The sequence below is a fragment of the Amblyraja radiata genome, chromosome 5, assembly GCF_010909765.2.
Source record: "Amblyraja radiata isolate CabotCenter1 chromosome 5, sAmbRad1.1.pri, whole genome shotgun sequence".
In the NCBI taxonomy this organism is placed as follows: Eukaryota; Metazoa; Chordata; class Chondrichthyes; order Rajiformes; family Rajidae; genus Amblyraja; species Amblyraja radiata.
This window is the reverse complement of record NC_045960.1, coordinates 94,222,647-94,283,594: the sequence shown is the minus strand read 5'-3', so window position 1 is coordinate 94,283,594 and position 60,948 is coordinate 94,222,647. Positions and strand designations below refer to the sequence as shown.

Sequence of the window (60,948 nt, the reverse complement as noted above, 5' to 3'; positions counted from 1 at the left end):
TACTTGGTAGTATTGAGGAATGAAGGGACTTTGCTGTGCAAGTACAAGGATCCATGACGGTGGAAGTAGAATTAGACAAAGTGATAAAAGCATGGAGTATATAGGTCCTCATTTGCCAGCATGCAGAATATAAGAGCAAGGAGATCATTGTACTAATTCATAAAACATTGGCTAGGTTACAGCTGAAGCACTGCATAGAGTTCCTGGTCAATATGATTATCATATACTAGACCTTGTCAACTGGTAGAATAACAGTATACAGATATCCTTTGTTATAATGGGCCGCTTTTGGGGGGGGGGGGCTGGATATTGCCGTTGCCATAATCGAGTAAAGGGAGCTTAGTTCATATATTTTAAATGTTATATCTCAGGTGGTATATTAAAGATAAAATAGATATTGAAAGCATGATAATTAAACACATATCCTGCAGTACTTCACATATTCCATCATGGATTACATTGTATTTGGAAAGAGGTTCATATAAACAGTGGAAGCAGACATAATTCTTTATAATTTAGTGGTGTTGTCCACTGTAACTGACATCCATTATGAAGAGGCCCATAATAAGGATAGACCATATATGTTAGGATACAGATAGGAGTTAGAGAAACGAGACAGAATCTGTGCTTGACAGACAACTTGCTTGTCTGCAACTCATTGGTATATTTTTTCTAGTATTGTAAATATTGCACTTGTTTATTAGAAATCCTTTATAAATTATAACCTCTGTAGAAATGATTCCTCAGAATTAAACACGTGTCATTTAAAAATATAACTGTGTGAACTGCTTCGTTACCTGGAAGTATCTCCTCCTTGGTTAGCAAGGGGAGCCCACCACTCGAAATAGAGAATATTGACTGCTAAACCCATTCAGAAAAGAGACAAGGAGAGTGAAGAAAATATGTTTTTACAGGTTGATACAGTATAATCTCTCTAAAGTGAGGGTACTACTAGATACATAATAGATAGGGTTTAATGTTTTAATTTAAGTTGTGATTCCAGAAGGGGTACACTCAATATTATCACAGTTGGGGAACGATATAGGAATAAATAAAAATGATTAATTAACAGTTGTCCAATTGAGAGCACATTTGACAAATGCCACGGCATTCTACCTCGTACTATAAATAGCTGACATCCTAGTTACAGCAAATGCGGGTAGGTATTATGAATGTGGTGATAATATAACATAAATATGGGAAAATACACACAATGAACCTCATATTGAGCATGATGAAAATGTTACTCTGAGTCAGAGACTTGGATGATGATGGTGTAGAATTAAGGGTACAATGTAGTTTATATAGACCCAATTGTGGTCAAATACCTGCTGGATGCAGACCATCACAATTCTTACCAAATCCCACTAATATAGTAATAATCTGTGCCTGGAGCACAGACAATTGGGTTATTTTTTTATTGCAGTCATGTCCCTGTGTGGGAACCACACAACAATATTGTAGAACAAGACGATCCTATATTTTTTCAGTTCCCTTTCCCTCGCATGGTACATTGTGAGACGTTTTACAAAACATGTCAGCAACCTTAGCGTATGATCTCATATGAAATTGCAGAATGATGAAACCCAGAAGCAATTATGAATTGTAATAGCCAGATTTATTCAATTAAACAAGTACACCAGACATTTTGGCACATCACAATTTATAAACATACACCAATTACAGAACAAATATTCACTGTGTTTATGCAATACCTGGTTTGAGTGCACTGAGTAGACAAAAGTAACAGAATGTTAAGTATAAAACGCAAACTATCCAGTATGCATAAAAAGGTTTTGTGCTAATGTAATACCAACCAGTTACAACAAAAGAATCAGCGGACCAGCCGCTTAAGCTCCTGATGACAGAATTAACATTTAAGAGTTTTTTTAAAAATACAATGAAACCCTAAGTGGACAAAGCACATCCATTTCTAGCGTCAGTGGCCCAGACCATCCCCAAGTCAATGCTGGTAAAGTACAAACTGCACAGTACTAAATTGTACTTTCAATATAAAAAGCATTGTGCTCTCTAAAAGTTTTAGAAACATGTGGGGAGGGGGAATCCATGAGCATTTTAGTTATCTTAGACAATCAGGCAAATGTTTTCTGCTCGCAATGAGAGCAAATAATTCTGCAGTGCCAACTGCCCAAGTTTCTAAGATATTGACTTCACATTTAACGTAGTACAAAGCCACATATCTTTTAAAAAGTTAATTACTGTTTGAAAAATGAAAAGCCACATTTTCTTTCTCGAAATAGTGAAGATGTTAACTTACTGAGTAATTGAGAATATAATGAGAGTAGCTTATTCACATCCTAGCTGAAAGATAAATTCCATGTTGGTAGGTGTGACCTGATATTTTATCAGTCCCATTGTACGAGGACAAAGAATAAAGTTATGCTCTAAGCTGAGTTGCACCAAACCAAATGTTATTCTGAGAAGTAGATAGCAGAAATGTGCCCACTGAAAAAGGCACATGTTTATCAACATCAAAAGAAACCTGTGATTCAAATGTGTGATCCAACGTCACGCTCCATTAATAGGGAGCAAGTAGATTTTGATAAATCATGGTCAGCGTTTTTTAATTGTCAAAAAGGGCCATTTCCTATCATATTCTACTCGCGTTACTTCAATAGGGAAACTGGGATTTCCTCAAAAGGTTTGAACCCACCGTCCCTGGAGCATATGGTTGGACTTCCAGCTAAAATAATGTGCATGGGAAACACCTGTATGGGGATGGCAGGAATGGAACAACACTGGAGGATTTCTGATCAATATTACTAATTTAAAGATAAGCACAGTGTCATGTAGTTTTAATAGTCGCTGAGGCAGATTCACTTGATCAATAATAACAAGGTAATCAAATTCCTGGAATTTTTAATCACACCCGAAACCTGGTGTAGTGACAAGTATGCCAACAAATGGATACTTTTGCATTAAAATGCTGCAGTTGCTGACTAACTTAGGATCATTTTTTAATCATTAACTGATCACAAAAACTTTTCATACATGTAACTAGACAATATTTTCTAATATTTATGAGGAATTAAAACTATTGGCTAAATAAATATATTAAATTTGTTCCCTATAAAATGTAATACAGATTTAAAAAAATACACAATGCAAGGTACACATTGTAAGAAATCAAAAAGTTACATAACACAGGTGATGCAAATTCTACATGAAACTATTCACAGTTACAAACCCTTTACTCCAAAGGCAGTGCATTACAATAATATTCAATTATTTTCCAGATATATTTGTGCCATACTCTGAAATGGGTAAGACACACCATAACAACACTAACAAAAAATACTTAAGAAATGAAGATTCCAGATCTGTTTACTCTTGGTTCATTACATTAGATTGGTGTGTTTATATAAATCATTTGCATTATAATCTTTATAATTTATATTTAATAACTCATTTAGCAAACATTGCTATATAGGAAATTTGTCTACAAGACTATGTTTTATTCACCATTATAACGGGTGGCAGTGTTTTAGCTGGCAAACCACATCCAATCTATCTGTTAATATTGTCTGTCTTTGTGACATAGTGTGCCTTATTTAAGACTGATTACAAAGAGTTTCTAAATGTGTTAAATGGTCCATTCATAACAGTTTAGAACCATGCATTCAAAAGAGATTCAGTATAAAACACCTTGTGATATTACAAACTTGACAATGTTATCCTTTTATGAGAACAAGATTTAATCTTAATTACTTGTCTTTAAGGAATTAAACAATTTTGCTTTAAGGAATTTGCATTTAGAAAAAATGAGTTTACAGAAATCACACCATGGAGAATGTGGTTTAAAAATCTTGTGATTTTAGCATTAACCTGCATTTGTAGAGTGTCATAAAGGCTTCTTCTAAGGGATGCTATCAATTGCTGCTCCATCACAGCAATTTTGAATCAGAGCATTCATTAGCACCCAACATGACTGTGCAAACATTTAATCATATCACCTTGCATATTCCTTTAAAAGCTTGTATGTATTCTGTACCCATTATTTCTGGTCAGACATTGCTCAGTTTAACTACCCCTGTTTATAGACATTTTTCATAATGTTTCCCTTTCTTCTGCTAATAACCAGGGGCTGGCATAGCTATGGGCTAAAAATGGAATTCATAGCATTTGCTCAATTCTTGTTTTTTTTTTAACTTCATAGTCCCAATTATTAAAATACTTTAATCTTGATTTTCACATTTATCTTGGTCAACATTTAGCCTTCGTACCATATCACCTATTGCAAATGAGTCAACTAAATGCAAAAGAAAACTGCAGATCCTAAAAAGCCAAAATATGAACATAAATTGCTGAAGATATGCAGCATGCAGGCAGCATCAATGAGAGAGAAGCAGAGTTAATATTTTGGGATGGTGACCTATCATCAGATCAAAGACTGTTGGAAGAGTGGGCTGAAAGATGGCAGATGGAGTTTAATGCTGATAAGTGTGAGGTGCTACATCTTAGCAGGACAAATCAAAATAGGACATACATGGTAGGGAATTGAGGGATGCAGTTGAACAGAGGGATCTAGGAATAACTGTGCACAGTTCCCTGAAGGTGGAATCTCATGTAGATAGGGTGGTAAAGAAAGCTTTTGGTGTGCTGGCCTTTATAAATCAGAGCATTGAGTATAGAAGTTGGGATGTAATGTTAAAACTGTACAAGGCATTGGTGAGGCCAATTCTGGAGTATGGTGTACAATTTTGGTCGCCTAATTATAGGAAGGATGTCAACAAAATAGAGAGTACAGAGGAGATTTACTAGAATGTTGCCTGGGTTTCAGCAACTAAGTTACAGAGAAAGGTTGAACAAGTTAGGTCTTTATTCTTTGGAGGGCAGAAGGTTAAGGGGGGACTTGATAGAGGTCTTTAAAATGATGAGAGGGATAGACAGAGTTGACGTGGACAAGCTTTTCCCATTGAGTAGGGAAGATTCAAACAAGAGGACATGACGAGAATTAAGGGACAGAAGTTTAGGGGTAACATGAGGGGGAACTTCTTTACTCAGAGAGTGGTAGCTGTGTGGAATGAGCTTCCAGTGAAGGTGGTGGAGGCAGGTTCGATTTTATCATTTAAAAATAAATTGGATAGTTATATGGACGGGAAAGGAATGGAGGGTTATGGTCTGAGTGCAGGTAGATGGGACTAGGGGAGAATACGTGTTCGGCACGGACTAGAAGGGCCGAGATGGCCTGTTTCCATGCTGTAATTGTTATATGTTTATATGGTAAGACAACGGTCTAAGTGGAATTTTAATGCAGAGATAGGTAGATTCTTGATTAGTACATGTGTCAGGGGTTATGGGGAGAAGGCAGGAGAATGGGGTTATGAGAGAGATATAGATCAATGATCGAATGGCAGAGTATAGATAGGCTGAATGGCCTAACTCTGCTCCTATCACATGACATGAATTGAGAAGGAGAATTAAAGTAACAGACAACTGGAAATTTGGGGTCACCTCTGCAGACTGAGTGGAGACCTTCTGCAAAACAGTTCAGTTACTGTTGCCCCCTCCATTCTCTCCAGATGCTGCCTGACCTGCTGAATTCCTCCAGCACTTGGTGTTTTGTTCAAGATTCCAACATTTGCAGTTCCTTGTGTCACCCTTTCTTTTTACCTTATCGTCACATTTCTGAAAAATGAAATACCTGTACATATCACTGAAATGTGCAGATATGTTTCCTCTTTTACAGAGCAGTGGTGGAGAATTTTTTTAAATTTAAAACACCATAATATTATGAACATGATTTAATTGCAGGTCCTCCCCTGGTTACGAATGCCTGATTTACGTACCGATGAATGAGCATTTGGGAGACCAATGGGTTGGGTTTGCCGGTTGCTCTGGGGCTGCCGGCATCTTTTCCCAAGCAGGAATTCTATTTGCAATTAGGTTCCCAATTTGCAAACTATCCTGGTTACAAACAGTTCTCAAGAACAGAACTATGCCATAATCTGGGATGGATTTGCAGACCACTCACAAACTTCAAAGTATGCCGTGATCATACAGCATGAGAAATTCAGGTCATTTAGAGCTCTGGTTTGAGAATGCTCTTTCATTCAATGCAGATTGTGCAAGGTCAATTTTAATTCCATTCAATATCCACATACTGCTGGAGACAGACAAAGTATGGATTATTTTGGCAAAGGGAAGTGATCTGACTAGCTGATGCGATGGAACTATCAGAGCATGCATTGTTCCTCTTTGGGATCAACGTTTCTTGTAAACAAAGATAACTTTGTATTTATATCACATTTTATCACAATTCAAAGCACTTTGTAAATGACAATTTTTTCAGATAGTAAGTAGCAGCCAAACTACAGAGCAAGATCTCAAACATAACAATGAACATAACAATAAAATCGATCACCAGTCAGTCCTTTTTTTTAGCAGTGTCGGTTTGAATGGAGATTGTTGAACAGGCTATCTCCCTGGTCTGGATTTAATATCATCCATTGTATGGCATCTCCAACAGTATTGAACTAGAACGTGAGTCTGGATTATCCATTTAACCCCTTTGGCATGTGGTTTGAACTCACAGCTATTATTCACAGATAAGAGAAATGCACTGATACACTGTGTGTAGGAGAGAACTGCAGATGCTGGTCTAAATCGAAGGTAGACACAAAATGCTGGAGTAACTCAGCTGGACAGGCAGCATCTCTGGAGAGAAGGTATGGGTGACGTTTTGGGTCGAGATCCTTCTTCAGTCTGAGTCTGAAGAGGGGTCTCGACCCAAAATGTCACCCATTCCTTCTCTCCAGAGATGCTGCCTGTCCCGCTGAGTTACTCCAGCTTTTTGTGTCTGTGCTGATACACTGATTAACTTATTCTTCCTCATTAATATAAACAGAACTGCTGTGATATAGGGAATATAGTTAAGATTTTAACAAGACGATTATGCATAATATGATTTACAAGGTGCAGTCTTTTGACAGTAAGAAGAAATTTAAGTGCAATGACAATTTATTTTGATCATCTCCAAATGACTGGCTCAAAAGTAGTCAATCAACTCGTGTCTGCAGAATTCTGAAGATTAATTTCACCAGAATTAATGTGGTCATCTAAAAGCAAGTTTCACATGAAAGGTTAATTGAAATCACATCCCCTGTTATAGGGTCTGCACAGAACACAAATTTAATTCTGGTCAGCTCAATAGCTGCAGTTCTGAGGATTCACATTTCCCATGCTTGTAAGTCTGTAGGTTTTAGTTGCAGTACTTGACAAAGCAAGGACCTGTTTGGGTGAAAAGGGCCCTTTTTGGTAGAAAGTTAGCCACAGGAAAGAATATTCTTACATTTCATCCAATCTCCTGCGTAGACCGTTGTGTTGGATAATCTTTTGCCAGAGTTTCTGCTAACCACTTCCAAAAGTTTAGCAGAAGATCATCTGCTTTTTTGAACCTCAAATATGCATATTAAAGCCGGCAGTGCTAGTTCCGTGATTGACTGATATCATCAATATCATTATTTAAACAGCAAACAACAAACTCTGCAGCTTGACCAGCTGAATTCCCCCAGCAGTTTGTTTTTGCTCCTGATTCCAGCATCTGTAGTCTCTTGTGTCTTTATTTAAACAAAGGTTAGATCATCCAGGTGAATATTGAAAATTTTAAAAGTTTATATTTAAAGTCATCCTATCTAAATCGTTTCTAAATTTTGCACATCACTAAATTAAGTAGCATCACCAAAGTGCATAATCAGGTAAATAGTATCCACAACATCAGCAAATTCTGTTCAACTGTCCATGCAAAGCAACGTTCATCTGCAATATTTTACACATTTCTGGTGTCTGCCACAAACACCACTTTACCTTTGAAACCATTACAAAGTGACAAACATTAGCAAAACGTACACTTGTAATAACAATCACAAACACCTCTATTATATTTATACAAACTTTCAGTATTTAGCTTATTTCTGTCCTGTTTCCTTCCACATTGCTTACAGGAAACTATAGTCTCATAGTGTTAATACTTTATGGATAATGTAGGGAAGTAAATGGAAACAAATGCATTGATTTTGCTTCTGAAATATGTCAGCATGTGTTTCTAATTTAACATTGGTCCTTTAGATCTGTCCAAAGTCTCCAGTCAGCCACTAGATGATGCTCAGGAGCAGAAGTAGTAGGTTTGGCATTTCACATACCTTTCGCTCTCTGGAGAATCTCAACCAAGTTCAAGATCGAGAGGAACGTGGTCAAGGATATCTCCCATTACTGAGAGTATATATAGCCAGCAAATATTAAGGGTAAACTTGATGACGAGACCTCAGCAATCAGAAAAATGAATCAATGGCACAATGTCAATAAAACCGTAATAATTGGTTTCACATTTATCTTGGTGAATGCTGAAACAGCAATTTCACAGTTTACATTGTAAAAGTGCAGGCCAGTTATCTAATGCAGTCATTCTGGCAATTCAAATTGAATCTTTTTTACGTAAATACTTACTTACTATCTAAGAGAACATTATTAAAGACACTAATCAGGAAAATCAGCAGGGGTGCTTGGTGGAATTGGATTTTAACCCCTATATACCTGTAATAAATAACTTCCTCATATTTTATATTAAGAAACTCTACAGAGTTCCCCCAAATAAAAGTTAACTGCTACCTATGCTTGATGTTAAGGACTCAACAGTACCATCAAGCCCTCCAGGGGTCAGATTTTAGGAGAAAGTAATACAATTCCCCCCAGGAGAGCTCACCCCTTTGTTTCTAGGCCAATGGTTTCCTTGACTCGGAGATACAATTCTGTGGGACTTCTCTTTATCTGTTGCTCCATTCTAAAGAGACACAGAAATGGTTTCCCTGTCTGACTTGGAGTGAAAAGCAAGTAGCAGAGAGAAGGCAAGCTGATTATCGCTGCTGAGAAAACACCACTCGACCTGTCACCTGGATTCCTAGGTTGCTGATGGGAACATCCCCAGCATTGCCCAATCAGGAGTGCACTGAAGCATTCAGCAAGTAACAGAAGTACTGGCTGCTCAAGCAAGCTAGTTAGTTGTTTTCTTTCTTTATTGACACCCATCTGCGTGCCAGATGACGTGGGCAAACAAATTGCCCAATCATTTCAAGATTGCAATTTTACAGAATGCTGGGATTTGCTGAAAGATTCTCTTCACTGTTTCTAATCAATTTAAACGTTATAGTGTCATACCTTCCTCCCATCTAAATACACTTCCTTTAATTGGTTAATATTTGTCAGTGTTGGCTTTGTGGAAGTAAAAGATTTTACCTTGGTATATATGAAGGTCCCCATTATAATTGTTTCATGTTGATCAAAAGGAGGGTACTTGCTTTTGAAAGAAAAAAAATCAAAACGTGTTAAAACTGTTTTTATGATCTTTACCGAAATTATTTTTTGAAACCTATAATCTGAGGTACTTTCTTTTACAAATAAAGTAACAGAATGCTAGGCATAAGTCTGTATGCTATGGAACAACAGATCTCAATTTAAGAGAGAGTTAGATAGAGCTCTAGGGGCTAGTGGAGTCAAGGGATATGGGGAGAAGGCAGGCACGGGTTATTGATTGGGGACGATCAGCCATGATCACAATGAATGGCGGTGCTGGCTCGAAGGGCCGAATGGCCTCCTCCTGCACCTATTTTCTATGTTTCTAATTGTCTTATGTTTTCTAACACAACAGGTTGTAACTAAAACTTGTTACGAGTGAGAACTGATCCCAATGCTATATGACTGCCAGTAATTCTTGAGTGCCAATTCCTACCAGCGAGGCACCACCGAGGTTTACTGAGAATGACAGGAGCTACGGTTTTAATAATTTTTCAGGTGTATTTTCTGTATTTGGTATTGGGAATTTTGAAACGTTTTATACCTGAACTGACTAATTTTGCTGGTTGCTGAAGTGTCAGTACTTGGTCTTGCTTTTGGGGCTGTAGGATAATGAGGATTTGGCTTGTTTGATATGATTCGGAACTTCCAGTCCTGTATAAAGAGTCACCTGTTGAGAGTAAAACACAAAAGTTTGACAGGAGTATGATAAAATGACAATGTTCATTACTTTAAGTACAGCAGCATTGTGTTATGATCTGCTTTGAAAACAACAGTCAGATGTACAATTGCAAAAACAAATTGCCCCAATCATTTCAAGATTCAAAGTGTATGAAATGCAGCTGCAATACTGATAATTTCCAAAAATAAATCTTGGAGTGGGAAATGGGTGAAGCAACAGAGGGACGGTGCATGAGGAGTGAACGTGCACGAGCAAGAAAGAATGAGAGCTTGAGCGAAGTAGTAGGTTTGAACCAGGGCAATGCTGCAAAGGGGTATTTCAAAAGGCAAACCAGTTTACTTGAAAAAGCCTCATGTGCCACAATTAAAAGAACCATTCATGAAACCCTCATGGAGACTTTGGGATACACATTGCTAATAATGAATAATGTGCATTAAGTTTGGAGTCGAGGCTTAAGTGAGCTGTAAAGCAAGCCACCGTACTTTCATAAGACATTGAGGGGAGACAATTTCAAGGTCAGTCTTCCTAACGCAGGTCTGATCTGCTTACATCTTTGTATTTCTGCATAGTACCAAAGGAAATAGATTTCGTATTTTCACACTGAATGAAGAGATGTATACATTAGGTACATTCTCTGTCAATTATCCTACAGATTGGTCCAGTTACAAGGATGTACTGTCAGTAAGGTTAAAGTAAATCATTGTTTTACATAATCCAATACTTTCCTTCTTTAACAGAGGAAAGAAAAAACACACTTACAATAAGTATGCATGCATGCATGCATTTGCTAAAATGAATCGTGTCTTTAACTTTAACCTGTCCTCAACATTTATTATAGCCTTTTGTGATTCCAGCCATTCATGCTACAGTGATCCTAAGAGAGCCCTCTATACAGTAGGTCAAATATTCCTTTCTTAATCTTGTAATTGAAATAAACAGGGAACAATCAATAGACAGCTTTCAAAAAGAAATTCTCAAACAAAATCCCAAATTCTCTGCTAATACGAACATTTTAAAACACTATTTGTTGGTTAGATAAGCAGTTGGAGTGAATTAGAAATTATGTAAAGCTAATGGGAACTTCAGTGTGATATTAGTGGAGACTGTCTAACACCTCTCATCCTAGCTCATAAAATTAAGGGTTTAGTGCGATTGGGTTATATGGGGTCCACAGTCTCCCATCAGAATGAATTGGAGATCTAAGGGATCTGCAAAGGTTTAGACACTGTCACTGAATGAAATCTCTTTGTTGCAAATTTATTTTCTTTAGAATGTTAAAGAAAAGGTTCAGTGTCATATTTTAGAACTATTAAGCATGATTACCTTCTATCCATATCTTGCTCTTTATTTCCAATGTGCATAAACAAATTACATGCAATATTACATTTCTAGTAACCACACTGCCATTTGAAAGAAGCCGATCATTACCAAATCTCAGAAGATATCGCAAAGAAAAAATGACTCACTAATCTCTTACGTTGTACAAACTATCTAATTGTCAGCTTTATATTCCACTCTGCAGCCATACAAGTCTGAATAGAAATGCTTGAATGGCTCCAATGCATGCTGATGCCTGATATGTTCCCTGTTGTAACACAGTTGGTGTGTTGTAATGCAGGTGGGAAGCCTCTGTCTTCATAAAAGGCGACATGCAACTACACCGGGCTAATTGGGATGAGAAAATGGTTTAATCGGAGGACTTTTACCAAGAGCAAATATAGCAGCTGGGTGGTGGGGAATAGGAAGCCTTGTGTAAGTTTACTCATTCCTCTGAGTAGCCCCATTCTTGCTGCAGAACCACTCTTGATTTATGACCCAGGGTCTTCCTTTATTAAAGAGATCAGGTTAAGGGTGATCCCCAAAGTACAGTACTTTCGAACAATGAGAAACATTTTCTGACAGACCAGAGGCCACCTTTACAATACTCAAAGTACCCTCACCCACCCCAACCTTCCAGCTACAATTCTTTGGCGCTCCTCCAGAAACATGTATCTGCTGCTGAATATGTCACTATACCTCTCATCGTCCATTTTGGGGCAGTCCAGCAAGCTGTGGGCATAAGGAATGCACAATTCATGGTGTTTCTACCAACAGTCCCAGACATCGCTTTTACCTGTACATTCCTATTAATGCTGACAGCAGGAACAAAGATGCCTTCCAAATTTTCAAAGGCTACCGGGCCTTGCTGCACATTGTTGATATAAAACGAGAGGTTGCGCTTGTTTAGGTCCAACAGGACACCTATTGTTGTACCTTTACAAATCCCACCTTCAGTCCTGTAATCAGAAAAACAAAACCCTAGTCCAAACTCACACAACCATTTTGATTCATTTATACAAAGTTTAACATTTCTAATGTAATATTCTGGTAATATTTTCTAAAACTTGCTATAACCAAAAATATTAATTATGCACAGGATATGGTTCTTCTATTCTTCAAATGACATTGTTTTGCATTACAAATTACTACAACAGTTCAGTGTCTTGTATATCCAATGTGAAAATGGGATTTAACAGAAGTGACTTAGTTGCTAGAGGTTTTTGAAAAGTCAGTAATAAAATGAATGGATTACCTATTTGTATGGGAATTGCTATGCATAAACCAACTGCGATTGTTGTCAACGTACATGGCCCAGGCTTTATCATCCTTGCCCAACATTATATCCTTCAGTAAATTAACTCTTGCCACTCCAAAGGCAGGATCGGGGTGGTTGTCATAACGATCAATAGATAATTCCCAGTAGTGGATTCCTTTGGAGAGTGCAACAGATCCCAGCACAACCCGGTCATCGTAGCTATTACATGTAATGGTCAGATTATCGTTGGATAGAAGAATATCTGGATGAGCAGAATTCGGATCAAAGGTAAACCAAGCCACTGCAAATGGAAGAAGAGCACAGTCATTTCAAATGAGAAACATTTCTGACAGACCTAGATCTAGCTTAAAAAAAGGCATCCTATCAGGATGCATCATGGCTTGATTTGCCAATTCTCTGGATGCTTTCAAGAGAGTTAGATCGAGCTCTTAAAGTTATGGTCGGGGGATATGGTGAGAAGGCAGGAACGGGGTACTGATTGGGGATGATCAGCCATGATCACAGTGAATGGCGGTGCAGGCTCGAAGGACCGAATGGCCTACTCCTGCACCTATTGTCTATTGCCTTACACCAACCCCTCATAAACTAAGCTTCTAGTCTGATCTCCCAATCTGCCCGTTACAGCTCTTGCACTTTTTTAATTTTCACTTTCTCGGTTGTTAAAGGTGTTATACTTTATTCTACACTGTTTCCTTTTCAATTTTTGTTTCCCTTTCTCTTTTTGCACTATGTATTGACCTTATGTATAGTTCAATTTGCCTGGATATCATGCAGAACAGCGTTTTTCACCATATTTCAGTACATGTGACAATAATAATAAAACAATACCGATAACAACCGTCATCTCTTAAAGTCCTCTCTTGTGCAGGGTGTGAAAGCTCTTCATCAACAAGCAGGTCGTCTCCTTGGGAACCTAGCTGGTGAATGTTAGTAGCTTAATCTATTGGGACTTTGGGGGCAAGAGAGAATTTTGCAATGGTCACCATATCCAACCTGAATGAATTTGGGATATGGATACAGACTTCCCAATAAGGGATCTCTTCTCTGACTGACTGATGACAAGTGCAACATCAAATGTCTTCCCAGCTTACATTAGCAGGTATTTAAAAAATGACCCTAAGCATAGCATATAATAGCAGAAGAAAGGCCAATTGAATAAAGGAGAAAATGTTAGAACCAGACATGTCAGGAACAACTAAGAAAGATTACAGGAAAGCAAAGACCTACAGAAAGTGTTTGAGTGAAGCATGATGAATATTGGTGAGCAATTGACATAAATATCAGCACAGGAATATGTTGTAGTGTGATGTAACTCAACTAAAGCTCACGCAAAGTTTGAGCTGTGGTTGAGTTACGTCACACTAAACCTAATGTGTGTTGTGCCCTTAATTTTCCTGGATATTAGGTATTCAGAAAAGACAGAAAAAATAATAGAAGATGGAATGGCAAATCTAAAGAAGATATTTAGTTCTGGAGAGAGAGGATTCGAGTACAAAATCATTTGGTTAAAGAAGCCACCAAATGGTAAATGCCCCCCTAACCCCTCTCTCTTTTCTGTGCCCCCACCCATGCGCAAACATTTCTCCCACTTTCTCACCCCAGTCACTCTGCTCCTTCCCCCTCCTTCATATACTTATCTCCCATCCCCGAATCCTTCATTTCCCTTTTATCCCCAATCTTTCCTGCAGCCCCCATCCTCTTCCACCTATAATTCTTCCCTCTAGCATTACATGGCTCTCCTCTTCTCTCCTTGTCTGACACCCTTGGTCCTTTTCATCTCTCGCCTTTGCCACTTACTCCTTCCATCTGCCAATCAAACGCCACTCCCCTGTACTCACTTTTCACATGCTAGGCTTTGTACCACCTGCATCTCTTTTTCAATTCTACTACCCCCCCCCCCCCCCCCCCCCCCCCCCACTCCCAACAGTCTGAAGGGTTCCTACATCTATCCATTCCCTCCACAGATGCTGCCTGACTAGAAATGTCTCAAGACTCAGCAACTGCAGTTCCTTGTATCTCCATCTAATGTAGAGTATATTATTTGGAGCATGAGAGTGAATGATGCATGTCACATGAATATTTCAAGTGAGAACTAAGCTGAGAGTAGAGGGGGGAAAATAAAGTAAACACAGAGAGAATCTAAGACTGGAGTTACAATTAATGAAGTCATTCATAGACATGTAAATAGTTAGTAGTAAGAGAGGGCGAGGATGATTAAGGCAGAGAGGTAGTGGACAAAGCTAAAATATACTATACATCAGCTCGAGATTCATGGAACTGCAGATGCTGGAGTCTTGAGAAAAACACACCCGTGCATAAGTATTTCTCGGGTCAGGCAGCATCAGTGGAGGGAATGGATAGATGTAGGAACTCTTCTTCAGACTGTTGCAGCAAATATGTGTAAAAACTAAAATTATATTGATTTTGTAATATTGAGTTTGTTTTATTCATCACTCACCCTCAGATGTCTGCAAAACAACAGTTTTACTGTAAGGTCCAACACCCGCTGAATTAAAGGCTTTTACTCTTGCATTGTAAGCACTGTTGAATTGAAGTCCATCCACTGTGCACACAGTTTCTTTTCCAACATACACCTCCTGAAAGTATACCAGAAGTTAAAATGTGAATGCATGATCCGATCTAAAATAATTCTAATGTTTAGGTTTTTGCATAAGTGATTCAGCACCAAGAATCACACTCACCAACTTGACAAAGAAATGGGTGCAAATCCATAGGGAAGAAATGAGAAAAAAAATAAGAGGGGTATGGTTTTTAGGTTACCTAAAATTAGATCATTTTATGTTTATGCCATTAGGTCGTAAGGTACCCAACTAGAATATAAGGTGCCGTTCCTCCAGCTTGCGTGTGGCCTCACTCTGGCAATGGAGGAGGCCCAGGACAGAAAGGTCAGTGTGGAAAGAGGAGTTAAAATGATTTGCAACAAGGAGATCCGCCAGGCCTTGGTGGACCGAGTACAAGTGTTTGGCTGAACAGTTGCCTAGTCTACACTTGGTCTTACTGACGTAAAGGAGGCCATATCAGTAGATCAGGTTGGAGGTGTTTGTGAACCTCTGTCTCACCTGGAAGGACTGCTGGGATCCCTGGATGGATGCAAGGGAGGAGGCATAGGTGTTACATCAGGTATTCACTCATTTGCTAGGGTAAGTACTTGGAGAGGGGGTGATTTGGGTGGGAAGGGTTGAGGGAACCAAGGAGTTGCAGAGAGACGGTCTCTGCGGAAGGCGGAATGAGGTGGGAAGGGGAAGATTCATCCACCCACTTCAATCGGAAACAAACAATGTTAACAATTTTGATAATTTCTCTGTTTGTGGGGGCTCACCATGTTCTTATGATACTTTGTTCAATGAGAGGAAGGTGTAGTTTATAAATTGCTTTGAAAATGTAGTTGTACCCATTCTTAGACTACAACTCTGAGGCTCACTTGAAATTGGACCCTGGGAATCAATTTAATGATGATGGGTCGCCTGCAGACTGAATCTTGGATTGCTTTTTGTTGACAGCAAGCATGCCATGTAGAAGAGGGTGTTGTTGGAGAGGGAGCGAGTACACCCTGGCAATTGGGTGACAATGCTGGAGGATTTGCTGCAACTCCTATCAAGCAAAAGTAAACCTAAAAACTTTCCTTCCCATCATACCCAAGTGAGGTTGGGCTCTGGTAAAACAGGAGACCGTGATCCGAGCTTGAAGGAAGGTGCTGGAAGGTCTCAAATTACACAAAGCTTAGAGATTAGATATTTAAAGGGATTCAATGGTGATATCAGTTGGCCATATTGAAGAAACAAAGGCCATTATTCCCTCTGGTATGGATGAACAATAAAACCTCACAATGACAATGGAAGACTAGTATTGTATTTACACTAGAAAAATGACAGGATAAGTTTATTTCATATTTCATTAAAATGTAGTCATCAATTCAATGAGGTATGCTCTAGACAACACGTAACTTTTTTCACTGCCATACAGAGCTCTCATTCCATACTGAAAATTAAATTAAACACAACGCAGCATATTCTGGAAATTAATACATCAAACTAAATGAAATATTCTAACTAGTGAAACATCAATAGTGAATGGGGTTTATTTTATCTTTGATAAGTAGAGTATATCATGGTAGCTGCAGACAACATGTTTAATATGTAGGAAATCTGCGTTGAAAGGTTAATAGCTGTGGCATTCATGGCTGATTATTGGAAATAATAAATGGAAGGATGAATTTCCATTCATGATCAATGGCTGGCAACATGTTCTTACTTGTGGAACATTACAGAGGTCAGAGTGTATTTCTAGACTGTAATACATGTTTTCATAATGCTGTTAAACAGTAAGAATAATTTATTAACATCAAGCCAGTGGTCCATATTCCTGAAATACAGCATAGCTTTTTAGGCTTAGACACAAAATGCTGGAGTAACAGCGCATCAGGCAACATCCCTGGAGAACATGGATGTGTGACATTTTGGGTCATTATTTTATCCCTCTTCAGACTGATTGCCAGGATGGAGGGAAAGAGTTGAGGGGAAAGACAAAGTATGGTACGTCAAAGATGAACACAGGCGAGTGGGGTGTTTTGTTTGGCTACACCTATCAGGCTCAACAAAGGCCAGAAATGAATACACACAAGGTGTAAAGCAAAAGGATTTGAGAGTTGGAAATTGTGAAGCTAAAGAATTGACGAAGTATGAATTATTTACCTTGGGGAAGGAATGTAAGTGGAGCGGGAGGGGAGAGATAGGTGCAAGGTCTGCCGGGACTCAGGGGATAAGAAAGTGTGGGGGGGGGTTGTTTAGTAGAGGTTACCTAAAGTTGGAAAATTCAATATTCATACCGTTGGGTTGTAAGCTACCCAGCAGAACATGAGGTGCTGTTCCTCCAGTTTGCGTATGGCCTCACTCTGGCAATGGAGGAGGCTCAGGTCAGAAAGGTTAATGGGAAGGGGAGGTGAAATGGTTAGCAACTGAGAGTTCCAGCAGGCCTTGGCAGACCAAGTGCATGTTCTATGAAAGAGTCGGCGAGTCAATGTTTGGTCGGGCAGGCGTACAGGAGGCCGCATCGGGGACACTGGATGCAGTAGATGAGGTTGGAGGTGGTAGACGTGAAACTCTGTCTCACCTGATAGGACTGTCGGGGACCCTGGATGGAGTGCAAAATGATGCATGAAGCTAAAATCAAATCTAAGTGTAGGGACTAGACAATTAACACACTTTCTCTCAAGACATACTGTATGTATGGAGGATGAACATTTATTAATGTAAACCCAACTATAACAATCTCATGGAACTTGAGAATAAGAAGCCAGCACTTTCTGGGGCAAAGGATATGGAAGAAATTGAATGAGAAAGAATAACCTTTTTGTGGTTTCTTGAAAAAACATTTGGATTATTTTGCTAACTTTAGAAAATAATGCATCTTAGAAATTCAACATCTATAGAAATACATAAAATTATTTTTTTCATTTTATCTACAAATGCATCTTGACAACATGGAAAGTAAATACTTACTTGAAATTGTCCCCCATTTCCATCATCAAGTTCTAGGATATAGCCTTCGATCTGAGTCTGGTTGAGTGGAGGTGCCTTCCATGCAAGTGTGGCATTGTTGTTATGGGTGCAGCATTTCTCCAGTTGTAGAATTGGCACCGGTGGCACTGCAGAAGGAACTAAGCACATCTCAGTCTAACTCTGTCTTTGCACAAAGGGATTAACAAGCCTAGAATCTGTTTCCCATTTCGCATATAGATTGCTAAAACATGATTTGAAATGGAATGAAGGGCTTTAGTGTTGAAAATAATTTATACTCAGATTCAAGCATATTGGCATTCATTTGAAAAACAATCTTTCAAGGTCTCACATAATCACAAGGCTACTTTTATTTCTAAATGAAAAAGGCAATTGTGGTAAAAATCATCCCAGATCAGATCACTTCAGGAGTTCTTCAGGGCAGTGACCTAGGCCTCCCCATCAATGAACTTCTTTCTGTTGGAATGATTGTTGATGTTTGAAGAATATTCTGTCCTATCCATAATTCTTCAGCCCTTGTGCAGCCAGACCTAGACAACATTCAAGCATGTAGCAAGTAACGTCTGCATTGCATAAAATCTGCATAAATACTGTAGCGAGTCGCGTCTGTATTCAAGAGGGCAATGACTATCTTAATCAAAATAAAGTCTAACCATGGACCCTTGACATCCTTGACTTACGTCAAGAGGTCGTCAAGTCCTCCACCATCAATATCTTGGGGATTACCATGAAAGAGAATCTCAACTGGACCAGCCACATAAATACTGTGACTACAACACCAGATCAGAATTCGAGTATCCTGCAATAAGTGACTCACTCCTGATATCCTGAGGCCTTTCCACCATTTTCAAGGCATAAGTGTGAGAGAGTACTCTCCACTTGACTAGATGAGAGCAACTTTCAAGAAGCTCAACACAATTTAAGACAAAGCATCTCACATGATGGGCACCCATCAACTAGGCTTAACATTCTTTCATTCTAACACCAGAGCACAGTGGCTACAGCTAGTCAGAATTTCATTGTTCAGTTGCCAGTATTTATGACAATTAAACACTCGATTCATGATCGGACTGTACCTCCACCCCTCTCAGAAATACCCACAAGCCCACAAGAAAATTAGGTTAAAACAAGGTTGAAACAAATGGAAGAGGAATAATGCTATTGATTGGTCTCAGACAATGAATCTAATGCAGTCTCATCAGCATTCCTTGCTCTTCACATTCTAAGCGTGCCTGCTCGTTATCTTTATCACGCCACGCATAAAATATAACAATCACAAAATCTCAATTTTGCTTTTGCAATAACTACTATTCCGAAAATTGGCTTCCCCATGCATGAAGAATTTTAAATGAGTATGAGTAAATTGTGGGAATATCGTTTGTAACTATATTCCCACAATTGAGCCTCTCTCACTGGTGGAAACATCTGTTGTGCCCCATATATTTCTATAAGATCATTCCTTTTTCTTCTAAACTTCAAAGAATATAGATCTAATTTCTTCAGCCGCTCATAGAAACATAGAAAATAGGTGCAGGAGGAGACCATTCGGCCCTTCGAGCCAGCACAATGACCGCCATTCATTGTGATCATGGCTGATCGTCCCCTATCAATAACCTGTGCCTGCCTTCTCCCCATATCCCTAGACTCCACTAGCCCCTAGAGCTCTATCTAATTCTCTCTTAAATCCATCCAGTGACTTGGCCTCCACTGCCCTCTGTGGCAGGGAATTCTATAAATTCACAACTCTCTGGGTGAAAAGTTTTTCTCATCTCAGTTTTAAATGGCCTCCCGTTTATTCTAAGACTCTGGTTCTGGATTCGCCCCACATTGGGAACATTTTTCCTGCATCTAGCTTGTCCAGTCCTTTTATAATTGTATATGTTTCTATAAGATCCCCCCTCATCCGTCTAAACTCCAGTGAATACAAGCCTAGTCTTTATACAACTTTATACTAGCCGTACAACTGCAGAAGAACCTCTTTACTCCTATACTGAAATCCTCTTGTTATAAAAGCCAACATTCCATTAGCTTTCTTCACTGCCTGCTGTACCTGTAAGCCAACTTTCAGTGACCAGTGTACAAGGACGCCCAGGTCTCCATGCACCTCCCCCTTACCTAACCTAACCCCATTGAGATAATAATCTGCTCCCTTGTTTTTGCCGCCAAAGTGGATAACCTCACATTTATCTATATTATACTGCATCTGCCACGCATCTGCCCACTCACTCAACCTGTCCAGGTCACTCTGCAACCTCCTAACATCCTCTTCACAGTTCCCACTGCTACCCAGCTTTGTGTCATCCGCAAACTTGCTAGTGTTGCTCATAATTCCCTTTTTCAAATCATTAATATATATGGTAAACAGTCGCAAACAATCACAAGGATGTTCTTCCTCAAATTAGGAGACCAAAACTGTACGCAATACTCCAGATGTGGTCTTACCAGAGCCCTATACAAGTGCAGAAGAAATGATGGGACAATCGACTCATTCCAGGAATTAAATTGGCAAATCTCTATCGAGCTGCCTCCAATACCAGTGTATCCCTTCTGAAATAAGAGGCTTCTAAATTTGCGCGCGATACTCCAGTTATAGTCTCAGCAGCTCCCTATTTTAAAACTCCTACCCTTTTGTAGAAAGTTCAACATGCCATTCACTTTCACCGTCTGCTAATATTTTGAACAAGAACAGATACACCACCCTATTCTTTGCCCCCCGCTCCCCCACCCCGGTAATCTTTTGCCATTTAGATAATAGTCTACATTTAGATTCCTCTTACCAAAGTGTAAAGCTCATATCTTTCCACATTAAGCTCCGTTTGCCAGGTTTTTACACCTTCACTCAACCTATCCATAATCTGATGCCAAGTCCTCATATCGTAATCACAATGTGTTTTCGCCTATTTTCATATAATTGGCAAAATTGAACTCCTTACATTCTGCCCCTCCTCCAGGTCATTAATATAAATCATAAATAATTGGGGACCAAGGACCAATTCTTGGGGCATTCCATTGATATCCGAGCCTGGAAAAGAAAGACTCATGGATTTCATTTTGCTGTCTTCTTTGATAACTAATCTTTAGTCCATGCTAACGTACTTTCCCTAATACCACACAGGGAAACTGTTGCAAATTGTTATATGATGCAAAATGATCACAATATTTAAAAAATGCAAATCAAAAGATACCTTTTGCAGAAATTAATCCAGTATACTAGTATATCATTGCTTACTTTCTATTACTTACTTTTCATCTGAATAAAATCCAGCTGGTGAATTGTCTGCAATAATGGGCTGTTATCGAGCGTCAGATCAAATTCTGGATTTATTTTGGGTTCTAAAGCTCCTTTAACCCACTGCTCCTGGGACACATGCACACGCTTGATTAATGCATCGGAAATCTGCAACAAGGCATTTTGTTTATTTCAATTTTAGTAGTCAATCTTTCCGATCCAAAGTTGCTTCAATGAAATGCTCACCGTTTAAACAGGTACAATATGGAGCAATTTAGATTACAATTGAAGAACAATTTGCTTCTAAACATCCAGTTGAATTTGGCTCATCGTACCAATGCAGCACAACTACTAAGTTCCCCATCTAGACTCACATCTCCCACCCCCCTTCTCCTTCCGCCTACATTCCTTCCTCTGGCTTCACAATTCGCAACTCTTCAATCCTTTTGTCTCATTCCTATCTTTTTCATCTCCGCCTCCCCCCGCCTGTATTCATCTATTACCTGCCACTGTGCCGCACCTCCTCCTCTCTTGCTTTCATCCCTGCCCCCCCCCACCCCCACTCCCCATCCCTCAGGTAGCATTTCAGTAAATCTCAGAAAATGCCGAATATACTCAGCAGGCCAGGCAGCATATGTGGAGAACATTGACCCAAAACATTAACTGTTCCTTTCTCCATAGATATCCTCTGATCTGTGCTGTATTTCATGTATGCTTTATATTTTATTTCAGATATACAATATCTGCAATATTTTGCTAATTTGCTGTTAGGCCAGCACCACCATGGTTATTGCTGTTGAGAGGAGTACACGGCATACCTGCAGGAATCCACTGGTGTCATTGTCTTTTAATACTTCCAGGCAGTATTCTATGAGACCAGTTGTCTGACGTAGTTTTAGCGTGCAGTGGCTTATCTGGTCCCGAACAACCTGCAAAGCAGGGATATAATCTGATTCAAAACATAATTGTATGAAAATGAAGCAAGACATTTGCACATCATGCTTTTATTTTAAATGGTTTCTAAATATAGTTTTTTTAACCAATCTAATACTCAAATATTTAACTTGCAAACACTGCTAGATGCACAATTCAAACATTTACTGCAGACTTCATTTTACTTTCACCAATACCCAGCTCCTTTATTTGTCCTATACCACCTTCCTTTATTTACACCAATCATCCCTTTTCTCATTTAATCTTGGATCTTTCTTTTGTCTTCTCCTGCTCTCCCCTTTGCTCTGCATTTTGTAATGTGTGTTATCTCTATTCCCAGTTCTGATGAAAGTTCACCAACAAGGAAAGTTAACACTACTTTCCTTCTCACAGACGTCCAACATTTTATTTAAGATGAACAACTTGGATAAATGTGTCGGAATGAACTGCAGATGCTGGTTTATACCGAAGATAGACACAAAGTGCTAGAGTAACTCAGCGGGTAGAGTAACTCTGGAGAAAGGTGACGTTTCGGATCGGAACCGTTTTTTGGACATAAATAATTGGCAAAAGAACCAAAGGAGGATTGGAAGAGTTTTTTTTAAATTACACCTTTTAAAAGATAAATTGATAGATGTTTAAAAGAGAATAATCACTAAAAGAAAAAAGGAAAGAGCATGAAGTGGCTCTGATGGATACTCAAAGAGCCATCTCTGACAAGAGGGGTTGAATATCTGTTGTACCATCATGACACTATAAATGCAAGGACATGAGCACACCCAAATTGGGAGTCTAACCATCTCTCCATAACATTTTTCAAGTTCCCCGAAATCAAAATGCTGGTGGGGAGGGGAGAGGGAGGGAGTAGTTATGCAAGGATGGCAGTCATCATTGGCCAATTGACCAGGTACTTAATGAACCAAACACATTAATGTTTTTGGTTCATTAAGTACCTGGTCAATTTAAAAGATATGTTTTTGCTGAAAGAGAATTATAAATTTTCTTCCCAAAATCGCTCCCTCTCACCGTAAACCTTTGCCCTTGGTATTAAATATCTCTACTACGGAGAAAATGTTCTCACTATCTAATCCCCACAATTTCGTATACTTTTATCAGATCCCTCTCTGCTCAAAGGAGAACAAGCCCACCTTATCTAATTTCATCTTACGTGAAATGCCCCATCCTAGCAACAACATGGTGAATCTTTTTTGTACCCTCTCCAGTGTAATCATATTCTTCCTATGGTGTGACAATGCACATAGTACTGTAGCAATGTTACAAAATTTTGAGATTTAAAAAATCAAGTCTGCAATTTATCCCATCAGATAAAGCATAAAAAGAAGTTTAATTTGATACCTAATTCACTTTCATATCTTCAGTATTAAAATAGTTATGGCCATTTTCATACTCGGAAATTAGCATCTTGTTCCCTATTGATTTTCCATTGATTTAACTCAAAAGCTGTGATCGAGGACAGTCTAAAGCCCATAACTTTCTTAAAAATTAAGAGAACTGAAATACATTTTCAGTTATTATAGATTGAAGCATTCTGAAACAAATATTAAACAATCTTACTTGGATGACCTGAAATTAAAGCATATAATTAGTTAGTTACCCAATTATAGCTAATTCCAAAATTCAATTACTAGATCTAAACATCTATCCATTTCTTAAGGAAAGATTAACATTTTAAAATCGCCTAAGTGTCCAAAGAACATTCACACAGGAATTCACAATAAAACATGATTTTTAAATCTCATTGACATTAATTTATAGGCCAAATGGAAGGGATTTAGTCTTCAATTGGTGTAAATTAATGGCCATTTAAATCAGCTTGCCAGTGGGATTCTGTGGATCGCGCTGGTTTAGAACGCTGCCATTGCGGTGAATTTGCACCCCATGTCGGCATGAAAGACACTGCGGGATTGAATGGGCCCCCAAGTCAGCTACTCGCAACATAACATTTTGTATAAAGGGATCTTAAGAAGCCCTTTTTAATGTAAAAATAAACAACCTACCTTTCCTTGTCCCCTACATGAGATCCGTCCCGTTGTCGGGGTTCACGGCTTTAGAGGGTGATTTTTAAACTACTATAACAATTAAATAACCCAATTTAGTTTAAAAATACCTGCAGCGAACGAACCTTGCAGCGATTTTTCGTCAGCAACTAAGCAGGCTGAACAATATCGATTTCAACAGCCTAAAGAAAATCGCGTTTTAAACCCGCCCCCCTCTCAAAGGCGCCAAAGTCTCGCACACGGGCAGCGGCAGAACTGCAGCGCCGCTGAAGGTAAGTTTTGTAACATACCCAGGTACTGCAGCTACAGCCTGACTAACATTTTCTGTAGTTGTGCCATAACCACCATATGAATTCTACCACCTAGAAGGTCAAAAGCAGGAGGCCCAAGAGAACAGCAAGTTCTTCTGAATGTAGACACAAAATGCTGGAATAACTCAGCGGCACAGGTAGCATCTCTGCAGAGAAGGAAAACCTTTTCTCCAGAGATGCTGCCTGTCCCGCTGAGTTACTCCAGCATTTTGTGTTTACCTTCGATTTAAACCAGCATCTGCCAGTTTTTTCCTACACATTAAGGTCTTCTGAATGTCTCATATCATCTAACTCGAAAATATGTCGCTGTTCTTTCAACATCACTGGATGAAGAAGCTAAATCCTTTTAAACGGTACCAAGGAAAGAACATGGAACATAATATTTCATGAAGACAGCTCACTACAATATTCCCATGAACAACTAGGTTTGGGCAATTAATACTGGCCTTGCCACTGAAGACCACAACTCTTAAACAGATAGGGAAACATATCAAATTATATTTTTAACCAGAACCTACCTTTAATTTAAACTCACGCTCCTTGGTGACTCTCGTAAGCAATTTTGCTTTTTGACGATTTAAGGCATCAACAAGTGCATCACATTGTGCCACAAGACAAGCTTCAAATTCCACACCATTCTCCTGCAAAAAGAATAATTCAAACTTCTGAGGATAAGAAATAGCATATTAAATAAATGCCACTGCATTAATTTTCATAATACTGAAAAGTATGCTATTGTTGCAAACAGCTCAATTAAAGACAAAAATTTTACTATGACAATATTTTTGAACATTTCTTAAACTATGCAACATTTATGTAAGAAATCAAATTTAAACTAGGATGAGCAAATATTTCCAAAAGATCATTAAATATCAAATGCTGCAATTCAAAGAATGATGTTGTCCATTTCCATATGCCAGGCTTGGGTGAAATGTATCCCTGTTCATAAAAAAAGACCAAGAGAGGAAATATTCTCCAATCATTGTCCTATATTCTTTGGACAACTGGTGCTGACCAGGGTCAGCAGATAACTGATGTGATATAATTGTTTAAAAAGGGAGACAGGCATAGACCAAATAACCACAGGCTGATCATCCTAATATCAGTAGTAGTAGCCAAATTATTGGGAATAAAAACGTCTGGAGGGATGGCATGTTATGATCTAGAGGCACAATTTAATCCAGGATAGTCAGAGTGGATTCATTATGAGAAGGTTGCATCTGACTAACTTAATTTATCTTTGTGAGAAATGTTGATGTGGGTAGTGAATTTGATATATAGTACATGACATTGAACAAGGCATGTGACACACGTGACAGATTGCTGAAGTAAAAAGCCCAGGATAAAGCTGGCTCTGTGAAAGAAAGCCTGGGATGTTGTTTGAAGAGAATTTTGGTGAGTGGAGTGTCTATAGATCTCAATGAAGACTCCCTGCTTCGCACAGAATGCATAGACTTAAATTAAAGATCATAATTATGAATTTGCCAATGATATGAAAATTGGCCATAGGGATAACTGTCAGCAAGAAACCTTCAGGCAGCAGGAAGATATCAGTGGACAGCTGAGACACAAAAAATGGCAAATGGAATGTAATTGGGAGAAATATAAGGTAATGAATTTTGGAAGAGCAAACAAGACAAGGAAATATGTGCTAATGGTATGATCCTAATAAGTGCCAAAGAATGGAAGGTTCTTGGAATGCATGTTTATAAAGCCTTGAAGAAAACAGGACAATAGAAGAGACAATACAACAGGAGAATAAAAAAGCGGGGAGCTGATGCTAGAACTATATAAAAGATCGCAGAAATTACAGAGTAATATAAACAAGTTCAGCCCTCACATCACAGGAAGTAATGTGACAACACTGGGGAGGATATAGAGAAAATTCATAAGGATATTTCCAGAGCTGGAGATAGACACAAAAAGCTGGAGTAACTCAGTGGGGCCGGCAGCATCTCTGGAGAGTAGGAATGGGAGACGTTTCGGGTCGAGGCCCTTCTTCAGACTGGAGTTCTGGTTCTCCTGTTTCCTCCTACTTCTCAAAGACATACAGAACGGTAAATTAAATGGGCACTGTCTATTGCCTGTGTGGGTGAGTAATAGAATCTGGAAGGAGTTCATAGAAACATAGAAAATAGGTGCAGGAGCAGGCCATTCAGCCCTTCAACCAGCACTGTCATTTAATATGATCATGGCTGATCAGCCAAAAGATGTACCCCGTTCCTGCTTTCTCCCCATATCCCTTGATTCCATTAGTCCTAAGAGCTTTATCCAACTCTCTCTTGAAAACATCCAGTGAATTGGCCTCCAATGCCTTCTGCGGCAGAGAATTCCACAGATTCACAACTCTCTGGGTGAAAAGGATTCTCCTCATCTCAGTCCTAAATGGCCCACCCCTTATTCTTAAACTGTGACCCCTGGTTCTGGATTCCCCCAACATCGGGAACATTTTTCGTACATTTAGCCTGTCCAATCCCTTAAGAATTTTATGTTTCTATAAGATCTCCTCTCATCCTTCTAAATTCCAGTAAATACAAGTCCAGTCGGTCCATTCTTTCATCATATGTCAGCCATTCTGGGAATTAACCTGGTGAACCTATGCTGCACTCCCTCAATAGCAAGAATGTCGTTCCTCAAACTAGGAGACCAAAACTGCACATAATACTCCAGGTGCGGAATCTCCAGTGCCCTGTACAACAGCAGTAGGACCTCCCTGCTCCTATACTCAAATCATCTCGCTATGAAAGCCAACATGCCATTCACTTTCTTCACTGCCTGCTGTACCTACATGCTTACTTTCAGTGACTGATGTACAAGGTCACCCAGGTCTCTGCACCTCCCCTTTTCCTAACCTGATACCATTCAGAAGAGTCTCGTCCCGAAACATCATCCATTCCTTTTCTCCAGAGATGCTGCCTGTCTCGCTGAGTTACTCCAGATTTTTGTGTCTATCTTTGGTTTAAACCAGCATCTGCAGTTCCTTCTTACACCATTCAGATAATAATCTGCCTTCTTGTTCTTGCCATCAAAGTGGATAACCTCACATTTATCCACATTATACTGCATCTGCCCACTCACCGACCTATCCAAGTCACCCTGCAGCCTCCTCGCAGCTCACACTGCCACCCAGTTTTGTGTCATCCGCAAACTTGGAGATGTTACATTTAATTCCTTCGTCTAAATCGTTTATATAGATTGCAACTGGGGTCCCAGCAACGAGCCTTGCAGCATCCCATTAGTCACTGCCTGCCATTCTGAAAAGGGCCCGTTAATTTCTACTCTTTGCTTCCTGTCTGCCCACCAGTTCTCTATCCATATCAATATCCTACCCCCAATATTATGTGCTCTAATTTTGCACATTAATCTCTTGTGTGGGACCTTGTCAAATGTTTTTTGAAAGTCCAGATACCACATCCACTGGTTCTCCCTTATCCATTCTACTTGTTACATCCTCAAAAAATTCCAGAAAATTAGTCAAGCATGATTTCCCCTTCATAAATTCATGCTGACTTTGACCGATCCTGTCACTGCTTTCTAAATGTGCTGCTATGACATCTTTATTAATCGACTCAAGCCTCTTCCACACTACTGATGTCAGGCTCTCTCCCTCCTTTCTTAAAAAGTGGGGTCACATTAGCTACCCTCCAGTCCACAGGAACTGATCCAGAGTCTATAGAATGGTCACCAATGCATCCACGATTTCTAGGGCCAATTCCTTAAGTACTCTGGGATGCAGACCATCTGGCCCTGGGGATTTAGCTGCCCTCAGTCCCAACAGTTTACCCAACACCATTTCCTGACTAATGTGAATTTCCTTCAGTTCCTCCAACACGCTAGATCCATGGTCCCCTAGTATTTCTGGGAATGTAGGAAAAATAAAACAAGATTGGTATAAATGGGTGTTTGATGGTCAATGCAGGCTTGGTGGGCCAAAGGGCCTGCTTCACCTGGTTTGCGACTACATAACTATGACTGATGGGAGATTTTAATTTAATTTAATTCATTTTTGTGGATTTGGGTATTGGTAGCAAGGCCAGCATATATTCCCCACCCTAACTGCCCGAACATGGGAGTTCTTCTGGTGATTTTGCTTCCGGAGAATTGTTGGGGAGTTCCAGGATTTCAACTCGAGAATGATGAAGAATCAGTAGTGTTTCCATATCATGATGGAATGCAACTTGAGGAGAACCTGTAGGTAATGGTGTTCCCATGCACCGATCGCCCTTGCCTTTCTTGTTGGTCACGGGTTTGTCAGTTGCTGTCAGGAACAGCCTAAGCTTAACTGCAGTGTATTTTGTAGATTTTATGAGGAGCATTAGGGTTAGTGTTAGTGTTAGTGTTAGTGTTAGGGTTAGGGTTAGGGTTAGGGTTAGGGTTAGGGTTAGGGTTAGGGTTAGGGTTAGGGTTAGGGTTATGAGATAGACACAACATTCTGGAGTAACTCTGCAGGACAGGCAGCATCATTGGAGAAAAGAATAGATGACGTTTTGGGTCGAGACCTTTCATCAGATTGCATCCAAAGATACTGCCTGACCCGCTGAGTTACTCCAGTATTTTGTGTCTATCTTCGGTGTAGACCAGCAGTTGCAGTTCCTTCCAACACATTTTGTTCGCTCCACTGCAACATCTCCACAAAGTATGCCGACTTTGAGGAGATTCTCCTTCTCTCTCAGCCAGGAGTTCTGTAGTTCAGTCTGATGAAGGGTCTTGAGCCAAAATGTCACCTATTCCTTTTCTCCAGAGACGCTGTGTGACCTGCTAAGTAACTCCAGCATTTTATGTCTATCTTCGGTGCAGACTAGCATCTGCAGTTCCTTCCCACACATAAGATTATGAGAGATCTACAATGTGAACAGGAAGGACATATTTCCCTTAGCACAAAGGACAATAACTAAGGACTGTAGTTTCAAGTTATTTTGTAAAAGTATTACAGATCATTTTTTTCACTCCACAAGTTAGAGAAAAGAGTGGTGTAGGCAGAAGCTCTCACAAAAAGCACCTGCAAGAGCACTTGAAGAATCATAACGTACGAGGCTACTGTGGATTAAACAAAATAGTCACATTTTTTTCTTGTCTTATGGAATTAACTCCTTCTATGGCAAAGATTTCTACGATTCTATGCTTAGGTCATGATACAGATATGTTCAGAAAAGAAAGAACAATTAAAAAAAAAATACTGGCAAGCTAAAAGCTGATTGTTTCCACTAGTGGGAGAGTCTAGGATCAGAGATCATAGCCTCGGAATTAAAGGACGCTCCTTTAGGAAGGAGATGGGGAAGAATTTCTTTAGTCAGGGTGGCGAGGAATTCTTTGCCACAGAAGGCTGTGGAGGCCAAGTCAATGGATGTTTTTAAGGCAGAGAGAGCTAGATTCTTCAAATTACAAATGGAAATAAAGCTCTGAGATCAGGCATCTGATATAGGAAGTAAAGAAAAATGGAAGCGAAGAATGGAGAAATCAAAAAAGTAGGTAGATGTTAATTGAAATTTTCAATATTGAAACCTAGATATAAGGATCAGAAATTACAAACTAATTACAAACTAATGGCAACAGAATGGAACATGCCAATGTAACTTCAAGTCAATAACGTGGGACAATTATTTGTAATCCACCCCAATAACCCAAATTTCTGATTTGCAACATCTTGCAAAAACAATAAGCATCAGTTTCCAGCTATGGAAAATGAGCAATCCAAGACAAATGTTTTAACTACTTCCTTACTTAAAACTGTAATATCACAAAGCAACTCCACAGATAATGCCAATGCATCTCATAAATGTCTTACCTGAATTAGTTGTACCATGTTTTTCAAATGCACCAAAAATTCTTTGGCTTCCTTTGCTTTGTCAGAAACACCACCTAATGCTTGAGATAGTTGGGCCTATAGTTAAGAAAAAATAACATTATGGATTTAAGGATCAGGTTATGTTATGTGTGAGACCTTTGAATTATCTTTAATTGGACTTCATCGGACTTTATCTTGCACTAAATGTTGCACCTTTATCCTTTATCTGTACACTGTGGGTGGCTTGATTGTAACCATGTATACTCTTTTCTTTGACCGGTTATCACACAATAAAAGGTTTTCACTGTACCTCGGTTCACGTGACAATAATAATAATAAACTAAACTAAAAAGTTAAAGCTTGGGTCTTTATGGTAATATTCAAATTACAGGGTAAAGTAAAGATTACAAATACTGCGGCAGAACTCAATAAAGTAGCCAAATCCTGCTGCTTCTTATAGCTTTGTGAAATCTACAAGGGGCTAGATCCAATATAAAAGATCTTAAAGTGGGAGGAAGCGCCTCAGAGTTACAAACCATGAAATTGACTTTTGGGATTAATGATTGAGGAGGAAACCAGGTCACCATTCAAGATTAGATTGGATGGTGGATGAAGGAAAAGGGATTCAGCAGATATAAGAATATGCTGTAGGATTGTGATTAGAGCTATTTGGTCATGTGGAAGGTACACACAGGCACAAAATTGCTGGTTTCTTTGTTGTAACATTTTATATTTCAATGTACATTCTGTGCAAATTGTCTGCTGTATTCATTCTAGATAACAGTGGCTACATTTTTAAAAGAATACAATAGCTGTCAAGTGCATTGTGCTATCCCAAAAGTACAATAAGAACAATACAAATGCCCATTCATCTGATTCTCGTCATTTCTCTTATTTAAAATGTCAGTCAAGAATAAGAGAATTAATCTTTTATACCAAGGTTATATAATGATAAATGACCCATATTTTTGATTTCTGTAGTTTCCAGTGTTCTGCTACTTTGCATTAAAGCAAAAATGTTTCACACCAAACTATGGGTTATAACCACTTTAGCTTCAGAGCGATACAGTGGTTTATCCATGGAAACAATGTAGCTGGCTGGCAAAAATAACTTTAAAAGCAGATTTTGTCTTTATAAAAATAAAAGCTTTTCAATTAGTTGTCCATTGCGTTACAAATGTTAAGTTGAATAATTAACAAATAATAGAACATTACTATACTGGCATTCCAAACATTAATAATCTAGAGATACTTGTCCAAATCCCATCTCAGCAGCTAAGGAATTTAAATTCAGTTCCATTAAATTCGTTTTTGTTCAGAAAGCTAGTGTTTGAGATTATTAAACTATCGGATTATTTTAAAAGCCCATCTGGCTCTATAACTCTAGACACTTAACTACCTTCTAAAATGGCCTAATATTTATGTCAAACCTGTATTTATAAACATAATAAGGATATGTTTGGAGATCTGACAGTCCTCATATTCATATATATAGCCAACATTTCATAACAATCCCAGAATTAGTCCTGCCCTCCTACAAGGGCCAGTCTGCCAGAGATTGCAGAACAGTGGTGTAAACTGAGGAAGTTATCAATGTGGACTCACGACCAATGAATTCTGATGGTATTGGATCAAACATTCACGAAGAAACCTGTACAAGGCACACTGTCCTCTTTCAGCTGCTGAATCAATGTACCTCCAGCACTTGAAAGAAGCAAGGGCATAGACATTACATTGTAGGTGGATGGCTTCAATCCTGAGACTGGCATGGTAACACTAAAAGACATGAGTGCGTCCTTAAGTACCTATTTTCAAACATGCAAGATTTTTCAGAGGTTGGAGTGGATGAATGCAAAGGAATGTTTCATTTTGGTGGGCAAATTCAGAACCAGAGGCTATGGTCTCTGAATAAGGTGGCTTCAATGTAAGACTGAGATTAAGAGGAATTTCTTCTTTTAAAGTGTTGAGTGTCTTTGGAACTCCATGGAGGCATGTGCGGCAGAGACCTTGAGTATATTTAAGATGGATATGGATTTCACATCATTAAGTGAGTTATCCACAATCCTGTTTAATAGTGAAGTAGGGTCAAAATAAAATGGTCAAGCTTTTTTTTTTTTTAAAGATATCAGATAGGTCTGTGGCAACTGATAAACGTACTTAGACTTAGTCTGCACCAATCTATCTGTTGCAGGTGAATATATCTATTGTATTGGTAGGATGGCCATCACACAGTGTATATACAATGTTCCATCTTCATTCTGAGAACTTCCTCCATTCATGTTGTGGGCCATTACATTTGTGCTGAACGTGACTTTAGAAAAGTTATAAACCTGTCACACCCTTCACTCAACAAGTGCCATCAAGCCAATCCTTCAATAATATGCCAGGAGCAAGAGAGACTGCCTGGAAATGAGATAGTAATCCGGAAAAGGGACAACATGCATGCTATAGAGGGAAAGCAGCATTGTCCCTCTATAGCATGGGTCAATGATAGAGAAAGTTAATTCCACAGGACAGACAAAGCTCCGTATGCTATCTTGAATGGTGGTGGTTAATCAAATGGGTAATGGGAGGAAGTGGCTAGGACAATATCCCCATGCTCAATCATGGCAGAGCACAGAATGAATGCCAAAGGCAAGATTTAAGGATTTTCAATGATCATAGCATCTTGGCATCCTCTAGGACCCTCTACACAAACATCAGCTTTCAGCCAATTCAATATGTTCCACATTTCATCAAGCTACACTTGAAAGCAGGGACTCTAGGACAACAACATTCAGGCATCAGTGCCAAGGATGAGTTCCAGAACTATTCATGCTTCCAACCGAGCTACTTCAGCAGAGCTGCAACAATAGCATCTTCCCAGCTGAGAGCCAGATTGAAGCACTGCAGTCATCCACATCTGGTCATGAATGGTGATGGACAATTACACACATAATGGGAGTAAATTCCAAAAGCAATCACATCCTCAATAATGGAGGGACCCAGCATATGAGTACCAAATAAATGCTGAAGTATTCACATGCATATTCTGCCAGAAGTGCTGAATAGATTTTCTAGGATCCTGAACAGAGAAGCCACTCTCCAGCCAAATTGATTTGCTCAAAGTGATATCAAAAAACAATTGGAATCACTGGATTCAGCAAAGGCCAAGAGGGCAAATCACATCTGAGCTGTGGTACAGAAGACATGTCCTCTGGAATAAGCTGTGAGTCAAGTTAAGCTGTTCCAACATAGTTACAACCTTACATTTGAGAAAATTGCCCAAGTACATCCTATTTAAAATAATCAGGCCAATACAATCAGGCTATTGACATCCAACGGTCTGTTCTCAATCAGCAAAGTGATGGTGCTATCATTGACAATGCTATTAAGCAGCCCTCAGTTATTGATAATCAATTCACTGATGCCCAGCTCAGGTTTCACCAGGACCTTTCCATTCCAGACTTTATTATCACAGCCTTTGACCAAACAGCCTGAGGCAAGGCGAGAGTGACTGGCCTTGACATTGAAGATGCACTTGACTGAAAAGGGCATCTAGGTGTCCTGATAACACGGGGCATCAAAGGGGAAATACTCCAGTGGTTGGGGTTATAATTCATACATAAGAGGATGTCTATGGTTATCAAAGTTCAAGTAGCCCAATTACAGGACATCACTGCAAGGAATGCAAAGGTCAGTAATCTAGGCCCAATGATCTTCATCGGCTTCAGTATGCTGACTTTATGAAAGGAAGACGTATGGAGGTTCATTGATTGTGCTATTTTCAATTCCAATCCTAAATCCTCAGTAACTGAAACAGCTCATACCCACATGTAGCGAGACATAAACAACATTCACGCCACAGGAGTGGAGGGCAATGATCATCTCCAACAGGAGTCTCACTATCTACCCTTCATATTCAATGACATTTTGGCAGCACAGTGACGCAGCTGATGGAGCTACTGCCTCCCTGCACAAAAGGCCTGGGTTTGATCCTGACCTTGGGCACTGTCTGTGTGGAGTCTGAAAATTCTCCTTGTGACTACATGGGTTTCCTCTGGGTGTTCCAGTTTCCTCCCACATCTCAAAGATGTGTAGGTATGTAAATTAATCGGCTCTGTAAATTGCCCCTGGTGCATAGGGAGTGGATGCAAAACGTGGGATGACATAGAACTAGTGCAAATTATTAATCGATGGTTGCAGTGGACTTGTGGGCTGAAGAGCCTGTTTCCATGCTGCATCTTTCCTTGAATCAATCAATCAACTGAATTGATGAGAAAATTCAATTGAACCTTGCTGCATAAATTCTGTAGCTGTATGAGCAGGTCAGAGGCTGCAAGTGACACACCCTGACACCCCAACATTTTCTATTATTGCAAAGCTATCAGAAGCACAATGGAATACTCTTCACTTGCCTGGACAAGTGCAAAAATAACAACTCTCAAAATGATCTAAAAAAATAAACTCAACCCCACCCAAGGCAAAGCAGCCCATTGTACCTTATCAACCACCTGAAATATTAATTCCCTCCACCATCAGTACATAGTAGCTGTAGTGTGTGTCATCTGCAAAAATCCACCGCATTTATTTGTCCAGGCTATTTTGAGATAATCTCCCAGATAATCTTGCAATTTCTACTATCTAGAAAAACAAGAGTAGCAGGTGCAAAGAAGCATTTCAAGCTGAAAATTCTGCTTCAAGCCAGACACCAGTCTGATTTGGAAATATACCACTGTTTCATCACCATCTCTGTGTCAAAATCCTGAAACTCTCTTCCAGGAGCATTATGAGAATAACTGCAGCAGAAGAAGTTTAGCAGTTCAAGATGGCACTCACCATTACCTTCTCAAGAACAATTTACTATTAGCAATAAATGCTGACTAAAACACAAAGTGTTCGAGAAGCTCAGTGGGATACGGCAGCATCTATGGAGGGAATGGACAGGTGACGTTTCAGTTCAGGACCTTTCTTCAGATTGATCGTCATGGCCGAACAGCAGGAGAGCAGCTGATATCACAGAGGGGAAGCAGTTAAAGAGATGTCACTGAAATCCCGTAAGTGAGAGGAGGAGAACTTCTTCAAAGTAGCCATACGTTTAGGAGATTTTACAGTGGAGCATTAAAATGAAGACACAAGAAACTGCAGGGTTCTTGAGCAATAAAAGTGCTGGAGGAACTCAGCGGGTCAAGCAGCATTTCTGGAGGGACATTTCAAATCGGGACCCTTCTTTAGATTTATTGCCAATGACACCAGATGCCAAAAAATAATAATTCCCAAAAATGGAAAATCATCCAGAAAGTAGGACTAATTCAATCTCACCAATGACTGCACCATCAATCTAATTTCAATCAACAGCAGGAATGTCAGTGGCAACTAAGTGCCAGTGATCGGTTTAGGTTTCATCAGGATCACTCAGCCCGGGATCTCATTAAAGCCATTATCCAAACATGGATGAAAGAGCAGAATATCAGTGCTACGGTGAGAGTGACTGCTCTCAACATCAAGGCAGCATTTGACAGAGTTTAGCATCAAAGAGCCCTAGTTAAACCGATGTTAATGGGGATCTGAGAGAAAGCTCTTCTGATTGGGATCATACAAAGGAAGACTGTTATGGTTGTGTGGGAAAGAACTGCAGATGCTGGTTCAAACCGATGATAGACACAAAAAACTGGAGTAACTCACCGGGCCAGGCAGCATCTCTGGAGAGAAAGAATGGATGACAGTATGGTTGTTGCAAGCCAATCACCCCATCCCCAGAACATGTCCAGTTACTTCATTAATGATTTTTCTCCCTATCACTTAAATGATATTCAAAGTGCAGGACAATGATTTTAATTTATTGATAAGATGCTTACCACAATCCACCCAATATATTGAAAATAATTTGCATTTCTGAGCTGGGCAGTTACTATTACTCATTTATCCATCTTTGATAGATCAGAATGAATCCTATAAGTTCTCAGCATCAGCGCTAATTGGACTGATGTCCCATATCGGTGCTTGTTTTCAAAGGCACTGGCTATGTCTTTATATTGAACGGGGTGAAACTTTTGAATTTTTTTTTACCCCGATAGACTTAAGGCAAATGCTGCGAGGAAGCCGATGAGAATCTCTTCTCCTGTTAGTGTCTCCGTGAAGAGATTCCAAGTGAGTTCCTGCCTTCAGGGAGAATACAGCAGCCAGACCTAAATTATTCGCGTAGTTTCGACATAATATCTGACCAGCTGAGCCTATGCACACAACAGTTCATTGAATAAATTCATTCCACGACTAGTAGATAGATCCTCCAGGTGCAAGGTTACAGTTGATTGACCAGTTTGGTCATTATCCGGCTTCAATGTGTCTAATCAAAAAATGCGGGCAGTAGGCATCGATACGAGTTTGGGAGAGAAATGCATTTTAATTCATTTACCGTGTTCTCAAAATGTCACAGAGAAAGCAAAGCCGATTTTGATAAACCGAGCCCCCACTTAAACTGCAGTCTCAGGCAGTCAGGCATCAAATAGTATGTTCCCCACAGTTAAGCTCAACTGTCAAAGTTGAGAAGCTAAGCCAACCAGCTTCTGTTCAAAACCAACAGCTGAGAGATAATAATTACAGGACTGATTCCCAACCGAGAATAGGATTAGATTTATTGAATTGCTCCATTATCCATGTTCTAACCATCTGTTAAGTGCAAAGGGTCTTTTTATTTGTTCCTAACCTTTGTTCTCCTTGGTGAATGCCGCTAGCCAGCTTTCCAACACTACTCACCCCTCCGGATATTGAAGGGGTCTTCTCACAAAAATCCCCCCACCACCTCCTACCTTATGCTGTTTCCACATGGCTCCGAGCGCCTTCACTTCGTGCTTGCTGTGTTTGCCCTCTTCCAGGCACTGGTAGCAGACGGGTATCTTGCAGTTGGCACAGTACATACTGTGATTCTCCAGTTCGTGCTCGGCGCAAGTGGAGTGCTTGCGAGGCGCTAGCTTGCCGGCGGCGCGGCCTTGGGCGGGTGGCAGGAGCCGGTGCTTGGCCAGCGGCCCGCGGGCCGGGTGGCAGCGCCTCTGGCAGGGCTCGCAGTAGAAGACGTCGCACTGCTCGCACATGACGGCCGCCTCCTGCGGGTTGCGCTCGCACAGCTGGCAGCGGGCGGCCACGGCGCGGCTCTGCTGGTAGCGGCCGATGATGGCCTCCAGCAGGCGGTTCCTGGCGAAGCCGCGGAGGCCGCGCTCCTCCAGCAGCGCGCTGCGGTGGCACTGTGGGCAGGTCAGGCTGGAGTGGCGGAGAGGCGGCGGCGCCGGGGCCGGCGGGAACACCCTCACCCCGTTGGGCGACTTCTGGCTGGGGATGGGCGGCGCGAAGCTGGTGTAGGAGCCGTAGCCGCTGTCCGCCTCGCTGTACACGCTCATCTTGTCCAAGTCCAGGTAGTCGTAGTCGGAGGCGGAGGCCGAGGCGGGCGGGCGGCCCTGCGGCGACGGGGGCTCGGCCTCGGGCGTCTGCACCAGGATAGTGCGGGCACACGGCAGGCACACGTTGTGCGAGCACGGCAGGATGATGGGGTCGCGGTAGAAGGCGCCGCACACTGGGCACTTGAGCTCGTCTTCCATGTCAGCCATGCGGCGGCGGCCGGGGCCGCGGTGGGAAGGAGGAGGGAGGATGGCGGCGGCCGTGATGGGATGGAGGATGGCGGCGGCGGATGGAGGACGGTGGTCTGGTCCGCGGTGAGCGGGCGGGAGGGGGGGAGGGGGGGAGGATGGCGGTTGGCGGTTGGCGGCGGCCGAGCGCAACCTGCGGCTTCAGGCGCGCGACCAGCACCGCGCGGAGAGGACAGCGCCACCGGCCCCGCACTGCGCACGCGCGCACTCCAGCCGCGTCAGGGGGCGGCCCGCGCGCAGCTCTCCGGGACTTGTAGTCCCTTTCTGCAAACAACGATGCGCCCGCCGGGGGAGAGGAGATGCACAAGGAACCGCGGGTGCTGCAATCTTGAGCAAGGCACAAAGTGCTGGAGGAGAAGAGACGCACAAGGAACTGCAGGTGCTGCAATCTTGAGCAAGGCACAAAGTGCTGGAGGAGAAGAGACGCACAAGGAACTGCAGGTGCTGGAATCTTGAGCAAGGCACAACGTGCTGGAGGAGAAGAGACGCACAAGGAACTGCAGATGCTGCAATCTTGAGCAAGGCACAAAGCGCTGGAGGAAAAGAGACGCACAAGGAACTGCAGATGCTGCAATCTTGAGCAAGGCACAAAGTATCGGAGTGCGTCAGCCAGCATCTGTGGAGGAAATGGACAGGCAACGTTTCAGGTCGGGGACCCCTCTTCAGACTGTCCATTCCCTCCACAGATGCTCCAACGTGTTGGAGGAACTCAGCGGGTCAGGCATCATCAGTGGAAGGAATGAACAGACAACATTTTGGGTGGGAATCCCTCTTCCGACTATCCATTCCCTCAGATGCTGCCTGACATACTGAGACCCACCAGCGCGTTGTTTCATTTTTGCGTCTGAAGTCACCATTTATAGTCTTGTATATTAGCCTCAATTCAAGAAAAGGAGAATTCACTGCCCGCTACCCATACACGCTCATTTGCTTTTACAAGTTTCCGCAGTTGGCAGATTTCTTTTAGTATTAATAATCACATACGTTCCTGTTTTTACACCGAGGGGACGCGTCTGGTGACCATAGAAGTGGTAGACAGTTTAGCGAGTGTTAGCAGAAATATCCCCTCAGAATGAAGCAACCAACCACGCGACACCGGTTCGACCCCCGCAGGAGTTGAATCTGGGCCGGGCAGTCTGGTGCGATGTGTGTATTTAGAGTCATTGAATCATATAACCCGGAAACGGGCACTTCGGCCCAAGTGGCCCATGGATTCACATCTAGATACCCTTCTGCGCTTGGCCCACAACCTTCTGAACATTTCCTATGCATATATCTGTTTAAATGTTTTTTTTAATGTAGTTATGGTACCTACTCACCAGACTCAAAGACCTCGGCATTGAAGGCTCTGCACTCAGCTGGCTCCGTTCCTACCTTTCCAACAGATCCCACTTCATCTCTCTCCACAACCACACCTCTGCTACAGCCGCAGTCACTCAAGGCGTTCCCCAAGGCTCCGTACTCGGCCCCCTCCTCTTCATCATCTACATCCTCCCCCTTGGTCAGATACTCCGCCACTTCAATCTGGACTTCCACTGTTACGCTGATGACACCCAGATTTACCTTGGCATCAAATCCCCCCACAACCCCCCCCTCTCCCATATCAACTCCTGTTTGTCAGCTATAAAAACCTGGATGCAACATAATTTCCTCAAACTCAACAGCGATAAGACAGAATTCCTCCTCATAGGCTCCAAAGCCACACTCAGCAAAATCAATAACCCCACTCTCACCATCGACGGCACCACTGTCTCCCCATCTCCCCAGGCCCGCAACCTTGGCGTGATCTTTGATTCCACCCTCTCCCTTGAGCCTCACATCCGCCATGTCATTAAAACCTCCTTCTTTCATCTCCGCAACATCGCCAAACTCAGACCCTCTCTCACACCGCCTGCTGCTGAAAGACTCATCCATGCCTTCATCTCCTCCCGACTGGACTATTGCAACTCACTTCTCCTTGGCATCAGCTCCACCTACATCAACCGACTCCAACTGGTCCATAACGCAGCCGCCCGACTCATCACCCACACCAAATCCTGGCATCACATCACTCCAGTCCTCAAAAAACTTCACTGGCTTCCCATCTCCCACCGGATCACCTACAAAATCCTGGTCCTCACCTACAAAGCCCTCCACCATCTGGCCCCCCCATATCTCACTGACCTCCTCTCCCCCTACCAACCCTCACGGTCCCTCAGATCCACATCAGCCGGTCTCCTCTCCATCCACAAGTCCAACCTCCGCAGTTTTGGGGACAGAGCCTTCTCCAGGGCAGCTCCCAGGCTCTGGAACTCCCTCCCCCAACTGATCCGCAATTCCGTGTCCCTCACCATCTTCCAGTCCCGCCTCAAGACCCATCTCTTCACCTCTGCCTATCCTTAGCCCCACGTCCACGTCCCTTTTCATCTGTGCATTAATTGCCTCATACTGTGTTTTGTATTGAATTCTGTCTTTACTTTGTGTACTAGTCATGTCTCTACTATTTATTTCATTCCCCTTGCATGTTTTTCCTCTACATGCTCAATTTTTGTAAGGTGTCCTTGAGACTCTTGAAAGGCGCCCATAAATAAAATTTATTATTATTATTATTACCTCAACTACCTCTGGCAACTCATTCCGTGTACCCACCACCCTCCGTGTGAAAACGTTGCCCCTCAGATTCCTATTAAATCTTTCCTCTCTCACCTTAAATCTATGTCCTTACTCTGTGTAAAAGATTCTGTGCATTTACCCTATCTATTTCCCTTATAATCGTATACACCTCTATAAGATCACCCCCTCATCTTCCTGCACTCTAAGGTATACAGTTCTAGCCTGCCCAACCTCTCCCTTTAATTGAGACCCTCAAGTCCTAAGTAATATCGTAAATCTTCACTGTACAACTTGCAGCTTAACAACATCCTTTTGAGAGCAGGATGACCAACAATGGACCCAATACACGAATTGCAGCCTCACCAATATCCTGTACAACTGTAACATACCATGCAAACTTCTATACTCAATACCCTGACTGGTGAAGGCCAATGTAACAGAAGCCTTCTTGACTATCCTATCTACCTGTGATACCACTTTCAAGGAACTATGTATCTGTACTCCTAGATTCCTCTTTGTCATGAGACCATGACATTCCCCAGGGCCCTGCCATTCACTGTGAAGGTCCTGCCCTAGTTTGAGTTCCCAAAATGCACTTATCTGCATTAAACTCCATTTACCATTTCTCAGCCCACTTACCCAACAAATCAAGATCCTGCTGTAATTTTTGATTACCATCTTCGCTATCTATGATGCCACTCACTTTAGAGTAATCGAATTTGCAATTTAATCTGGAGTCAGACCGTAAGGTTTAACCGAGTAAGTCACTTTACACCAGATATGGGCCGAGTTTTAAAAGTAGTTGGTTGCCACAAAGTTGAAACAACATTATGCCCACATTAATCAAGAATTCACCGTGGGGGAATAATCTTAATTATCTATGTATGAAATTTCGATATTACTGCTCCTGCTCTGTCAATTAAAATTGGATTTTTGAGGTGGCTAAATCATTGTGTCGTTGTATGGGTCAGCATTCAATATACCCGTAAGGCCAGCTGTAATCTGGACAGTTACATATTATCAATAGTAACATCGCTGTGCTGTGTAGTACTTGGTTTATTATTGTCACATATACTGGGATACTGTGAAAAATTTAGTTTGCCTGCTATCCAATTAAATCAGCTCATAGTCTACTTGTGTGTAAGGAGCCATATAGAAGTGCAAATCGAAAAATACCCAAATACAGAATATAGTTTACCGCATTGTAGTGTTACAGCTCCAGAGAAAAATTCCATTGTCCACGATGAAGTAGATGAAAAGATCGGGACTACACCCGCCCAGTTTATGGAAGAGCCATTCAGTAGACTAATAACAGAGGAGAAGAAGCTGGTACTGAGCCCGGTAGTACATGCTTTCAAGCTTATGTATCTTCTGCCATCAGAAAAAAAAGTTAACTGCTGAACTGTTAATTTCTCTAAACTGGACTCGACAACTGTGGCTCAGCTTGCATTCTATCATTTCCTACAAGGTGAACAGGATAAGTATAAGTGACAATAACACATCGCTTACACATGAGCTCAATGTCTTTTATGCACACTTTGAAAGGGAGACTAATGACTCACCTACATGAGCCCCGACATAATGACCTTGTGATGTCAATTTCTAAGGCTGCTGCCAGAGCATCGTTTTAGAGGGTGAATCCATGAAAAGTATATGACCCAGATGGTGTACCTGGCCAAGAACTAAAGATCTGTGCAGACCCGCTGGTGGGAGTAGTCAAGGACATCTTCAACATTTTGCTTCTGTGGGCTGAGGTTCCCATCTGCTTGAATAGACAATGGACTATAGGTGCAGGAGTAGGTCATTTGGCCCTTCGAGCCAGCATCACCATTCAATGTGATCATGGCTGATCATCCCCAATCAGTACCCCGTTCCTGTCTTCTCTCCATATCCCCTGACTCCGCTATTTTTAAGAGCCCTATCTAGCTCTCTCTTGAAAGCATCCAGAGAACCTGCCTCCACCGCCCTCTGAGACAGAGAATTCCACATCATTCTGTCCCATCTGTGCCTGAGAAGAGCATGGTGACCTGCCTCAATGTCTACCATCTGGTATCATTTATGTTCATCTTAAAGAAGTGCATTGAGATGTTCTTTATGGTGCAAATCAACTCCTGCCTCAGAAATGATCTGGATCCAATTTAAATTACCTTATGCCACAACAGGTCAACACCAGATGCTATTTTACTGGCTCTCCACACTGCTCTGGACCATCTGGGTAACAGAAACACACACGTCAGGCTGCTATTCATCGACTACAACTCACAGCTCGGTGATGGATATTAGGTGCTGCTGGATGCTCAGTGAAAGGTGCTCTTTGGTTTGCTAGCCTCCCAGCGCAATGAGGTCCATTAGGGAATGTTGCCGACTAGCCTATTCCAGACTACAGGAGGACGTGCGGAGGGTCTCATTATAGCTTGGTGCGGCCAACAGCAAGTCTCTGTGGGGGAGGATCACAACCTAGGGTCCTTCCGCTGCGGGGCATTGAGGGGCGGAGTCCAGTGGGGGCACCCATTAAACAAGGGAAGGGATCCCTGAGGGCCACAACAGAGGCTACCTTGCTTGGTTTAAAGATAGTTTTGAACACCACTGAACATGATACTAATGAATGTATAGACGCTGAGATGTCAGAAGAGTTTTGCCACTCTTCTTGTTTTATATATATTTTTTATTCAGAATAAAGTTTATTTTTGGAAATAAAAAATAAACTACAGTTTAGTGTTCAACATGATTTTGAGGATTGGCCTCTCTTAGCCTGTCAGATAGTGACAAGGATCAGAGTAGCATCGGAGGGAGGGGGGAAATATCACTGTAGAATGTATCTTGACTGTTTGTAACTTGGTCTGTTTATGGCAATTAAAATGCACAGAAATGCAAAAAGACGCAGAGTGGTGGACTCAGCCCAGTTCATCATGGGTACAGCTCTCCACACTATTGAAGGTATGAGGCATTGCCTCAAGAAGGTGACATCTGTAATCAAGGAGTGCAGGAAGGAACTGCAGATGCTGGTTGACACCGAAGATAGACAATCTATATACTTAAAAGTCTGATCTTGTATGTTTATTTGTGTGCTTGTGTGTGTGTTTGTGTATAATCACATTTTCTCGAAAAAACGACGTGCTAACGGTAAAATTTTTACATATTCCGGTAGAGATTTTTCCCGTCGAGTCCGAAATCGCCTTATCTGAAAATTTCATGCTTTATTTCTCGAGTTATTAATCAAAATGTTCAAAAAGTGGATGAAAATTTGAAAAAAATAAGACTTTCGCTGATGACGTCACAATGGGTCTGCGCCGTCTTGTTCGTGCTGCGAGTGACGTCACACCTGCTGCTCCCCGCCGCTGCCTGCCACTCCCCGCTGCTCCCCAGCCACCAACCCCGCTCCCCTCCTCCTCTCCCCCCTCTCGTCTCCCCTCTCCTCCCCTCCCCCCCTCCTCTACCCCCTCCTCCTCCTCTCCCCCCTCCTCCTCCTCTCCCCCCCTCCACCTCTTCCCAAGCCCCTCCTCTCCCCCCTCCACCTCTCCCCCCCTCCACTCACCCGCCCCCTCCTCTTCCCTCCCCTCATCTTCCCCCTTCTCCCCTCCCCCGGTCTCTCCCCCCACTCTCCCACCCTCTCTCCACCCTCCTCACTTCCCCCTTTCTCTCCCCCATCCCTCCCTCCCCCTCCACCTCTTCCCAAGCCCCTCCTCTCCCCCTCCACCTCACCCCCCTCCTCTCCCCGCCCCCTTCTCCCCCCTCCTCCCCCATTTACCTCCCCCCTCATCTCCCCCCCTCGGTCTCCCCCCACTCTCTCCCCCCACTCTCCCACCCCCTCTCCTCCTTCTTCCCCCCCCCTCCCCCCTCCCATCTCCCCCTCTCCCCCAATCCCTGCTACTCCCCGCTGCTCCCCAGCTGCCCGCCCTGTTCCCCTCCTCCCCTCCCCCTCCTCCTCTCTCCCTTCCACCTTTTCCCAAGCCCCTCCTCTTCACCTCTCCCCCCCTCCTCTCCCCCTCTCGTCTCACCTCCCCTTCCCCCTCTCTCCCCCCCTCCCCCTCCCCTTCTCTCTCTGCCCCTCTCTCTCCCCCCCTCCTCCCCCCGTCCTCCCCCCGTCTCTCTATCTCTGCCCCTCTCTCTCTCTGTCTCTGCCCCCTCTCTCTACCACCCCTCCCTCTACCTCTCTAGACGCGCATGTGAGTTGGGGGCTATGCGTGAGTGGATAGGGAGAGGATGGGGTAAAAGGAGCGAATGAATAATATTAATATAATATCAAGTGGGGTGGTTGGTGTGTGTGTGGGGGGGGGGGGGGGGTGGTTAGTGTGTGTGTGATGCCGCAGGCCGACCTCCACAACCATGCGTTGAGGGGACGGGACCCAACGGGTCCCACTTGGTCTAGTAACAATTAAAACACAAAGTACGTGCTATAAATCCAGGATAAGTGCTCAACTAAGAAAGCTAAGCCCAACGCCAAAGTACTGTATTATCTAACTAAATATACCAACTTACAATAAATAACTCTGTACTCAAAAAAAACAGCTACCTACATATTAACTAGCTCTTTAAAAAAATAATAATCCTGTAAATACAATTATATCATTGGGGTTATCAAGTGGGAACCTCCCTTCACTGGTGTTTCATTGAATAAGGCCCACAACACCTCGGGATTGCTCAACAGTTGGTTTTGGCATTGCAGAACAAACCAACTTATCCTAGCCCATCATTAAGCTTGTAACATCACAAATATCACCCTTGCATACACTGACAGACTACAATTACAAAGAAATACACATACTGCATGTCATATGTTTCCTTTCTGCCCCCAGCTGACATTATTTCTTCACCAAATCCACCTACTACCTTGCTCTGCTGCCTCTGGCATCTTCAATTCAATTCAATTCAATTCAACTTTATTGTCATTGCACAAATACGAGTACAGGTACAACGAAATGCAGTTTCGCGTCTGGTCATAGTGCAAGATAGTAGAAATAAAAATAAAAATACTGGTTAACAATGTGTGGACTGTAGATGAATTAAACTGGTACCTAGGCAAATAAATGTATACAAATGGGAGAGTCTAAAGATAGCTAGCGACGGGACTGTGAGTTCAGCAGTGTAATGGTGTTATTGAAAAAGCTGTTCCTCAGTCTGCTTGTGCGAGACCTGAGGCTCCTGTATCGCCTCCCTGATGGGAGGAGGGCAAATAGCCCATGGTTAGGGTGAGAGGGGTCCTTGATGATTTTCCCGGCCCGTCTCAGACACCGTTTGCGGTGAGGGGCATCCATGGCAGGGAGCGGGGCACCGATGTTGTGCTGAGCGGTTTTCACCACCCATTGCAGTGCCTTCCTGTCAGCTGTGGTGCAGCTGCTGTACCATACCGTGAAGCAGGTGGTCAGGATGCTTTCGATGGTACAGCGGTAGAGGTTGGGCAGGATCTGCTGGGACAGGTGAACTTTCTTAAGCCTCCTCAGAAAGTAAAGGCGCTGCTGCGCCTTTTTGATCAGTTTGGTGGTATTGAGGGACCAGGACAGATCCTCTGAGATGTGTACCCTGAGGAATTTGTAGTTGGAGACGCGCTCCACCTCAGTCCCGTTTATGTGGATGGGGGTATGTCTGCCACCTCTGGTCTTCCTGAAGTCAACAATGATTTCCTTCGTCTTCTTAGAGTTGAGGACGAGGATATTATTGGCTTTACGGCCTGACGCAAACTCTGTCCACAAATTCCTAGCTCTCCGAATAGCGATGTGGTAGATCTCGCTATGAATCCTTTACAACCCACCTCTACCGGACGTACTCTTGCTCTCCATCCTCTCTGCTCAACTTCTGCTGCCAACTCTACATAACTAAGCCTTTTCCTTTCATAAGCCTCATCCACTAAGTTCTCCCAAGACACCGTTAGTTCTATAAAATACACTATCCGCTGACTAACTGGCCATAATACTATATCAGGCCTCAAACTAGTAGTAATTATTTCCTGCGGAACAACAAGCTTTCCTCCTAAATCTACCTGCATCTCCCACCAGCAAAACTGCCTCTTTTCTACACTTTCCCAATTCATCCACTGTCCCTGCTTAACCCGAGTTACAGCCCTTGTGCATCTCACTGCTTCCTCCTGATGACGTATATGCTCTACAAGCAATTTCCTCCTCTCTATTGGACCTGCCTTACTCCACACTGGTATCCCTGTGCTGAACCCTAAGCCTCCTTTCCCTTGCTGCACCCTACCAACAGTGTCTGTATTCCTCAGAGCTGCTTGTGCTTCTTCTACTGCCTGCTTTGAGTTCCACTTCCTCCCTCTAGTTACACTTGGCACCAGATTACTAACTAAGGTATCCTTGCTCCCTGATAATTGCACTTTAGCACACTAACAAAAGAAGACAAAATACTGGGGTAACTCAGCGGATCAGGCAGTATCTCTGGGGAGATGGAATCAGTGACGTTTCAGGTCAAGACCCTTCTTCAGATCTTCTTCAGGCTGACCCAAAACGTCACCTATTCCTTTTCTCCAGAGATGTTGTCTGACCCAAGAGTCAAGAGTCAAGAGAGTTTATTGTCATGTGTCCCAGATAAGACAATGAAATGCCGCTGATTTACTCCAGCATTTTGTGTTTATCTTCTATAATCAAGAATTCCCACCATGTGGCCATGCACTCTTCTTGCCGCTACCGATGGGCAGAAGGTACAGAGAGGTCTGAAGTCCAATACTACCAAGTTCAGGAACAGCTATTTTCCTGCAACCATCAGGTTCTAGAACTGACGTGCACAGCCCTAATCTTACATCAACAATGGGAGACTACAGACTATGCCTTACTACTATGGATCCATATCTAATGGTGTTTTTGCACTAATGTGTTGTTTTACACAGCCCTTTTCTTTTCACTGACCTATGATTTATGTGTAACTTTGTTCAGTGTGCTGGCTTAGTCTATATGCCTGTGATAGAAACAGAAACATAGAAAATAGGTGCAGGAGTAGGCCATTTGGCCCTTCGAGCCTGCACCGCCATTCAATATGATCATGGCTGATCATCCAACTCAGTATCCTGTACCTGCCTTCTCTCCATACCCCCCGATACCTTTAGCCACAAGGGCCACTTCTAACTCCCTCTTAAATATAGCCAATGAACTGGCCTCAACTACCTTCCGTGGCAGAGAATTCTGCTACAAGCAGGTTTTCCATTGTACCTATACCTCACTGCACTTGTGCATCTGACAATAAACTTGATTTGACTTGAAATAGTCATACATTTCTTTCAGCTATATTCCACATTTTTTAATTATGCTATGACTTGGAAAATCCTTCTCAAACCCACACAATTCCTAGCATAAGTCGTCATTGAAAATACTAATGTGTTTCAGATGATTTCTTCCTGTGTCAGCGTCCCATAGAAAGTTAAACATGATGTGAAGTTGTAGGGAATGTAGACAAAGGGCCTTTAAAGAGCCAACTCAGAAAAAAAGCAGCTGTTGCTAAGAACTATGGGTAATTCAGGCAGGGTTATACACTGTCAGCAAAAGAGCCTTCCCCACATTGCATCTGGTTCTAATTCGTGAGTGGAACTCTGCACATCCAGGCTCCCCGAGGATTACTGAAGCCTTTTCTTTGCTGACATTACAGAAATACTTAGGTGACGATTCTTTATTTTGTTTTGCATCTTTGTGATTTACAACTGCGCAATATCTTCACAGAAAGAGCGAACAAACAAAAATCTTGGGTGGTCCCATTCCAGGCGTTTACAAATGTGTAGTTTATGAGAAAGTCAAGTTTTGTTAAGTGTGCGTTAGATGTTGCCAAATGACGTGGTTCTACACAGTACATCACTCCAAGTGGCCAACTTGTCAAAAAAAAGAAAAATATGTTTTAAATAATGTACTTTTTATACATGGTTCAAAAGATGAGCCAATTAGCTGAGGTAAAAAAGCTGAAAGAAAGAAAAGCTGAGAGACATCCGTGTATGCTGGTATCCCACTGGGCCTTCTACCTTATACAGAGAGCTAAACTTGAATATGGAAGGCCATTTTCCCCTGGGATGATGACATATTTTTCAACAATTTCAGCACCTTAGAGACATACTCAGGTCATAATTTACAACCTCTGGAGATTATATATGCAGCTGCTGGCAATAATGAACTCAGTCAGAAACCAGTTAGCAAGAGAGTGCAGTAGTGCTCTCTTCTAAAACATGCTAATATGCTATAAACAAAGATGCTACAAATATTCAGCAATCAGGCAGCATCTGTGAGGGGAGAGAGTGATTACCCGAAACGTCCCCCATTCCTTCTCTCCAGAGATGCTGCCTGCCCCGCTGAGTTACTCCAGCGTTTTGTATCTACCTTCGATTTAAACCAGCATCTGCAGTTCTTTCCTTCACAAAGCCCGATCAAGGATTGTCCGAGGGTCACCAAAGAGGTATATAGTAGTCCAGCACTGCTCTCTGGCTGTGTTAGGATGATTCAGTTGCCTGAAGCTAATAAAGTATATCTATCATCACCAATTGTCAGTTACCCTAAGGGGGGGGGGCTCCTCACCACAAGTTTAAATGTCTATCTTCGGTTTAAACCAGCATCTGCAGTTCCTTCTTTCACATGTATTAAAAATTACATATATATATATATAATGACTATACTGCACCGATTTTTGCTACAACTCTCCACAGACCCAGTGCCTATGACGTCTGAACCATTCACCTGTGATGCGCACCATTCGACCAATCAAACCGTCTCGTCATGGATTGGCACACGGTGTGACCAATCGCAATCAGGAGCAGAGCAGAAACGGGGAGAGCATCGTCCAATCAGAGAAGGGTGGGGGCGGGACGTTTTCCCCGGAGTCGGATGGGGGGCGGCTGACGTCATGGGGGGGGGTTTAACGGCCACTCGGCGGAGCGAGTAGTGAATGGAGGAAGAGGGGCGGAGTGAGTGTGTGTAGAGGGGCGGAGTGAGTGTGTGTAGAGGGGCGGAGTGAGTGTGTGTAGAGGGGCGGAGTAAGTGTAGAGGGGCGGAGTGAAGGAGGAGGGCGGAGTGAGTGAGGGAAGAAAGAGGTGCGGAGTGAGGGAAGAAAGGGGCGGAGTGAGTGAGGGTAAAAGCAAAGATTATAGAGCAGAGCTCCTCTATAATCTTTGGGTAAAAGGGGCGGAGTGAGTAAAGAAGGAGGGGCGGAGTGAATGAGTGAAGAAATAGGGGCGGAGTGAGGGAGTGTAGAGGGGTGGAGTGAGGGAAGAGGGGCGGAGTGAGTGTAGACGGGCGGAGTGAGGGAAGAAAGAGGGGCGGAGTGTAGAGGGGCGGAGTGAGGGAGTGTAGAGGGGCGGAGTGAGGGAGTGTAGAGGGGCGGAGTGAAGGAGTGTAGAGGGGCGGAGTGAAGGAATGTAGAGGGGCGGAGTGAAGGAGTGTAGAGGGGCGGAGTGAAGGAGTGTAGAGGGGCGGAGTGAAGGAGTGTAGAAGGGCGGAGTGAGGGAGTGTAGAGGGGTGGAGTGGAGTGTAGAGGGGCGGAGTGAAGGAGTGTAGAGGTGCGGAGTGAGGGAGTGTAGAGGGGCGGAGTGAGGGAGTGTAGAGGCGTGGAGTGAGTGTAGAGGGGCGGAGTGAGGGAGTGTAGAGGGGCGGAGTGAGGGAGTGTAGAGGGCGGAGTGAGGGAGTGTAGAGGGCGGAGTGAGTGTAGAGGTGCGGAGTGAGTGTAGAGGGCGGAGTGAGGGAGTGTAGAGGGGCGGAGTGAGTGTAGAGGGGCGGAGTGAGTGTAGAGGGGCGGAGTGAGGGAGTGTAGAGGGGCGGAGTGAAGGAGTAGAGGGGCGGAGTGAAGGAGTGTAGACTAGGGGCGGAGTGAGGAGGTGTAGACTAGGGGCGGAGTGAGGGAGTGTAGAGGGGCGGAGTGAGGGAGTGTAGAGGGGTGGAGTGAGTGTAGAGGGGCGGAGTGAGTGTAGAGGGGCGGAGTGAGGGAGTGTAGAGGGGCGGAGTGAGTGTAGAGGGGCGGAGTGAGGGAGTGTAGAGGGGCGGAGTGAGGGAGTGTAGAGGGGCGGAGTGAGTGTAGAGGGGCGGAGTGAGTGTAGAGGGGCGGAGTGAGTGTAGAGGGGCGGAGTGAGGGAGTGTAGAGGGACGGAGTGAGGGAGTGTAGAGGGGCGGAGTGAGGGAGTGTAGAGGGGCGGAGTGAGGGAGTGTAGAGGGCGGAGTGAGGGAGTGTAGAGGGGCGGAGTGAGGGAGTGTAGAGGGCGGAGTGAGGGAGTGTAGAGGGCGGAGTGAGGGAGTGTAGAGGGCGGAGTGAGGGAGTGTAGAGGGCGGAGGGAGTGTAGAGGGGCGGAGTGAGTGTAGAGGGGCGGAGTGAGTGTAGAGGGGCGGAGTGTTACGCGTGTGTGCGCAGGATGTGAGAGCCGCCCAGTCCCTGGAGAGACGGCGGAGCAGAGCAGTGATGGACCCTCCCTCACTCGCTCCTCACCAGCCGCAGCTGCGACGGGAAGCGGCGGTGTCCATGGCGGGGAGGCAGGCGGACGGCGGCGGCTCGGTGCCCAACACGACGTGCCTGCAGGGTTTACCGCCGCTGCCCAAGAGCCTGAGCGGCCTGCTCAACTCGAGCGGCGGCTCCTGGCGAGAGGTGGAGCGTGTGTACGCCAAGCGCTGCATGATCCAGGAGGACCTGAGCCGGGCCCGCAGTGCGGGCAGCCGCCGCGCCCAGCAGCCCAGCAAGCCGGCCAACCTGGACGCCGCCCTGGCCCTGCTCCGCAAGGAAATGGTGAGTGTAGGGGCCCAGCCGGCCGGGGGGAACATGGCACCGGGGTGCACTGTTACACCTTCAGCGGTACAGGATACACTGTGATGTGTCTTCTTGCCCTTGGGTAGTACAATGTGCCAGGATACACTGCAGTGCACCCTAACCCTGTTGATTGTAACGTACCCATAACTGTGCAGTAAACTGTGTCAGGATGTATAATGATGCCCTTGTTTTAGGTAATAATCTGTCCCAATGTGCACTGTAGTGTTAAGCCTTTGGGGTAAACTATGACAGTCTACATCATAATGCACCCCAACCCCAGGGATAAAGTGTGCCAGGATGTACTGTAGTGTTTAGGGAGTAAATTGTGCGTGATGAACTTTCATAGAAACCTAAGCCTAGGGAGTAAAGTGTGCGTGATGAACTTTCATGCATTGATCTCTGGAGAGTAAAGTTTGCCAGCACGCCCTGTAATTCACCCTAAACATGTGGAGCAGGTTATGCTAGGATGCACTGTAGTGTACTCTGTCCTTGACGAGTCACGTGAGTACAGTTGTACATTCTGCCCCTGGGGAGTTCATGGTGTCAGGATACCCTGAAGTACTGTCTGCCCCTGGAGAGTACATAGTGCCTTAGATACCATGTACTCTATGCTGACCCTGAGAGTACATGGTGCCAGTATCAGTGTTGAGATGCACTGGCATAGTGCCTGCCCTGGAGTTTATACCTTGCCTGTGTGGAGCAGGCCATACTTGCCCTTGCTATTTTCCCCAGTAGCCTGTCCAATGCTCATTGAGGCATGTTAGCAGATGTTTACACTGTTCCACACTTCTGAGCATCATGCGGTGCTGTTGCATTATATCATACCACACTTGAGTTTGTTTAATGCTAGGGTAACCAGGGAATTTTGCAGGCCGTGGCAGGCCAAAAGCAAGTGTTCGGTGAAACTGTTGCCCAGTCTACATTTGGTCTTGCTAATGTAAAGGAGCCCACATTAGGAGCAATGATTAGAGGTGGTGCATGTGAGCCTCAGTCACACCTCAAAGGGCTGTGGGGATCCCCGGATGGATATGAGGGAGAAGGTGTAGAGATGGATGTTAATCTCTAGTTGCAGGGGAAAATACCTGGGATGGGGTGGTTTGGGTGGGGAGGAGATGAATGAACCAAGGAGTTGAGGAGGGGGTGGTCTCTGCAGAATGTATAAATGGTGAGGACGGGAAGATTGATTGGTGGCGAGATGAAGTTGAAGGTGGCGGAAAATGCCGGGAATGATATGTCCAGTGCGACAGTTCGCGGGGATGAGAGATAAGGAGTAGAGTACTCTATCCTTCCATTTAGTTCATTATATTTAGTTACCATTGTATCTATTGTCATGGTGCAATTTGATCATGTCCAATAAATTAATCATATCTCCGTCCAGTTTCTAGAAATGAAGACAACAATGGTATGCACAGATGGACATGGTGTGCTAACACTGGGTTGTTAATAGTTTAAATGAACTTCAAATGTGATGAACATACGGGGCTCCTCGGGTTTTGGAAGATCTGACTTGGAGAAATCTGACCATCTACATGTTCTATCTTACATTTTTTAATATTTTTTAAAAATGGGAAAATTAGTTACAGACTTATGACATTCTGATTCTGTACCATTGTAACTACACAAGGGAAAGCAATAAATACATAATATTTTGTTTCTCTCAAAAGGAAAAACCTGTTTCTAGATAATTTTCAGTTACAGAACCACAAGAGCTGCCTCTATACAAATACCCAAAGGCAAAGAGGAAAAACTGGCCACATTTCACTTGCTTCTACTGTATAACAGATTTAACTTGGGTTCATTTCTCTTCAAAACATTCAGTAAATGTTATTCAGTTTACCTCAGCTACTATAGCTGAGGTAAACATTTACATTTTCTTCCATTTAGTTTGTATAATCAATTTTGGAACACTTTTTATAAAAGGGAAACATACTTTATTGTTTATGCATGAGATTTCCTTTTAGATGAATGGCAGGCACTTTATACTTGGATTTAAATAACGCCCCATTGACTGATCATTGCCGGCTGTCTGCATTAATGGGCTTCCTTCCCATTTTCTCTAACATTCCCTGCTTTTATCCCAAAATGGATATTTTGTCAAACATCAGTGAACTCTCTTCCACTGATCTTGGTGATACACAGAAGTGCAGGCTTGTATTTCCATTTGAGATCTTTACCAGTATGTTTCCCATACATGGTATAAATTTGGCTCGGAGCCAGAGTGACCAAATGTTTAAACTGATATGGAACGGTATACAAAAATGCTGGAGAAACTCAGCGGGTGCAGCAGCATCGCTCCATAAATGCTGCTGCACCCGCTGAGTTTCTCCACCATTTTTGTGTACCTTCGATTTTCCAGCATCTGCAGTTCCTTCTTAAATACATGGAACAATATACTCTGGGCAAACTATACTTCTTTTAACATGGAGAGAAGACTTGCCTATGACAGCTGAATAATTACAGTATCTTGCCGTATATCTCTTCACATATTATATTGTCTACAAGTCTCTCATTGACTCTTTCTCTGAATTCTATTTCTTCCTGAACATTTCAGGTTTCCTTTGCTTTTTTCCATCATCCATTACATATTTCAAGATGAAGTCTGTACTGGGTTCAGTCCTTCTATTTGAATCTCACAAAAACCTTTCATAATCTTTCAGCTTCTGTTTAATGTTTATGATGCAGCTCTCCCCTCCTGATTTTCCAGATGGTTCCTTTCACCTATTTGGGAACTGCCCCTTTTGTTTGTCATGGCTTTGATTGCAGTTAAGGCCATGGAAATGGAAGTAGGCCAATTTTGGCCCTTCAGCTTGTTCCGTCAATCAATAAGTTTATGGCTGACCTGTGATTCATATTTATAGTCTATTTTCCTTGTATCCATTAAATTCATTTGATAGAAGTTTTGCTAACTAATTTCGGTATTAACATTTACAGTTAACTTAGAATCTATCATCATTTGGAAATGTTTCCCTTCTCCTGCTCATGGAAGCCTTAAGTGCCTGACCCACTTATGCGACAGCCGGCACCCGTGATAGGTCGCCAAAACTTTCAACATGTTGAAAATTCAGCGGCGACCAGAAAGACGCTACGACTCTTTGGAGACCCCTCACGACTATTGGAGACTTCTCACGACCATACAGGCGACCCCTGGCGACATGCCTGTATGGTCGTGAGAGGTCTCCTATAGTCGTGAGGGGTCTCCAAAGAGTCGTAGCGTCTTTCTGGTCACCGCTGAATTTACAACATGTTGAAAATTTCGGCGACTTATCACTGGTGCCGGCAGTCGCCTGTAAAGGTTACGTAAGTGGGACTGGCCCTTTAAGATGACAAATCAACTGAATTGCATTGATTGCTTATTTTTGCCAACTCTTCATGTAATATAGTAAGCTCTTTTTATTGGCAACCTTATCCAGACTGATTACAATCTTGTTCCTAGCTTTGGAATTTGCATACTTTGCTTTATTTAATATTGTAACACAATGTGGGCCATAAGATTGTTGCAATACTAAGTGAATACAAATCAAATCCAGTGGCTAGGTTTGTAACAGTGATTCACCAATTTGTGTATTTTAAGCTATTGATATTTCTTGCTGAGGTCAATTACGATCAGAACTAACAATTCAAATGGTGCTAGACTGAGTCAGATTTGTACAGCACAGAAGTGGGCTTTTCAGCCCACCATGTCCATGCTAATTTTTTTTGCCCGTCTGCATTCATCCCATTTTCCTACCATGCATCTATATTTTTATAGGCCATGCCTATTTGAGTCTGTCTAAAATGTCTCTTGAATGTTGAGTTTTTTAGTTTAGCGATACAGCATGGAAACAGGCCCTTCGGTTCACCAAGTCCACAGCAATCTCACACTCGTTCGATGTTATCCCACTTTCTCATCCACTTCCTAAACAGTGGGGGTAATTTACAAAGGCCAATTAATCTACAACCCGCACATCTTTGGGATGTGGGAGGAAACCGGAGCGCCCTTTAAGAAACCGTGTAAACTACATACAGACAGCACCCGAGGTCAGGATCGAACCCGGCTCTTTGGCATTGTGAGGCAGTGGCACTACCAGCTGCGCCACTGTTCTGGAGATTGTGTCTGACTTTGCTACCTATTCTGGAAGTGAGTTTCTGAAATATAAACCTTTTTTTCAAAGAAAAAAATTCCCTTCAGATCCCCTTTTGAACTCCTTCCTCTCACCTTAAACCAATGCCCTAATTTTTATGTGATTTATTTTACTCATGGAAGATGTTCTATTGCTGCTATGTCCTAACCTGGATCATTTTATATTTTTTATTACATTCCAACCAGTATTCAATTTTCTTCCTTTGCCATGCTTCATAAATTATTTTTTGTAAATATCAGGTTATTTATTAAAAAGCCCATGCTTGTTATATTCTCAATTGAATGATATTTCAACATACGTTAAAGTATTCATATGAACTTAAAAATCAGCTAATGTAGATTGTACTACTTGTATCATTCTGATTACTCTCATCTGGTCTTACTCGAGGTACGTCTGTTTTATAAAGCTTTCGGCTAGTTCACTGACTGGATGTGAGTTTTTTGTGTGTAGCATAGATGTAAATTGAATTTTGCATAGTTCTTGTAATTAAAAATAAATGATCGTTACTGTTGCTCTATTAATTCGTAGTGAAATAAATCAATGACAGGATGTTTGCTTGCTCAGCTTTGGAGGAAAAAAAATAAATAGAAAGCCAAGCAGGGGCATATGTGAAAGACAACCTGTGATAATAGATTTCCAATTTCAATAAATTCAAAAGATCAGCTTACTTGAAACCTAAATCGCTGAGTGTGTAATGTTAAAGTCTTGGACCACTAAAAGCTGAAAGACTGTCAATAGTAAAATGTTAAGCTGTCACTGACGTCCTTCAACCAAGGCTTTACTTTGTCTATTCGCCTATCGCACATTTTCTTCAATGGTCAATAAGTTACGATCGGGAATGTCAATTTGACTGATGTTCTTTATCATCCCAGGATACATGCTGACAGTTAATCTCTCTTAACTTTTCAAATAGCCAACTCATTTCTTTTGATTTTACCATTTGTCCTTTATATTCTGTCGTGTACAAATATGCTCAAATCTGATTTAAATTATTTAAAATCCTGCACAGCCAAGATTTCCTTTCTTGTGTGATCCCAAAATGCACAGAAACCAGACGAAGGGTCTCGACCCGAAACGTCAACTATTCCGTTTCTCCAGAGATGCTGTCCGACCTGCTGAGTTACTACAGCTTTTCGTGCCTATTCTAGATTTTGGTGATTTGTTGGGATCAAAAAAATTGGGATAATACAAGGAAAGCTTAAAAAGTCTAAAGTGATCTTTAACTTTTTCCAGACAATTATCCCTCCCCCCCATAAAGCCATCTTTGATTGCTAGTGTCCTAAGCAATTCCAGAAGTTCCAGCCAGGATAATGGTACCATGTCTTAAATGATCATTGCACCAAGACTCCTGACTGTAGGTCAACATGCAGGTTGGAAAACCAAAGTATCCTTCACATGTTTACGAAGATCCCCAGGTGGAAACAAAGGAATTCTTTCCATCCAGATTTGCTCCAACCAAAGCACATCATGGATGGAATTGGTGGAAGGGGCAGAAGTATATTTAAAATTGATAGAAGAATGTGCCTCAAAGATCTTTTGCAAACTGGTGGGGAAAGCTTTGGGGCTTGGTCTTGTTCTGAGTTGAAAGGTTGTGGAATTTTATTTTTCCAACCATTTCCCCTTGCTCTAACACTTGTAACCATTGCTTGTAACTTTCAGAAAAAATGATTCATCAAAGTTGCTCGTGCACCATCCTGATACATTGTATTTTGCAGTAAATTTTCTGTGCATGCATTGAATTCCTTTTCGGTGTGTCAAGATTTAACTTACAATGTAATCTAAGTGCAAGATGTGGTATCAAATACTTTTTAAAAATCTCTCTCTCTCTCTAAACATCACAGGTTGGTCTGCGCCAGTTAGATATGTCGCTGCTGTGTCAGCTGTGGTCTCTTTATGAATCGATTCAGGAATATAAAGGAACATGCCAAGACCTATCAGCTGCAGCAAATTCGGATTGTTCCTATGGATTGGAAAATGGATACTTCGATGAAGAGGAAGAGTACTTCCAGGAAAGTGTGGAAAATGGGAAAGCTGACAACTTGGAGACAAACCTTGCAGTGCCTAAAACTCTCAATTCCCGTGACCAGTGGATGCAGGATTCTTTTCATATTACCATATAGAAGCTATTCTGCAACTCTGACCTTCACACTATTTCTACAGTAATACTGTTGTAGTTTTTGAAATCAATAAGAGTGAAGGTGAATGTTATCTGGGAAGAAGAGGGGTGGATGGTGGAAAGAAAGTAAAGTTTTAGTAACCAGATTTCATTAAGCTAAATTACAAAGCAGTGTCATTTGTAACATTGTACACATGTAAGGATCTTTTGATAGGATTGGTACTTAAATGTCTTCTATTTGGAAGAAGCAATTCGCTTTGAACCAAGTACTATTTATTTGTTTTGGTTGATGCCATAGCAGGGATTTAAGTTTTGTGGTTGGGGCCATGCACGCTATTTCTAGTTGCTGAAGCACTAGTGTTGGGCTATTGTTGCTTGGTTCAATTTTTCAAACTGAATAAATGAGTTTGTAGGCATAAACAATATAAAACACTGTGATTACTATATTAAGGGCTGAGAACTTTACAAAAAAAAAACACCAAATAAAATTGCAGTCACAGAAGAAATTAAAAAAAAATCCTTCTAATCGTGTGGTATCAGACTCTGCCCCATGTAGATGCTTTGTGGTGATGATAAAATGGAGTTAATGTCAGACTGTTCTGCCTTTCCTATTTGAAGAAATGTACAGTTCTGGGCTAGGGTAAACTGGAACATTTTTAAGCTTGTAATATATTTGGAGTGTATTTACATAAACATGTAGAACTGTATTAAATAGAGAATTTATCATGCCATTTAACTCTGCATTAATCCAGAAAATTTGGTTTTACCTGGTCCAATCTAAAACACATAGAAAAATACCAATTGCAGTGTGTAAGCTGGAAAGCCGTCAGCAAAATGTGAACCTGTTGTAAAAGTGCTTTTGGGAGTTGTTTGGAAAGAATGATTAACACAATGCATGATTACAAAAATGCAATTGATTTAAAAATATTTGCTTAACCACTGGTGAGTAAGTTAAAATAAATGATTGGATTAGCCCTGAGATGGTGATAATATGAATGAGTTGAATATAGGATGAACTGAATTTATTAAAGTAACAGCAATATTTTACCGCAGAATAAAAGGTATTTGTGTAAATTGGGAGAAACCCAAATCCCATTACTTAAATGCAGCACTGTACTAGAATTGTTGCCAGAAACCAATCTCTTAAATCATTCTGAATTTTATCTACTTGATTTTTATAAATTTGTGCTGTAGGTACTTTGTTTATTTTAAAAATAAAAATAATCCAAGGAATAAAACCCAGCAAAAGCATACAAATTTTATGGAGGTCAATAGCTTTTATACCAAATTAAGTTGTTTTATTATAAATGGAAGATACACATGCAACTGGGGCTATTTCAACATAGAGTGAACTTTCTTAACTGTATAGAGCTCCATATTGAAAATGCAGTTTCTTTAATTTCATGGTTTGCAAATCTGTTTTTGTAACTGCTCATTTTGTATCTTGAGATTTGGTGTTTGAAACTTAATTCCGTTTTTTTAAATATTTCTAAGTTATGAAGTTTGGTACATAGTTATAATTACATGTTTTGTTTAGGACTTTTTAATAAGAAGATAGAAAATCCAATTCAATAACTTTTGTATAGGACTTGGATTTCAAGTGTGGGCTACCTATACTAAGTTATGAGACTGGGTGCTTGTGTCTGGCCTTTTGAGTGGAGCTGGTATTTTTTGTCTTTGAACATGGCAAGGGAATTTATCAACAATTGATAAATGTTTTAAAAAAAGATAACACTTGTGCTTTGCATTTTGCTCTTGCCTCCTATCCAGTTAACTGGTGTTTTAGTTTGAATTCTTGCTGCAATTTAAGACTTCAGCTGTCATTTTTATGTTTAAAACAAAACTGCAATATCAACGTGTTCCTGTTTACTATACTGAATGTGTCCAATGAAAGCAGGTTTTCTTTTATGCAATTGGGACACTCATTATAAAACATGCTTCTTGTCCATTTGCACTTGTAGATTTCAAATGTTAGCTCTTAGCTTGTTTGGAGTAGTTGTGGTTATATGTAAGACACTAATTTTTGCATGCATTGTAAAGGGCTCTAACTTGAATTGGCTAAGAAACCTGGGAAGAAAGAACCTTGCATCATTGCATCTGCTAGCAAAAAATATATAGGATCTCTGGATGCCCAGCCTATTGTTGAATGCACACATTTTAAGTGTATTTTACATATTTGAAAATTTGACTTTTAATTTTAAACCTCACTTTTAAGGATGCAATGACCAAATACAGAAACCATATTGAAACATGGATATTACCCCTAAAAGATAATAAACCTAAATAGCTGAGATTTGTTTTGCCTTGAGTATTTTGTGTGTATTCCATTATTTTGCATATTAAACATTGTGTTTGTTGTAGATGAGGGAGCATGGTGGGGGAGATGCAATTCAACTTGCAGATAATAGAAGCTAATGACTAGACCCAGAATGTTTAGGCACTAAAAAACTCTGAAATAGGCAGGCAAAAAGATAATAAAATTACAAAAAGGCACGAAAAAGGCATTTATTGACAAAAAAAGGCACGTATTTTCACTGCCAAAATATGGTTAAAAATGATAATGTAAAGGTGTACTACATTAAATGGCCAAAGTTGCCTGGTTGCACATAATTACTAGCATTTTTTTCCAGATGGTGTTAAACTATGCCGTCTGTCAGACAGAATATGCTTCAGTTGTGAAAAACTTCTTTCTACCTCAGCTGAGGTCACTGGTGCATACCCAAAACAAGCTACAGACTATTCATGTCAATATCTTGTGCATTGCAACCACCTTTGAGAACTTTAGCTACGTTTTTATATTTCTGCAAGATCTTTGTTACCTAAATTCACTCTCTCACATTTTACTTGTATGTCAAGTTCAAGTTACATTTATTGTCACATGCACCAATTGGTACAGTGAGATTTGAGTTATCATACAGCCATACAATAAAATACACGATAGAGTTTAACATAAACATCCCCACACAGTGGAATCAACGCGTGGTCGGGGCCTTTGAGCCCTCCGCAAAGCCGCTACGGGTAGCCCGATGTTCAGGCCCTCTCGCCGGGATGATGGAACTCCAACGTCGGAACGGAAGAACCCTCTCAGCAGCTTGGAGTTTCTGAATCGGCCGCTTCCTACTGGAGACCGCAGCTCCCGAAGTCCTCAGGCCGAGCTGGACGGAGCTCCACCACTGGCGATCCTCGGCAAAGGGTCCCAGGACTCCGCGATGTTAAAATCAGCGCCGCCCGCGGCTGGAAGTTCTGCAAACCACAGCTCCACGTCAGCTGGCCCAACACTCCGGAGCTCCACACGGCGATCCTTAGTAAGACATCGCCCGCTCCGCGATGGTAATTGAGTGCTGCGCCGCCGCTGAAGCTCTGGCCTGTCTTTGGCAGGAAAAGCCGCGCCAA

At 42.0% G+C, this 60,948-nt stretch overlaps 2 protein-coding genes across 3 annotated transcripts; one reads left to right on the top strand and one right to left on the bottom strand.

Moving 5' to 3' along the window:
* Positions 1 to 9,639: 9,639 nt before the first annotated feature.
* On the bottom strand, positions 9,640 to 38,090 carry trim67 (tripartite motif containing 67). 2 transcript variants are annotated; one of them, XM_033021816.1, is made up of 10 exons: positions 37,189 to 38,090; positions 30,401 to 30,496; positions 25,134 to 25,256; positions 22,172 to 22,282; positions 21,368 to 21,521; positions 18,107 to 18,264; positions 15,046 to 15,184; positions 12,564 to 12,867; positions 12,105 to 12,267; positions 9,640 to 9,979 (listed from the first exon to the last, which is right to left on the bottom strand). In XM_033021816.1, the coding sequence occupies exons 1-10, from the start codon at positions 37,978 to 37,980 to the stop codon at positions 9,887 to 9,889; spliced, it is 2,133 nt and encodes a 710-aa protein (XP_032877707.1). In that variant the 5' UTR covers positions 37,981 to 38,090; the 3' UTR covers positions 9,640 to 9,886. The 2 variants fall into 2 exon arrangements, with proteins under 2 accessions (XP_032877707.1, XP_032877708.1); XM_033021817.1 differs by having other exon boundaries at positions 18,107 to 18,252.
* Positions 38,091 to 50,853: 12,763 nt separating this feature from the next.
* Positions 50,854 to 59,848, top strand: fam89a (family with sequence similarity 89 member A). The gene is made up of 2 exons (XM_033021815.1): positions 50,854 to 51,297; positions 57,281 to 59,848. Exons 1-2 carry the CDS (start codon positions 50,977 to 50,979, stop codon positions 57,557 to 57,559), a joined length of 600 nt encoding a protein of 199 aa, XP_032877706.1. The 5' UTR covers positions 50,854 to 50,976; the 3' UTR covers positions 57,560 to 59,848.
* Positions 59,849 to 60,948: the final 1,100 nt, after the last annotated feature.

Coding starts and splice junctions, on each gene's coding strand:
- fam89a (XM_033021815.1), top strand. CDS start 50,977: ATGGACCCTCCCTCACTCGCTCCTCACCAGCCGCAGCTGCGACGGGAA. Junction 51,298..57,280: donor CCCTGCTCCGCAAGGAAATG/GTGAGTGTAGGG, acceptor TAAACATCACAG/GTTGGTCTGCGCCAGTTAGA.
- trim67 (XM_033021816.1), bottom strand. CDS start 37,980: ATGGCTGACATGGAAGACGAGCTCAAGTGCCCAGTGTGCGGCGCCTTC. Junction 22,283..25,133: donor AGCGTGAGTTTAAATTAAAG/GTAGGTTCTGGT, acceptor CCTGCTTTGCAG/GTTGTTCGGGACCAGATAAG. Junction 9,980..12,104: donor GCATTAATAGGAATGTACAG/GTAAAAGCGATG, acceptor TACTCTCAACAG/GTGACTCTTTATACAGGACT.